Source organism: Rhinolophus hipposideros, assembly GCF_964194185.1.
Source record: "Rhinolophus hipposideros genome assembly, chromosome: 9".
In the NCBI taxonomy this organism is placed as follows: Eukaryota; Metazoa; Chordata; class Mammalia; order Chiroptera; family Rhinolophidae; genus Rhinolophus; species Rhinolophus hipposideros.
Window position 1 is genome coordinate 54,466,302 of NC_138055.1, and position 70,188 is coordinate 54,536,489.

The 70,188-nt window shown below is 42.8% G+C and overlaps 3 protein-coding genes across 12 annotated transcripts; 1 reads left to right on the forward strand and 2 right to left on the reverse strand.

Moving 5' to 3' along the window:
• Positions 1–5,848: 5,848 nt before the first annotated feature.
• Positions 5,849–40,801, reverse strand: CBX5 (chromobox 5). 5 transcript variants are annotated; one of them, XM_081061533.1, is made up of 6 exons: positions 40,534–40,670; positions 36,522–36,610; positions 25,106–25,281; positions 20,437–20,623; positions 17,300–17,400; positions 12,632–14,315 (listed from the first exon to the last, which is right to left on the reverse strand). In XM_081061533.1, exons 3-6 carry the CDS (start codon positions 25,237–25,239, stop codon positions 14,165–14,167), a joined length of 573 nt encoding a protein of 190 aa, XP_080917659.1. In that variant the 5' UTR covers positions 25,240–25,281; positions 36,522–36,610; positions 40,534–40,670; the 3' UTR covers positions 12,632–14,164. The 5 variants fall into 5 exon arrangements, with proteins under 5 accessions (XP_080917658.1, XP_080917659.1, XP_080917661.1 ...); XM_081061535.1 differs by lacking the exons at positions 36,522–36,610; positions 40,534–40,670 and adding exons at positions 26,827–26,927; positions 27,063–27,154; XM_081061536.1 differs by lacking the exons at positions 36,522–36,610; positions 40,534–40,670 and adding exons at positions 26,827–26,931; positions 27,067–27,082.
• A 413-nt stretch (positions 40,802–41,214) lies between these two features.
• HNRNPA1 (heterogeneous nuclear ribonucleoprotein A1) lies at positions 41,215–47,729 on the forward strand. 5 transcript variants are annotated; one of them, XR_013994098.1, is made up of 12 exons: positions 41,230–41,344; positions 41,891–42,007; positions 42,308–42,454; positions 42,584–42,794; positions 42,891–42,983; positions 43,064–43,156; positions 43,447–43,521; positions 43,732–43,890; positions 44,438–44,593; positions 44,859–44,924; positions 47,297–47,364; positions 47,589–47,729. XR_013994098.1 is itself a non-coding variant. In XM_081061263.1 (11 exons), the coding sequence occupies exons 1-10, from the start codon at positions 41,330–41,332 to the stop codon at positions 44,912–44,914; spliced, it is 1,122 nt and encodes a 373-aa protein (XP_080917389.1). In that variant the 5' UTR covers positions 41,230–41,329; the 3' UTR covers positions 44,915–44,924; positions 47,297–47,729. The 5 variants fall into 5 exon arrangements, 3 of the variants coding, with proteins under 3 accessions (XP_080917390.1, XP_080917389.1, XP_080917388.1); XR_013994099.1 differs by lacking the exon at positions 43,732–43,890; XM_081061263.1 differs by having other exon boundaries at positions 47,297–47,729.
• Positions 47,730–50,490: 2,761 nt separating this feature from the next.
• Positions 50,491–57,506, reverse strand: NFE2 (nuclear factor, erythroid 2). 2 transcript variants are annotated; one of them, XM_081061260.1, is made up of 3 exons: positions 57,246–57,506; positions 52,937–53,106; positions 50,491–51,754 (listed from the first exon to the last, which is right to left on the reverse strand). In XM_081061260.1, the coding sequence occupies exons 2-3, from the start codon at positions 53,048–53,050 to the stop codon at positions 50,741–50,743; spliced, it is 1,128 nt and encodes a 375-aa protein (XP_080917386.1). In that variant the 5' UTR covers positions 53,051–53,106; positions 57,246–57,506; the 3' UTR covers positions 50,491–50,740. The 2 variants fall into 2 exon arrangements, with proteins under 2 accessions (XP_080917386.1, XP_080917387.1); XM_081061261.1 differs by lacking the exon at positions 57,246–57,506 and adding an exon at positions 53,299–54,487.
• Positions 57,507–70,188: the final 12,682 nt, after the last annotated feature.

A 70,188-nucleotide genomic window follows, 5' to 3' on the forward strand; every position in this document is an offset into this window, starting at 1 on the left:
CATCAGTAAAGCTCTTTGCCTCGAGAAGTCTCCAGCATACTCCAGAAGAGGCAGCAGAAGACAAGTGGACACAAAGGGAACAGAGAAACAGAGAAGTTGAGGCCCAGTGATACAGGTTTGGATTTCATGAGCCTTATGATAAGCAGTGGCTGAAATTATGAGAGTGGATGAGCTATCTCAGGAAAAGGAAACAATGGAATGAGAACAAGAGCTGAGAGTGGAACACCGGAACCACCCCTTATTTATTTCAAAGCTGTGGAGGCTGAGTTGAAGTGGTCAGAGGTGGAAGGGGGGCTTCCAGACCCCAGATCCTCATAGAATCCATATATAGTATATTACTAATAATTTCAAACAGTAATTGTTAAGAACACAGTGCTATGGTACTATTTTATGGTAAGTAAAAAAAAATGCAAAATGGTACACAATGCAAAAATAGGACTTTGTCTCATACGAATAAAATCTGGTCAAACACACAAACATAAAAATTATGTATTATATTAATGTAATAGGATTATGGTTTTTCCAGTTTTTCTTTTATTAATTTTTTTAAAATTTTAATAAAAGGCAAAATATTTGGTGAAAAACGAAATAATTACTCAACATTTGAGCGGAGTCCCCTCAGAAAACTGATAACCCCAAGGGGGCGGGAGGGCAGGAATTAACTTACCCACCCCAGTATCACACAGCCTGTGAATGGCCAACTCAACCAACCTGAATTCTCACCTGATTTTTTCCCAGTACCTGGTTGTTCTGGGCTGCTGCTTTGGCTAATTCTGGCCGAGGTGAACTTACATTGCTTCCTAACCTCTCTCAATCCACACTTTATCCTGTCCCTCTTGAGGCCCTCTCTGGCCTCTCTGTCTTTCCACCTGAAGAGACACATTGCCTGTAATTTTCTGCTTCTGATCTGTATGGCTGTCCTGGTGCACAGCTAAAAGCAGTTTCCGTTGCCTCCATTAATGACTTCTTCTTGACCCGGAGAAGGCCACAAGGCACCTTCCAAAGCCTATCCTGAGTGCAATCCAAAGCACCTTTCAATCATAACCATAAATGATTTGGGGATTATCTGCTGCCTTGAATTACCTAGGCCATTACTCCCCTCCATCAGAGTGACTCAACTTGGACTCAGTGGAACTTAATCTATTCAAATGAGCACAAACATATTCAGAGCATTATATTCAAATGAATACATCCCTCTGTCATACACACACAGACCGGCCATTTCAATGGAGGGAAGAAAGCAGCTGTTTGCCCGATCTCCTCTTTGGAGACAGTTCTAATGCGCACTAGGGTACCCCTACCTGCATCCAATGAGACACCTGTACCGTCAGTCCCTAATGTCTCCCCCATACACGCTCCCATCTCGTACCCTTCCTGGGACCACCTAAAGCAGGATTAGAGATCGGGGAAAGAAAACATTAGGACTCCAGGTCCTCCACCCGCCCACACCAGAGTAGAAATTGAAGTCATTCAGGATGCAGAAGGGCCTCCCGAAGTAATCAAAAATATTTTTTAGATTTTCAGGGTGGTCATCCATTCCAGAGCAGACTGTTCTCAGAACATGTGATGGTAAGTGCTACATTGATTCATTGCCCAGACCTCTTCAGAAGTGAAGTTCCACCCATCTGTGCCTGGGTGAAGAAGACATTCTGCCTGGAAGCAGAGGATGCAGTCTCAAGGGCCTCCTTGCAGGCCCCTCTGAGCTTCCACATTCCTCGCATCTGTGTTTTGGTGGGTACAAGTGGGTACGTGTGCACGCCCCACTCCCGCTCCCCGCACATTATCTGTTTTTCCAAGCCTCTCATCTCCATCCTTCATTTCATTTCAGTCTCCCAGTTTTTTCACAGGGACAACCTTGTGCCTCCTTCTCTCGCTTACCACTATCCAAGGTTGCAACTTCATCCCTAACCATCCCATCCAGCTCAATCCAAAATGGAAACTCTCCCCTCTCCTTTGAGCCAATCACCTCTCTCTACAAGCAGGTTGGCCCTGCCTTTTAGGGAGGGGGGAGAAAATCAGGGAAATGGTTTGTACCTGTCCATAATCCCTTAGGTTGATGAATGGGAGCCACAGGAAACCCCCAAAGAGGAAAGTTTTTATTCCCATGCTGAAAGGCAGCAAAAAATTCAGACAGAAAAAAGGATCTAATTGGTTTAGCTGGACACTAAAAAAACAGTGATTTCCAGTCTTGTTACAACACCCCAGATGACTCCAGTCATCTCAAGGAGGGTTAGGAAATTCTCAAAATTGATTATCTTAAAATTTTTAACAGAAAAATACCACACAGAGAACTGATTTTGGGGCAGCCAGATGGCTCAGTTGGTTAGAGCCCGAGCTCTGAACAACAGGGTTGCCGGTTCAGTTCCCACATGGCCAGTGAGCTGCGCCCTCCACAACTAGACTGAACACAATGAGCTAACTCTGAGCTTCCAGAGGGGCAGCCGGATGACTCAGTTGGTTAGAGCGAGAGCTCTCATCAACAAGGTTGCCGGTTCAATTCCCACATGGGATGGTGGGCTGCGCCCCCTGCAACTAAGATTGTAAACAGCAACTGGACTTGGAGCTGAGCTGCGCCCTCCACAACTAGATTGAAGGACAACGACTTGGAGCTGATGGGCCCTGGAGAAACACACTATTCCCCAATATTCTCAATTTAAAAAACAAACAAACAAACAAACAAACAAAAACAGACTGACTTTGTTTTTGTGGGGATGGCAAAGGTCCCTCTCCCATACAAAACCACAAAGAACCCAATAAAAATAGAAACTGTTTTTATGTCTAAAATAATCCGTTTTAGACCTTATTGATGAAAGAATCAGTAGATCTGAGGATGAAGAGATACTCCAATCCCCAGGAAAAGAAAAGGATGGCAATATTCCTGTTCTCCACACTTCCAAAGGGGAAGAAGAAAAATAATCTGAACTTTTCTTTCCCCTCCCAACACCTTCCCTCAAGCCCTCTTATTAGCTGTCTACTCCTAAAACAGGGATAGGAAAAAAAGGCAGAGGAACTGGGAAGATGATAAGTGTGTGTGTGTGTGGGGAGTAACAGAAAGGATGATGAACAAGAGAAAAAGGGAGGCAAGCAAAAAGGGCAGAGAAAACATGGAAAGAGGGCTCATCCTGTGTCCTGGTCTAGAAGCTGGAGAGATGTGCCCCCACCCCACCCCATCCGACCCTGCTCTCCATGGAGCATCATGGCAGCTCCATCCCCTCTACCTCCCAACTCCACTGCAGACAGGACTGGAATGATGAGGCAGGAGCCAGAGAAAGGGGGTATGTGACAGAGGACAAAGGAGCACAGCCAGGCCCAGTTCTCTGGGACCTGGGCTCTCTTGGCTCCCGCCAGAAATCACTGAATCATAAAGTAGCAGGTTATAGGGTGTGTGCGTTGTTTTTTTTGGGGGGTGGGGGTGGGGGGCCAGGCTGCTGCATAGGGTGGTGCTGCTTGGTATTGGAAATAGCATGAGGAATGAACGGTCCATCCCATTCCCACATGGCAGACAAGGGCTTCAGCTTACCTGCCCTCCTTCCCCTGGTTGCAGATCTCACATCTGTCCTCACCCCCACTCTTACTGCAGATGGAGCAGCAGAATTTCATAAGCTGCAGTGGTTGTAGCCAACACCTCAGCTCCCTTCCCCAGAAGCAGCAGGAAGAGGGAAAAAAGGGTACAATAACCCCAAAACTTCTCATCTGGGCAGCCCCCCAATTTATTAGCAAACTCAATTCTCAACATCTCTTCCTCTCTCCCTGGCTCATAACCAAATGATCACACCAGGATTTACTAAGAGACGCGAGGCTGTTGAGCAGGCATCGCCCCCCTACCCCCACCGTCTGGGCGGGGGAGTCACATTATACACAGAGACGCACCTGTTTCCAGAGGCGTCGTGGGGTAAGAAGAGCTCGTAAAGAGTCCTGGGTTGTTGCAAGAAAGATAATAATTTGATGGGGTTGAAATTAAATGTCCAAATTGAGGCTGCTTATGGAATTTAAAGGGGGTGATGGTGCAGAGAACATGGGGTGGAAGAGACCAGAAATAGGAAAAAAGACAAAGAAAAACACATATGATATAGTAGACAAAGGGGAGAAACCATAAAAAAAAAATAGACACACAAATAAAAACAGAAGCTGAGAGGAGGGTGCCAGCACCTGGGAAGCAAGATGTTACAGCTGCAGACGGGGTGGGGGAAGCAGGAAAGCAGAGTGGGAAGGGGAAACAAAGGCAGAGGAGCCAAAGAATAGAGCAGACCCTTCCCATCCTGTGCCTGCAGTTCGGCCATGACTTTCAATAGGGTACGTCCACGAGGTTTCTCCCACTCATGTTTCCTTCATGCTTGCCCCCATGTCTGCATGCGTACACCCACCAGTTGCCTCTGCTTTTGCATAGTCCCCCCCACACCACCCCAGGTCACTCAAGACTTGGGTAGCAGCTTGGAGTGTCCAGACTGTAACGGGCCCCTCTGCACATGCAGCCGCCCTCAACGCCAGGCTCTCACCCCCAGCGCACTTCCTCCCAAAGGCAGAGATTGCCTGGGGGCTGCGTGCTCTACCAGGGTGATTCCATGCTGTGTGCTCAGTGATGCAGCTAAGCAGACTCTCACAGCGATCCCTCCATTTTCTCTAGCTGTCAGTGCTGCATCGATTTCACTAGCTCTGCAGCTTATTTTAGTGCAGACAAAAGGGGAGGCGGAATTGCCCAGCTCTGGGCTTCTCCAGTGCACTGAGTTGCCACTCAGTGTGAGAAGAGTTACGGGAGATGATGAGCTCATCTGAATGAGTACCGTGCAGGCAGACCCCGACACACTGGACGGAAAAACCAAGACATGGTTGTTTAGAAGTGGGAGTGCGAGTGTCAAAACGCTGGAGTCCTCTGATGGGCCCGAGGCACAAAGTGGCGGGATGGTGAGAGAACTAGAAAGAGATCGAAAGGGAAGGGGGCAAGCAGTCCCAGGCTTCAGAGTTAGGAAATAAATAATGTTCCGAAGGGTCTGCCTCTGAAGTGGGCCAAATGGCTCTCCTGTCCCATGTTTATGGGGTCATGGACCATTAAACCAGCCAACCTACAGATGTCTTCATAAGACTTTACGAGATTAGACTGGGGAGAACCTATAACTCAGCAGCAAGAAGGGAAAACGAGGGGAAAATTGCAGAGAAGAGATGGCGAAACAAGAGAGCTCAGCCTACGGAGTGACATTTCAGTTAAAGGACGTCTGGGTTCTGGGATCCCTACCTTCCTTACTTCTCTCTTCTGTTTCTGCCCATTTCTATTAGATTCAGGACTGCATCAGGTTTATATTACCCAATATATTCTTGGTTACTTACATACCTTTTCCTCCCTAATCCAACTTCTACTTGCCCACCCCTCAAACTATGTTCCTGACCCACAATCATTTGATCCTCAGTGAAGACCGTCTCTTTGGTATTTGTGAAGCAAATCAGGAATAGAATAAAATAGTTATATGTACAAACTCACATATATTGATTTTCAAACCTGGTTTAGATTGTCAATGTGGTTTTCCACAAATTCTAACCAGGAGCTGACCCTTTTAGGGGTTCCTGGGTTCCTAAAGGGTAATGTTTATTCTCTGAGCCATTGGCAGCAGAGATGAGCAGAGACCAGGAGGGCACACAATCTGCACTGGTTAAGGAAACAGATCAAGGAACTGGATACGTGTTCTTACTCAGGCTTGCGCCACCCTGTGGCGATTTGCAGAATGTCATAGACCAACATTCCTTAGGAAAATAGCCCTTGTTCTTCAAGTCTCACTCCTCTTTCAGAAATGCATGGGCCCCAATTAAGGAAGGGGTGTTAACCCCCAGATCTCCAAACCACCACTCAGGATCCGTATTTGAAAAGCAACCATTTATTAGAACCAATACAAGAGTATGAAAAGAGGGAAAAGAGGAGGGTGGAAGAGGGGGAGAGAATGAGGTCTGCATCTGATGTCAGTTGTGGAAACACATAAATTGCCTACTTTTAAACATTTACATTTAAAAGACGAACATATATATGCCACTTATCCTAAAAAATTTATAAATCAAAAGCAGACATGTTTGGCTGAAATAAAACTAAGAAACACAACCAAAACTCCCCCACAAACCAAAGTCCATAGAGAATTTAATTTCCAATTTTTCCATTCAGAAATCTGGCTACGAAGTGTGATTTGTTTTGCTACTCAGGATGGTACAGAGTGCTAAGAGAAACCCAGCCTCGAGTTTCTTAGATCCCCTCTTGTGGGAAGGGGTGGGAACGCCAGGCGAGTCAACTCCTGGCTAGTTGGCAAGATGTCAGACTGTTCTCTCCATCCTCCAGAACTCCACAGAACCGCCTGGTTCCGCCGCCAGTGCTGGATGAACAAAGGAGCAGAGTCCACAAAACACGGAGAACCAGAATGTGACTGCAGCAAGGGGCCAGGACCTTGTGCTTCTTCATGGGTTACACGTCTAGGGCCAAGGACAGGGAAAGGAAAAGCCCTACTGGGAAGAGGAGCTGGCTGAGCCCCTGAACTGAGATGGAGAGTAAGGTTCTCAAGCCCACACCTGGGCAAACAGAAAGCGTCCATAGTTTTCCTAAACCAGATGAAAAAAGGTCAAAGCCAGGTTTGGACTGTGGACACAGAGAAAGAATGACAGATGCTGAATGCAGTGAATTGGATGAAGCTTTAAAGAGTATCAATGCCTAATTCTGAGTATTAAACACATCTCTAGAAAAACCATTTTCCAATGTGGCTCTTTTTTGGTGGGGGCTGGAAGTGGTTACGTTTACTGAACCAGCTGGCTCCTACAGAGAGGTGAGGCTTCAGTACAGATACCACGAAGGGGTGCAGCGACCCAGCTGTCCTGGGGTCAGTTTTGAGAGGGACAAGCAATGATATAAATCAAACCCACTGTGTCTGCTTTGCTCCTAAGACAGTCCAAGTCTGTTCCGAGCCCATGGGGGATGGGATCTTAACTCCCAACCTACAGACAGAAACAAGCAGTAGCATCTCTGCCTCATGATTTCCTAATCCGATGCTCTTGGGTCTGAAACGGCCTCCCTTTATGGATGTGAAACAGAACATACTACGTGCCTCCCCCCAAAACATCCTAAGTAAGTCTGGACTATTAAGGTTCCAACATTCACAAAAACACTGTCAACATCTGAACTAGCAGCTTTGATGAGGGGTGGGGAGCCGAGGTCACTAAGTAGTTCCAACCTTGGGACAGCTCAGTGAGGACTAAAGCCTATGTCAGGCCTAGACTTTGGCTCAAGGCATCCTCCATCGAGGACCCTCGAGTATTCGATCAACTTTGATTTACAATGCCTCACAACACCCCTGGTGAGGTAGGTCAGTATTATTACCCCCATTTGACAGATGGGGAACTGAGGCATTGGAAGGAGTGACTTGCCCAAGGTCAGCCATTGTGAATCGGCTGAAGCGGTTGGCACAGCCAGCATCCACTCAATTGTTTCACTCCCCAGAGCATTTTACTTCTCAGAGGACACTTGGGAGCAAAAGGAAGCTGGTAAGTACATCTCACTCTACAAACAAGATGAACTCAATCCGCCCACAAGCATTCACTGAGGGCTATTATTTATCAAGCATAATGCAAGGAACCTTGGAGAAACAAACTGCTTCTGAAAACCACGTGTTAATGGGTGTTTCGAAAATAAAATTACAGTTTAAACATTAAGGCGAAGGACTAAGTCACATTGATTTCCCAAAGTTCTGTACTAAGTAACCCAAATTCCTAAAATCCAGATTGAAGCAACAAGACCACATTCAAGTGGGAAGCTAAGAACTAGTTTCCCCAGCAGTGGTCTCGGTGTGCTCTGAGCTGCAAGGTTGATGGGGAAGGCCCAGCAACAGTGGTGGCAGCGGCGGTTCAGCATCAGCAACACCCTGTACAGGCTAAGACAGGAGCATAGGAATCCCAGCACCATGACCACCCTCCTGCTGCTTCTCGGCCCTGCCCAAAATCGCCCGAAGTCAGTCTCTCCCCAACCTTTCTACCTCAACTCACCTGCGCGAGTTGCAGTATCTTCATCAACAGCTCAAGATTAACGATATAAATGGTGACCCTATTTTTCAATTCAGGGAGAGGGAGTAAAGTGTTCTATTAGTCATAAGACTCTTGTAATATTCTTTTCTCCTGCCAGAGGCAGAACTCTAACAAAAGAAAGGCAAAACAAAAAACACCTTTCCCCCCTCCTTTGGATTTACAGTAGATTCTGACAGAGATCATTATGACCCTTATTCTAAAACTAGTGGGACAAAACTAAATCCACAGCCAGCCCTGGTTTAGAATCAAATACTAAAGCTACTAGAAACTGCAAAACACTGACTGGAGCCTTAAAAGTGCTGTGACACGATTAAACTCTATCTTCTCCAGTCTCTCAATCTACAGGCAGGAAGCCCCCCGCCCCCCTTTCCTCCATATCCCCTCACAGTAGCCAGAACGGCAGAAGCTCAAAGAATGATTTATCAACACACACGCTATAGTGTTCACCAGGGAAACTCTAGGTCTAGGAAGGACCAATCATTCCAAGACCTAAATATAAACCTTTTTTCACTGATTGCTAATCACACCGAACAAGTCCAAATGATGACAAAGTTCAAGATTGATTAAAGTGGCAATGACAGTTCAGGTTCAATCTTTGTTTGGAATTCCTCAAAGTGTGACAAACTGGCCACTGGGGCCTGGATCAGCCGTGAGGGTCACACCTGCCAATGCCAGGGGACATCACACATACAAAAAAATACAGAATGGCGAGATAAAAAGTTCACTGCATTCAATTTGGCCTAATTTCTTGGTAATAGTTTCCTATTAGATTTTCTGATTAATACTGATGGCTCTTACCTAGGCTGTGATAATTAGGTTTTGATCTATTGTGACATTAATGATCACAATCAGTTGACTTTGAAATTGTCTTAATTAACGGCTCTTCCCTTGTCAGTTGCCTCTAGTGCAGGTTCTGTCCCCTCCCCCATCACCTTGTTTTAACTCCTTCTCTTACTGATCTTAGGGACAAATAGCATTTGGAGATCACTTTCTTCCCATAAACAAAGATTTTAAACTATTTTAAAACATTTCTCTGACAGAGGAACAATATGAGATGATATTAGGTGAAATGAGAATTGGGATGAAAAGGCAGGAGAACATGCTGTCAATGAATAGGAAAAAAAATCCATCTTAGAAAGCCAAAGCCAAGCACGATGTTAAAAAGTGGCAACGACAAGTTGCTGTAACTTTAAAAAAGACAAGATGAGGTAGTTTAAAATTCAAGAAATCCAGCGCAAGCAAAAAGAAACTAAAATTTTTATGAAGCTATCCAAAGAAACTTCACACTGTAACTTTCCAGAGAGTTATTCTAATTCCTGGGAATTCTGACTTCCAACTAGTCAACTCTCAATTATCCAAGCAAAGTACCCTTTTCTTGTGGTCAGAACTAAGACATTTCTTAAAGTCAGACTGTTTCTTAACAGCTAGGCCTCATCCTAGATTAAATCCAAAATTCTGGAGTATGTGGATTTTGGCTAGGGTTTCCACATAATTGACACAATCTCTACTTAGAAATCAATCTCTGGCAATGTTGAATAAAACTACACCGCCCAGAGTAGATGCCCAGGTGTTAAGAGATGTGCCCCAAGATGCCTTTTTAGCAAATCTCGTAGCATTGCAAAATGTGTCCCTGTTTTAGGCTAAAAGCCAGCCTTATGTTAATTCCTCCAAAAGGGATAAGCAACTGAAAAAGGTGTGAGCAACTGATAAAATGTCCATGAGGAACAAAATGTTACAGAACCCACAATAATGTAACACATAACGGAATCTGCAACATAGTTAATACTTTTCACAAGCAAGGATGAACTATACCATTAAATACTTTGGCAAAAAGCATAAAATAGGGACCAAAATTTGGGGTTCTCAATCCCCACTCACCTGTTCTCTCAGTAATAGCAGCATTTCTAACTAACCTTCAGTTACCTTTATTTTCTGGAATAAAACAGGCCCTTATTGTGGTCTATCTATGGCCAGTTAGCTCAGTTTATCCAAGATCATAGGTCTTTCCCACATATGAACCATGTTACCCTCCTTCTTAAAGGCCATCAACTGTATCAACCAGCTGTCTGTCTCTGCCCCCAAATCAGAATAAACTATTATAGTCAGTTTATCCCACACCATTATGAGAGTTCCTTGAGGTCCCGTAAGAATCTTTTTGAACTTTGTATTCCCCATGCCAGAAAATGTTTGTTGAATGAATAATGTAACACTAATGTGGCTGAAATATGGACGGCTCAGTACAAACCCACCACTATTAATTGGGAGGGAGCACCCAACTCTGAGCATTTGCTCTTGGGTGCCAGGTAACATCTGTATTTTTGAAAACATAACTGATGATCAGTAACGCCAACATGAAACTGGAATACACTGGATCCAGACCTTTCCTCTCTCCACCTTGCTGCAAGTATGTATGCTTGGTGGCCTGATTACAAAGATACAGACCTCACATTACTACTTTGTGCTCTCAAAATCTAAACCAAAAGGATGGAGCCATGGGTGCAAAATAAGCTTTTCCTTTGACCTAATTTGTGAGAAACAATTTCCACATTTCAAATCTAATTACACAACCCTTCCTGGGGTTCTCATACTATTATTGCAAAGTAGTATTTTAGGCCCTTGAATTCAAACCCTAAAGGCAAAGACAATCATTCCCCAACCCAAACACAGATCCCTCTGTACTTTAGGGGAGCTGGCCCATACATAGATCCAACAAAATCACAAGATGAAAATCCCAAGCACCTCTCCCAAAGCCCTATGAAATGACCTGAATATACGGTAAATAGACAGCAGGGTGGCTACAGAACAGGACCAAACTTTCAACAAAAAGTGGAACACAGATATGGCCGGGGGACAGCCAAGGACTATCTAGACCAGGGGTGTCCAAACTTTTTTCAACGTTTTTCACCAAGGGCCACATGCGGTAAAATACACAAACAGCAGGGCCACTCACTCGAGGTGAAATACGTATTGCCTCACCTGGTTTATTTAAGTAAACTAAGTATAGTTTTGGAATTTGCTGCGGGCCAATTAACAATGGACCATGGGCTGCAGTTGGCCCGCGGGCCGCAGTTTGGACACCCTTGATCTAGACTTTTGAGTGTTAGGAGCACCACAGGCCCAAAGGCTCCCTTGAGCAGAAAAAAACTGGACTGCAGGGAGAAAAATGATATGGCTCTCTCCAGTTTAAAAATGGGTGCTTCCATCAGAGCTGATATTCCCAACAGCTGATCTTAATGTGAGGGCAGCAACCCAGCCCAGGGCTCAGAAAAGCAACTACATTGACCTTGGTAGACTCTTTTAGGAAAGGGTCTACTACATTCTGTGCAAGGGAGATCCGTGAATGCTGATTACTAAAGAAATTCATCATTAGAAAAATGTTTTGGAAGGACTAAACACGAAAAATACACTGAGCACCTGGGACCTACATGTTTAAGAGTGCTTAGCCCATGGCTACTAACTCTTCTGAAAGGAGAAAACCCCATGAAAACAAGTTTCTGTTTGAGGTTGCAATTCTCCAAGGGCCAGGACAGCTACTCAGCATTAACAAATGCCAGAGGCAGAGGCAGGCATCTGGCTTCCTTTCCGCTGAGGGCTGAAACCTGCACTGGCCTCTGGCTCCCTACATTCCTACAGAAGTAGCTGTGAATAGGCAGGGAGAGAACAAAAGTTGTTTGGGCGGCACTCAGTACAAGACCATGATTCAATAAACGGTGGACAGAAAAAGATGAATGGAATGAAGAGTAAGGTATTAAAAAGGGTGATGAATAGATAATACTGGGGTTATTATGCTAAAAGAAAATCAGATTTTGATGACTGTCTTAAATATTACCTAGAACTGACAACCACACGTCCCACGTTTCTCAGCATCAATCTCAGTACTAAATAATTGTTTTGTCCATATGCTAGATTTTGGTAAAAATATGGTCACTATGATTTATATGCCCACTGCGCCTGGAAGACACACTTTGGCTACATGGATAAGCTGTCATTTTCTCCACCTGCAAATTGAGACCCAGATCACTTCCTCAGGGGGGCTCTCGCCTACTTTTGTCCTATCCTTGTCTACCCTAATTCATATTCTTGGTTACCTGTATGACAACTCTATTTCCTGACCATGCTTTCTTTTAGATAAGTACTGTTACCTAGCACTTGATCTAGGCCTTTAGTTCCTTCACAGAGTAAAGGAAGATGAAGATAAAACTCCTATCCATTTGAGGTATGGGTTATGAGTTCTTACCTAATCACATGACCATTCAGGAGTTTCCTGGATGACTTAAACCAAACTCTTCATTGTTCCAGTCTTGTCAGGCCACTGCATCAATAGCTGTCTTCTCAACTGGGCAGTGTAATTTTTGACATAATTTATACAAGCACACAGAATTCAATCAGCAGCTGAGCAGGGAAGCAATGTTAACAAATGCTATGAATGGGTATATGATTTGCATATTATTCGGCTCATCTGTGGACTAGAGCAATCTGTCCATTCCCCTCGTTACTCTGAATAATCCAGAAATGGTTGAATGCTCCTCACCAGACAGCTATGTTTTAAAAACCAAAGCAACAAAAACCTCAGTGGCTGGTGAACACTAGAGTTAAGGCTATTTCAAGCATTTATTTTTATTTCCTCAGCTTTTGAGCTGGAACAAGGATGCTCAAAACCCTGCTATTTCCTTACTTTTAGTCTTGATTCTCCAGCCCTCCCTCAACTAAAGAAAAAAAGGGTAAAGAGAAATAGGACATCTCGTGGTAGCTAAAGGCAGAAGGTTATGATCAGAAAAATAAACTCTCAATATAATGGCAAAACAGGATGAAGCCAAAAGGGAAATACTTTGCTGAGTTGGGAGAGAAGGTTATGTCAACATGCTAATACCAGAGCCTGTCACTCTGAGGTGATAGTCTTCCATGGAAATGCATTCTTAAAAAGAAGATAGAACTAAGAGTTTGAGGGTGGAAAAAGGAAGAACATTGATACTTTGGGGACTCTTGGCAAATCCAGGAGTCAACAAAGCAGGAAATTTATAACTATAAATGCTATGAATATTTAAAATTGTTATTGTGGCCAATGGTTCCCCTCTAAGAATTCCCCACTGAAAATAATGTCATGGAGAGGAAACTTGGGTCCACTGAGAAGTGAGGGTCAGGTTTGAAGCCTCTTTGGTTAACAGGAATGCTTTGGGAGGCCACAAAAGTTGGCAGGGTTGGAGGGTGCCTAGCACCTTGGCACAAGCAAGCACCAGGCAGTCACTCACACCTACATAAATATATAGTCCAAATGTGAGGGATGGAAGGAAATAATACATATATACCACATGTGATAATAAAGACAACTGTACCCTACCCCATCATCCTCATGTACTAATAGCTAAACATCTCCACAGTTAATAATTTTGCCATTTTATGACAGACTACACCACTTTGCAGAAGCAGAATCAGGGACTGCTAAGAAACAAGGCCAAAAGTCCTGGGGCTAAAAGGAGCGCCTTAACAAATCTGAATGTAAAATTTCAAGTCCTCCAATGGGTGGAGCTATTCTGGGAGGATGGGTGAGGATGAACAACAGAGGGTGGTCCAGAAGACCACACCAGGGACCCTGTATTCCCCTGGGTAGAGCTGAATGATGCTGGGAAAGCCCCAACAGCTAGGCAGTTGCTATTGGCTTTTTAAAAAGATGGGCAACGTCTTTTCCATCCCAACATCTCAAAACAAAGGCTAGCTGATCATCAACATGTTCTAAGAACCAAAATTCATCATCACTGTAACAAAATCCCCCAATCTAAAAAGTGACCAACCCTGAAAAGATCAAGACTCTAAGGTGATTAAAAAGGTAAAATTCATCTTGAGGTCACAGGGGAGCAGAAAGAAGAGATCAGGGCAAAGGAAAAAATGATGAGAATTACACACAGTATGTAAATGCCTGGTCTTCACAGAGAGACACTTATCATGAATCAGACCATCAGTTATGTTACAAGAGAACCAATACCAACATTTCTCCTGTGGAGCACAGTGATAAGCACATTTTTTATGGATGTGTTTAGGATAGAAGGGGGTGGGGAGAAGGGACAGAAAGCAGGGAGGTGAATGTATTATGTACAAAGAGAAATGACAGAGACCACCCCCTCCTTTAGCTCTTTGCTGTTTCTTTCTCTTTGTTTTCCGCATCCTCAGGATATGCGTGCCACGTCAGTCTCTCTTCATAAAATGCTATCACAATCTGTGGACATTTTACATTAGCTTCTTTTGCAAGAACCAGGTCTGCTTCATCTGTGTCTTTCCTGGGGAGAAAGAATAGAAGGCTTAAAAGGAGAGAAAGTAAGAGTGAGAGTCTGCCCAAATATAGGTTTCTGTCATTATCTGCATATAACTGGCTTGATTTCCTCTTCATCCTGATTTCAAAGTGCGAAGAACCCTACCAGTTCAATATTTTCAAGGAGAAATTTAAATAAATTAATTAAAATTACAGTAGTGCCGCCTTACCTGTGGTTTTGCTTTTTGCAGTTTGTTACTCCTAGTCAACTATGGTCCAAAAATATTAAATGGAAAATTCCAGAAATAAACAATTCTTAAGTTTAAATTGTACGCTGTTCTGAGTAGCGTGATGAAATTTTATGCTGGCCTACCTGGGATGTGAATCATCTCTTTGTCCAGCATCTACATACTGTACATACAGTAAGAGATCTTGAGAAAGACCACTTTCACATAACTTTTATTATAGTAATTATTATAATTGTTCTATTTTATTATCAGTTAGTGTTGTTCATCTCTTACTGTGCCTGATTTATAAATTAAACTTTATCACACAGGTATGTATATATTTTATGTATGTATGTATAGGAAAAAACAGTACATCCAGGGTTCGGCACTATCCATGATCTCAGGCACCTATGGGGAGTGTCTTAGAATGTATCTACCATGATAAGGAGGGACCACTGTATTACTGAGTATCATTTAACTATCGTGTTTCCCCAAAAATAAGACCGAGCCAGACAATAAGCTCTAATGTGTCTTGGAGCAAAAATTAATATAAGACCCGGCCTTATCTTAATATAAGACTGGGTCTTGTACAATATATGATGTGATATATGATACAATATAATATCGGGTTTTATGTTAGTTTTTGCTCCAAAAGACGCACTAGAGCTTATTGTCTGGCTAGGTCTTATTTTGGGTAACAGGGTACTACACTACATCAGAAACAGAAATTTTCACAATTAGAATTGAGTTGGAAAACACTTAATCAAAACGCTGAAAATTATATAAATTCTGCTCCCATAATTTGTATTGGTATGAGTGAACACTCAATCCAACATAATGCAGCCCTAGTAATCATGCAGAAAGTGACCAATGCAGTTTCTGGATCATCTAAGTGAAAGCATCCTAACACTCCTCATCTTGTGGCCTTTTCTTTTCTTTTTTTTTCTTGTGGCCTTTTAAACACTCATTATCCTTTTAGTCAGCACTGTGGTTTGAAATAATAAAAAAAAAAATTTAAGTCAGAAACAGTACTTATAAAAGGGAAAGTAAGGAAAAATGTAAAATCTCGTGCTAACATGAAATGTAGGAATTAGATGCAAATTTCAACTTTCCAAGTTACACAGCCTCTACTACCAAGTATAACAAAAAAAATCTAACAAGTTCCTTAACCAGGATTCCAAACGAAGAAAAAGTTTAAATCAAAATTCCATTCAGGGTGACTGGTTAGCTCACTTGGTTAGGGCATGGTGCTGATAACACCAAGGTTGCTGGTTCAATCACCGCATGGACCACTGTGAGCTGCGCCCTCCTTTAAAAAATAAATAAAAAATGAAAAATTCCACTGAGATGTGAGCAAGGATTACTCCTTTTCTAGAAAATCAGATGTTTAATTCACAGCAGTACGTATTCTGGATGAGAAGAGGAGGGTGGAAAACACATGGCTTAGGGCTGGCCCCGGTGGCTCAGGCGGTTAGAGCTCCATGCTCCTAACGCCAAAGGCTGCCGGTTCGATTCCCACATGGGCCAGTGGGCTCTCAACCACAAGGTTGCCAGTTCAATTCCTCGAGTCCCGCAAGGGATGGTGGGCTCCACCCCCTGTAACTAAGATTGAACACGGCACCTTGAGCTGAGCTGCCGCTGAGCTCCGGATGGCTCAGTTGGTTGGAGCGCGTCCTCTCAACCACAAGGTTGCCGATTCGACTCCCGCAAGGGATGGTGGGCTGCACCCCCTGCAACTAGCAACAGCAACTGGACCTGGAGCTGAGCTGCGCCCTCCACAACTAAGACTGAAAGGACAACAACTAGACTTGGAAAAAAAGTCCAGGAAGTACACACTGTTCCCCAATAAAGTCCTGTTCCCCTTCCCCAATAAAATCTTTAAAAAAAACAAAAACAAAACCAAAAACAAAACACATGGCTTAAAGCAGATACTCAAATTTGGACTGTGGGGGAAAGCTAGTTAATATGTGACTAAATTCACAAGTAGCACATTGGCTGAGTGGGAATAGCAGTCAATACAGCTTACTTACTTCTGAACAGTACAATGATTCTTCAAAAATCGGCTTCTAGCTAGGTAATTTACCATCAAAATTTTGATCAAGTGAAATGTTAAGCCTTTTGATTATACTTTTAAGGTAATTAGCTTCCTCAGTGGCACTGTAGCACGAACTTTCTGTTTAGAGACCAAACTTAAATCACAAGCTCAGAATACCTGGAAATAGAGAGGTAGTGAGGGCCACACCATTAACCACTGTCTTTTAGAAACCAAATTGAGGGAAAGTAACTACACCTTCCTCTAAGAGCCATTCCCTCTACCAGATAAAGTAACTTGTGCTATGGCCACTATTATTCTTAATGTTTTTTGTTGAGATTATTTTTCTCTTTTAAACATTATTCAGTGGTCTTGGACCTCAGTGATGGCAGAAAGCCTTATTCAACTCCTATCCCATGGCCACAGGCTTATGGTCTAACAGCAAATGATTCAGAACTGTGTAAAAAAATGGTTAGGTCATATTTATGTTTCGTACCTCAAATCTACTTTTTCTCGTGTATGGGCTAATATAATGTAATTTGGCCTAATACCAAAACTTGAGGACGTCCTGAGTTCATTCCAAACCATAATTCCCATTCAATACTGACAGCGCGTGTCAGTTAAAGATCCTTGACAATCAAAATTCTTGGTTGGGGACTACTCAGTCTTCCCTCCCTATCTTCCATACAAATTCAAGTCACTGGCCAAAACAAACAAATCCACAATTGTAGAGTGAGACCCACTCTCGCTCACCATTTCATTAGGAACATTAAATCGCCACAGGAATCTGTCGCCCCAATGATCTTTTCTGGTTCCAGTCCTCTCTCAAAGCCCCGAGCGATATCATTGCTCTGCTATAAATAGAAGATGAAGAAAGGTTACAGCTTTGAGAACGAATAAAAACCTCCATTTCTCTGCTTAACAAAGCACAACCTAAGCTACTAGCACCTGATACCGTTTTTATCACAAATTCATAAAATTTTTAAAATTTAAGAAACACAATATTGGGTTACCCAGAGACAGTGATGCCAAAAGATATTTTTGCAAGAAGATGCAGCTGCCCTTCTAGTTTTCCTTTAAAGGATTAGGAGTGGTCCCTAACACTCTTTAATAACCCTTAAAATATTCTGGAGTCATCATGAGAACAACTCTAATCCAATCTCCTTAACGATATAAACTGACTACCCCTAAATTGCTTCTGAGATGAAAACAAGTCTCTGTTTACCCAAACTAAACCCTTTTTCATTTTATAGACGTCAAATACACATGACTCACAATCTTAATTTTCTTAGTCTTTTTAGTTTACCTAATATTAACTAGTATTTTTAACACTTCTTTCCAGTCATATGTATTTATGAAAGAACAGATGTAAGAATGATTCAAGGAAGTACCATAAAATAGCAGATTTCTTTCAGAGCTCACATACTGCAATATCCAAACACTTGGAAAGAGGCCATAGTCTGTGCCTGATGTGGATGAGTCGTTAGCATTAGAGAGAACTGGACAGTGATTCAAAACAAAGAAACTGATCATTCTCTAGGGGATTATTCAAATTTGGTCAGAACACAATCATGCAATCTAAACAAGGGGCACAGGATCTCATTGAAGTATGATGGCACTAGTGAGAGCAAAATTGCAAAAATTTATAAAAACCAGGTAATTTAAAAACCTTATTATGGAAGACAATGCAAGCTTAGTAGTGGCAACACAAAAAAAGATTTTAAAACACTGTCCAAATGAACTAATCTCAGATGTCTGATTTTGTAATAAAATCTCTTTGATCTAACACTCACCTTGCTTTCTTCTGAGAGATACAAACATACAGGGTCCACATGGTCCCCAAAGATACCAGAACCCACATTGGGAAGGAAATTCCATGCATGGATCAGGGGAGATACTGACTGAAAAACATAGCCTCTTTTGGGGGCGCTTAAAGGGAGGAGGTTCCCAGATGTGCACACAGCTGCTCACAGCTGGAATGCTGGCGCATGTACTGAGTCGTAAATCATAGCTGGCGGCTGAAAACAGTTTGCCACATAGGGAGGGAAGGGAAGAAAAATGTTCAAGCTGCTGAAAAGGATTCGAGGCGAGGAAAATGCTAAAATCATCACACAGGCAGTAATCTTAAATCATGCATAATGCAGACTAACAAATTTCTTCTGCAGTGGTCTAAAGAAAGAAACTCAATCCCCTCCTGTACCTTTAAAACATACAATCACCTATCTTCCCAGCTGCCTACCTGACAGCCACCAGCACTGCTGAGAATGCTGTCAGGGGCCCCAGGTGAACACTACAATGTAAGGGACACGTGGGAGTTATTTTCAAGGTCGGCAGCATCAGAACCTGTCCTAGGAACAAAACTCTGCATTGGGCAGTGGCTCTAAGCCAGACTGCTCCTTTTTTAAAAGGACAGAAGCCTTAGGTTGAGGAAATGCACACTATATGTCACAAATAGCTACTCAGAGGTCTTATGCTATGTTGTTTTCCAGCCTCTTAGCTAGAGAATTAATCAAATGACAAAAGCCAGAATACAAAGGACTAATAAAAAAGATGATGTAGTATAAAATTGTACACCTGAAACATATATTAACCAATGTTACCCCAATAAATTTAATTTAAAAAAGAATGAACCAAGTCTTAGCTCCTTAGAGAAAGGATTCTCAATTTTTTTATCGGTAGTTTAACACAATGATATACACACCTCACAATAAAATTAATGTGGGACAAAAATAAGGAGACAGACACAAACCCAGAATCCATTCTCACTTGCAGCCTCCAATCTTTCACTCTTATTTCAATCCTTTTTGGAAAGCTGGTCTCCCATTTTCTCTCCTATGGAGACCAGGAATCACTTGGGTAAGTCTTTATAAAATACTGATGTCTAATCCAACCCACAGAAATTTGAATTTAACTGGTCTGGAGTGCATTTTGGACACTGGAAGTTTTTAGAAGTCCCCCACCCCCGTGATTCTAATGTGCAGCCAGAACTGAGAACTAATGCTCTAGAAAGACTGGTATCCGAGTAAAATGAAGACAGACAGGGATGCTTATGACAGTGATGCTAGATGATTCAGAAGCGGATTTAGGCTTTTATTTTATTAAACTTTAAGAGTATGATACATCCTTCACCACAAAAGGCTTCGCAACCTTGAAATAAATGAAAGGAATGGACGCTGGGTGGGTGGGATGTGTGTATGTGTGTGCACAGATGGAAAAGATATAGATGAAAAAAGAGAGGCAATCACAGTGTTTATGTTAGTTACTTCAGACCTAAAGATCAAAAGGACTAACGCAACTGAAACAAACCAAAACTTCATAAACAGATTTTCCAAACTGAATAAAAAATATCAAAAGGAGGATGAAAATTAACTTATGTGCAGTACACAGAAATAATAATATCAAAAGAGAATACATCACTGAACTGTATGTACACTTTAAAATAGCTAATTGTATGTTATGTGAATTTCACCTCAATGGAAAAAAAAAAGAATATGAAGATTTGAAAATAAAGGCTATCTTTGGAACAAAAGATAAAAGGAAGTGAAGTGGTAAACATTTTAAAGCCCTTTTCTATTCTAAAAAAATTCACCAAAGACCCTTCACGTCTAAGATAGCTTAGCCTTCTTCTATGGAGAAGACAGAGTGACTGAATGTTTTAAAGGGATTTAATTTTGCCACGTTAATACGGTTCCGTGTAGATAGATTACATTTCTCATTCAGCCAGGAGGGGGCACTGTAGTTAATCAACATACCTCCCTGGAAGCTCTTTTGTTCAACAATTTTACCTTGCAGGCCATCCTTAGAACAGAAATAAACAAAATAAGGCTTTTTGGGGGGGAAGGTGTGTGGGAAAAGAATAGTTTGTGGGGAAAAGGGGAAAGGCAGCTTACCTCTCTCTTTTTTTTGGATTTGATATCATCAGCACTGTTTGAGAAACTGGATTTCCTCTTGTTACTTTCTGACTTCTCTCTGGGTTTGTTATTTTCACCCTCCTTCATCTTCTTATACTTTTTCATGAACTCAGAAATTAGCTCAGGGCAATCCAAATTTTTCTCAGGTTCCCAAGTATTGTGCTCCCTTGGGCAAGAAGAATGGAGAAAAAAGGAAAAGAATGAGGTGGGGAGGGAAATTCAATGCCTTATAGAGGACAAGTAGGCAAAAAGGAAAAAAAAAACCCTTCACTCAAAGGAGATAAATTTGATCCTAGGAATCTATCCAAAAGAAATGAAAAAAAGACAAAAAAGTTGGCAATCATTCATACCAGCATTTTAATAGCCAAAAGACAGAAAACAATTCAAATGTCCGTGAACTAGTGAGGGAATAAACAAAATGTGGTACATCCACACAATGGACTAGTATTTAGCAACAAAAAGGAACCCAATACTAACTAATACACACTACAACATGAAAGAGCCACAAAAACATTATGCCAACTAAAGAAACCAGATGCAAAAAATATGTATCATCTGATTCCATTGGCAGGAAATGTCTAGGAAAGACAAATTTAGAGACAGAAAGCAGATCAATAGTTCCCTGGGGCTGGATTGGGTCTTGGGATAACCACATAAGGGCTCAAGGGAATTTAAGGAGGTTACGGAAATGTTCTAAAACTGGAGTTTAGACAGTTGCTCAACTATAAATTTACTAAAAAAAAAAAAATCACTGAATTGTACACTTCCAATGAATGATTCTTATGGATTGTAAATTATATCTTAATAAAGCTATTAAAAATTCAAATAAGAATTCTGCTTTACAAGTGGCAAAATGTGATTTCAAACATATAATCACCTATGCAAATTGGGAGGATAATCTAATAAATCATGCACCCCCAATTTATACTGTCTTAAATATGTGACTTATACTTTGAAGAAATGCCAACAAATTATTGGAGGATTGGAAATAGTTATTTAGAAAAAAGGCAGTAAGGGCTTAAATCATTAGAATATAGACAGACCCTAAGAAGAAGACTCAGAAGTGGGATTAGGAGCACAGTAATTCAATGGTCTGGATTCAAGCCCGTTGTCAGTAGGTAGTCAAAATATAGTTATCTTAACAAGCAAAAACAAAAACAGCAACAAAAAAAACCCTAAATAATTGGGTTTAATTAAACTTGGAGCAAGGGAGTCCTATTATGAGGAAAACAAATAGCTGGTATTCATAAAGGTGTTCTCTGTAGTTGGGGCATGGGTTGCAGAAAACCAAACCCCCAACTCCATAAGCTTATGAAATCAAAGGAAGAAGTACCTACATGGGAGAAACTAAACCAGGAATCCTCTTCACTTCCTAGCCAGTGGCAGAGGTTTTTCTGGTTATACAGTGAGCACTAGTTTATATTAAGCTACATCTGTAAATATATCATAAAAGTAGTTTCTACAGTACGTTCATTGACTTGGGGCAAAAAAAAAAAAAATTATTTTATGCACTATCCATTTTAGATATTTTATTGTTTTTGTTTTTGAAATAAGGTATCTTTACCCTTCCACCATGTGAGGTTATAGCAAAAAGACAGCCCCCTACGAACCAGGAAATGGACCCTAACCACACACAGAATCTGTCAGCACCTCGATCTTGGACTTTTCAGCTTCCAGAATTGTAAGAAATATAGTTCTGTTGCTTATTTTTTCAAAAAGGAATCTTTAGAAAGGAATTGTTTGAATACATGCCATAACTTGACTTAAATAAGCAGAAGGATAAAAAAAAAATCTGAGATATTTACTCTAGACTGAAACAACTTCCTACAAATGGAGCTTAAGAATAAGACAAAATTTATTTCTAAATATTTGACCTAAAACTGGGAATGCTTTGGGGCGGCCGGATGGCTCAGTTGGTTAGAGCGCGAGCTCTCATCTCAACAAGGCTGCCTGTTCAATTCCCGCATGGGATGGTGGGCTGCGCCCCCTGCAACTAAGATTGAAAACGGCGACTGGACTTGGAGCTGAGCTGCGCCCTCCACAACTAGATTGAAGGACGACTTGGAGCTGATGGGCCCTTGAGAAACACACTGTTCCCCAATAAAATTTTAAAAATAAATAAAACTGGGAAAGCTTCTCCTTCACAGCTCTACTTTTAGCAAAAACAAACCAACAAACCCTCATATAGTAATCTATCCCCCAAATCCACAGACCATATAGTTTACTATCCCAGAAGAAATTAAGGTACCAAAATCAAGAGGCATGCCAACACTGTCACATAAGCAAATACATATGGTGGGGGGGGGCGGTAGGACAGTCTCTGTTTATAGCAAGGAAAGCCAGTCTTATAATGGAATTATCCCTTTTCCTACCAATTTGCTATTGCTATTTCTACATTAACAATTTGCACCCAAAAAACAGTATTTCTGACAAAGGACAAATGCTTAATCTGTCTACCCCTAGCCTTGTCTTTCCCTCTTTTGTCTATCTAAGGTACCACTACAGATATAGTTTCAAGGAGTACTTCCAAAACGCCCAAGAACTGGAAAATTCCAGTGATGATTCAAGGGACCCAATAAATACCTTTAAAATCTTTAGGTGTTGTTTGAATTCCTACTTCACAGTGCTCTAGGTCTCTCAAACTCATAGTTGTCATGTCCAAGAGCATAGTAGAACACCACTCCTCTTTAGAAACACGGAGGGCGTATTCCGATTGCTGTGCTACCCACCTTTGGTGCTGGGTGCTAAGGATGCTAGCTAGCCTCCAGGAGTGCACACTCTGTCCCACTGAAATCGCCAACAGTGCTCCCGACGAGAAACTTTGACTCATGTAATGAAATAACCTTATGTATGTTCTGAAGACTCCTGATTCATACCTTTGTCTAAAGGTACTGTCAAAACATTGAGTCTTTTATTACAGTATATTCAAGTCCTCCACTTGAAAGCTGTGATGTTCAATATGGTAGCTACGAGGCACATGGCTACTGAGTACATGAAACGTGACTAGTTTGAACTGAGATGTGCTATAAAATGTAAAACATATATCAGATTTTGAAGACTTTGCATGAAAAAATAATGTAAGACATCTGAATAATTTTTAATTAATGTCGAAATAGCATTTTGGTATATCGTGTTAAGTATATTTTCAAAATTAATTTCACTTTTAATGTGGCCACCAAAACATTTAAAATTACATGTGGCTTGCATTATATTTCTACTAGACAGCAACACTCTAAAGAGGCTAAAGTAGTTCCTATCAGTTCACTGGGGTTCTGAGAAATCCATTCTTTGTTATCAGGCATCCTGAGAAGATAATTAACCAGCAATTGAGGCAAAATAGCTAATGATTACACAGCTTCACGTATTTCACTTTTCAAGCTATTTTTTCTATACTTCAATATGTGGCTAGTTCTATTTATTCCAAAGAAATGAATAATCTACTTTAGTACTTCAGCTTAAAGCCAGTTATTGCCTAACACATTCTAGTCAACACTTCAGTATCATTCTTAAATCTCATTGACTTAAAAAGAGAGTTTTTAAGGTCTTTGGGGAAAAAAACAGACACATAAAGGAATAGATGGATGGGTAGGTTATATTAAAATATTCATATAGAAAATAAGTGGTATGTATCTGAGTGTTCACTCAATTTCTTTTGCCTCAGCTGTGTATTTGAAACTTTCAAAAATAAAAATGCGGGTCGAGGTGGAGGTGACTATGGTCTCAGATCTAAGACTCTCATGAAAATAAGTGCTTCCTCGTAGGACAGTTCTGAGATCCAAGGATCATTCTGGAAAGGTATGTATGGGATACGAGATCAATGACTTCTTCAATGTATTTATTTTAGCTTTGTTATATCCAAAAGAATAGTAACAATATAGTTAACACATTTACACTGAGCTTATATGTCAGGCTCTGTATATCTACCTAACATCTCTGACAAGTGTTATTTCTCATTCGTATTTTATTGAGGAAGAAAAAAGATTAAGGAACTTAACCAAGGTCACCCAGCTCATATAAGTGGTGGTCTAAGAATCTGGTTCCCAAGTCTGTGCTAACCAATTCATTATACTGCCTCTCAAAAGCATTCTCATTAGGGCCGGCCTGGTGGCTCAGGGAGTTAGAGCTCTATGTTCCTAACTCCAAAGGCTGCTGGTTCGATTCCTCCATGGACCAGTGGGCACTCAACCACAAGGCTGCCAGTTCAATTCCTCGAGTCCCGCAAGGGATGGTGGGCTGCGCCCCCTGCAACTAGCAACGGCTACTAGACCTGGAGCTGAGCTGCACCCTCCACAACTAAGACTGAAAGGCCAACAACCTGAAGCTGAACGGCACCCTCCACAACTAAGATTGAAAGGACAACAACTTGACTTGGGGGGAAAAAAAGTCCTGGAAGTACACACTGTCCCCCAACAAAGTCCTGTTCCCCTTCCCTAATAAAATCTTTCAAAAAATAAAAATAAAAAAGCATTCTCATTAGAACACTAGCTCCAAGAAGGGGGAGACTTTGTTGTTTATTGCTGAGTCTTCTGACTCTTAGAAAAGAAGTGCAGGTAGAGAAAGAAAAAGCAAAGGTGGTGGTGGTTCATGGGGAAATAAACCAAAGATGTCTACCTCTGCAGAGTCCTAAAGCCTAAGAGAAGGCACTTACTCAGAAAAGCCTTTCCACTTCAGTAGATATTCCACTTGCCCCTTAACCACACGCCTATCTAGCACCTTCTCCACGACGTACTCCTCCTCATCCTCTGAAGAACTGTCAGCTGTCCGCTTGGTTTTCTTTCCCATGTCGCACGCTGTTCCACCTGAAGGACTAAGGCCACTGGGTTCCTGCAAATGGGAAGGACAAAATGGTCAGAATCCACGTGAGCACTCTTGATGAGCTGCAGAGGGCATAACATAAAGTTGCCATGTACCCTTCTCTTGGGTCTTAAAACATTCTACAGAAGAATCCTAAGAATGTAATTTTAAAAAAGGGTCAATCCCCACTTTCCCTTCAGCTAACAAGACCAAAATTAAATGGCACAATTGTCTAACTCCTCTAACTTCAGATTCCAAAAGACAAGTGGTGTGGTATGTTACTCCTGGCTACTTCTGCAATTGTTTACAAGCCAGAAACTCAAAGAAAAATGTGGAAAACCTGCAGTTAAAAGAACTGTGATAGAAGTAAAAACCTTTCCTTTGAAGGTGATTAAGGTTCTTTATAAAAATGAAAAAAGAAAATCCACCACAATGTAAGTTTCCTCTGCTGTGTGCATCTTGACTAGTCAGTCTCTTAGCAGCACAAAAAAAGGCATGCTCAGGCATCTTTCACCACATTTGCAGTGACTCGGTACATTTCCCTTAAACAACTTGAGCTTGTCTCTTCAGAGCATCCATCAGCTCACAAAGGAAGGCTGACATCTCCAACAAACTAAGCCTCCTTTTACATTTGGGGATGGGAGGGAGGCGGGGAGAATAAATTTTTTAGTCCTAAAAATCAAAATTAGTCATTGGATTGTTCAGTAATTCTCAAGGCTCAACTAACCCAAATAGTTAAGGAGGTACCCTCTCCTCTTAACTGGAGTTGACTTTGGGCCAAAGGAAGAGGAGGAGGAAAAAGAAGTCTGGCCCCAGACTCACATCAACATGAAGCCTCAAAACACAGAGGAGCCATTCATAGGCCCAAGGAAAACTGAAGCAAGGCAGCACAAATGGAAATTGAGTTAAGCTCAGAAATATGCACAACCAGGGGGTACTCAAAGAGAATCTAGGTTTTTTCAATTCCCACGTTGTCACCATAATCATTTTTAAGAATTCTTCCTTAACAATGCTAAATGGTGCCTACAGTCTGGATTACAGAGTAGCAGGAATTGTTTTTCTTAGCTAAACTCTGTATTTGTTTTGCTGTAATCTTTAAAGATTTGTCAGCACTCTCTATAAAAATATTTCCATCTTGACCAGAAAACCACTCCCAGGATTAAGAAAGGCCATTACTAATCTCAGAATTTTGTTCAAGTCAAGTAGCATAAAAAGTTGCATTTACCACTTACTTCAAATTAGCAAAATTTAAGGAATTATTCCAAGTATATAGTTGGAAACCATATCTCCAGAACTTACTAGCAATAGGTTTGCACATCAAAAAAACTGCCTGTATCCATTACTGCCCTGTAATACAACGAAGTTTTCATTAAAATACTTTTTTCAGAAGAGGAGGTGGGCAGGAGAATGTAGACAAGGGGTTTCAAAATAATTTTTCCATGAATTTAGAAGAGTCCTAAGCTTCAAGGAAAAAATATCTGATTTGATTTATTTAAAATAAAAACAGCCTCCGACCTAACCAGAGACAGGAAATGTCATATTCCAGGGAGAGTATCCCACCCCACCCCCACTCACCTTGGAATTTCCGGGAGCTGAGCAGTTTAGGTCAGAGCGCTGGGGTTAAAACCAGCCCTGGGTTAGATGCATGCAGTTAAACATTGTGACTATGGCCTCCCCTGCCTCAACGAGGAAAAAACAAGGATTTACATATGTGTTCGTCAGTTTGAGGGAGAAAAGAGGAAAATCTCCCTTTATACCTTCATGCAGAAGAAGCGCCCCAAAGGGAGATGAATGGGGGCTCCCTCCCTTACCTACCGGATCGCCCCAGTTCTTTCTTTCCCTCTGGACTAACAGGAGGGGCCTCCCCTCCCAGGTCTGGGGCTTGGCGGGCTGGCAGCTCCCCCGCCCCCACCCAGCTGCCTGGGCGCCACTGCGCAGCTGTCCCAGTCCGTTGCCATGGCAACTGGCAGCAGTACTAGACTAAGGGGGAGAGGCAAACTGAAAAGTTAAAAGCCTTAACTTTCCTTTTCAGTGAAGACTGGGTGGAGAAGTTGGAAGGTACCTCCCTTGGCCTCAAGGCTAAGACATTCAGAGCTCAAGGGAGTAACTTCTTGGGTTTTAAATCCAAAACTTGTGCTTCCTCTAAGAGCACTGGGAATTAATCAATAGCATTTTAAGATCATCTAACAGGATTATAGCTCAACTGGAAGGGGGAGGGGAAAGGCTAGGTCCTTCTACAACAGAATCAGTGCAAACCACCCACCCCAATCCAGCCCACCAGAAGCACTTTAGACAAGGCCTCTTCTAACCATCTGTCACTGAACAGTTAATTAAAATTGCTTTGGGGGGGAAGATAACAGGAATGGGGGAAGGGTACTATTTCAAAGATACTACACAACTTTCCTTCTTCGGGAGATTACTAGATACAGAAACAGAACCCAGAGCTTTGAAGAACTACCAAAGAAACTTTAAACTGAAATTATAGGTAAACAAAAAAAATTTAACCTTGAAGTAGTTTTTAACAAGGAGGGGGAGAGCAGACCAGCCACAACCATTACTGTTAAATTAAAACCACTTCTCATTAGTTGTTTTTCTTTGAAACCAAGTTTTAAATTACCACCCATCCAAAACAACACACAATGAAAAATTCTATACTTCAATAATACCTAATATTTAAGAAAAGGAGGACTGAGATAAAGAAAAGAGATACTTAGAGATTTGCAGTTCCACAAATTTTCATTTCTCCTGGCCCTAAAGAACATTTTGGAGAGCTCTGCTTTACAGATACGTGTCTTCAGAGCTAGAGGTGGCTGTCATAGGCCAGTATGAAAAAGGGACAATCAAAAGCAACCCAACTGGGGAAAAAAGCAGAGAATGGTGACTATTTTGGTTATTGAACAGAAATTATAGGGTATGAGAGCAAAGCAGACAGTTCTCAACTACAGAGGATTTCCTCAACTTTGAATGGACCCATCCGGAAATCTGAGTAAAAGGTGCCTTTTTTGACTTTTCCTAACTTTAACTTTTCATAGTTAAGGGGTGACAAAGGAAAAAAAATCTTAGATGCTCTAAATTAAAAATACAGCAGCCAGAGTAAAAGACAGAACAGTTAGCCTGTCAATAGCTGTGGACCAGCCCTGACAAAAGACTGCTCACATTTCCTGTATATCTGTTGGAATTGAGGATTAATTTCCAGGTGGCTATTTCTGAGATGACTCCAAACAGAACAGCCAGACACCACAGGACCTCAGGAGCCTTCACTTTCTAATTTATACACGAACTTTTCCAACCTGCTGCCCACAACTAACCCAGAAGAGCCGGACCTTTCTTCATTGTGGCCTCTGCTGTACCTATTCCAGAACCAGCCCTGGTTCACCTTCTCCCAGGCAGGCCCTTTGTCTATGCAAATCCTTTCAGAAGGTTTTACACCTTTCTCCTCCTTACCTGATGTAAAACTTGTAAAACTCCAGCACAACAGACATGTTCTCTTTCCTGCCTAGCCATGATGCTGGTGGTTTAGACTCCATGCCCCAACATCAATGGTTTTTGGGGTTTTTTGCTAGCAATGGCCTAATAAATCCTTTCTTTTAAAAGACTTTCAGCCGTGGAAGTTAAAATTTTTTGTTTAACAAGTTTATGAAAACAATGCCAAAGGAATTAGATCAGGGCTCTGATTCTGTTATTAACTTGCCATATGTGATCTTGAGTAAATAAATTTTAGATCTAACTCCAGAATCACTAAAATGGGCCAAATAAATCCCGACTGCCTACCTCCTAGGGAAACGGAGAGTTTATGTCGAAACCAAAGAGCTGTTTCAGACCCCTAAAGTGAAGCTTTTGTAAAAATATTATAGGGCCGGACACAACAGCAGGAAATATGTGACCTTCCAAATTCCTAAGCCGTTAGACCATATCACATGCAGTAACTCCTGCAGCTCAACATGTTAGTAGACAGCAAGAAAGGAGGAACAGTGTCTTTGTTAATTAGGCAACAGTAAACTAATAAACCTTCAGAGAACAGGCAGGTACGTTCTCTCTCAAGAGTAAAATACTTATTTTTACACCTTAAAACTCAGGAAAGCTTTGGAGATGGCAGAATGAAAAGACTAACAGTAATTGTATGAAGGGATAAAGGACAGGAAAGAATGAAAGCAACACTAACCTTTCAGAAAAAAAAGGTGAATTCAAAGAAGAAAGGGACAAAGATATTCTGGAGTCCATCTCCCTCCCTAAAACATCAGGGAATAGTCAGATCAATTCCCTCCTTTCCACTTTTAAGAACTGCCTAAAGGGCACCTGGCTGAGATCCCTTATTCTTTGGGAAATGGGTTTTGTAACAGCTGACAAATCAAATTGGGCCTGATGCCAGGAGTCAGAGTCCAACCATAATATTCTGTAAAGAATGGCATGCAATTGTCTTGTAAATCTCCTGGACAGTCACAGATCAGAAGCTGGCAAGGATGACGACATAGTTCTGATGGAATGTGTCTTATCTTAACCTTGAAGTTACAGATCTGCTCAGGAGCAGCAGTAAGAAATGAGAAATGCACTCAGACAACGGAGGGGACATAATTCTCTTTTAGACAGCGCGACCCAGTGTATTAGGGTCAAATGAAACACAAAGCCAGATGGACAATTTAAGGGCTAGAGCCTGGACCAGATAAAACATCAAGACTGGTGGTTCACGCTGAGCTTGGGAGAAGGGAGCGTTCCAGTATGAGAAATGAGACATGGCAGGCAGGATGATGGAGTGATTAAAGTAGAATCCCGATACCAAGCCGGAGGAAAACAAGATGAGCCTCGGAGCGAAACCTTATCAGTGTGGAAATCTCCATAGGAAGGGGCGAGCAGCTTCTCAAGTTTTTAGAGTCTTTCAGGTATAACAGCTCTCAGCCCCTTCCTGAATGTACACAGGAACTCTCAACAACTACAGATAGATTCTGGCAATTTTTTACTGCCCATAAGGACACAAGAAAAGAGCAGGCCCCACCAACCCTTCATATCAAAGATACAAGGCAAATTCACCTTACAGGCCTCTGAGTGTATGTGTGTGAGTGGGGAGGGGGAGAGGAGAGAGGGGGGCCCACACACCTAAACCAGGGATCTGCTGAGAAGTCAGCCTTGGAAAAACATCAAAGAGCATATAGTCAGGCAGTCAGAACCCACATTCCAAGTCGATGACAGGAGACTTCTTTAACAGATGAATCTTCCAGAAAAAAAGGAGGGGGAGGAGGTGAGGAGGTGAAGCAGAAAGAGGAGAGGGACCAAAAAAAATCCCACACATTATAAGGATAAAAGAAAAAATGTGTTAAAACTGCCAGTCCCCAGAAATTACAGAAATTGGGGGGAAACCAGAAGAACACATGATCGTGAACTTTTGAATGAACCGATCCATCCCGGAAGCACAGAGCCACCCACACGGGGTCTCTGGTATCTGTCCGCTTTGTCCAGCTCAGGCTCTGTTCTAGCCCCTCTAGTCACTACTCTTCAATGCTAGCTGTCATGGGGGCTTTCCTTAGATCTTGAGGTGTACAGCACATTTTACTTTCATCATTATTTATAAGCAAATACATATACACATATATATAAAACAACTCTAAATCTTTCTCTAAACTTTCTTTGTATTATTTAAAGTCATGTAAAATAACTGGTTAAGTTGCCTCACCGAACTATTTGGAGTGGTAGTCAGATCAATTGTCGAAATGCATAATCAATGCACTCTCTTCATTTTACAGTTTCAATATAAATTTTGTAAGCCCACTAAGAAGGCAAAATCCTCCAGAAAGAAGCCATTCTAAAGAATAGGAGAGGGTGAGGACATATGCAAAGCTCCCTATCATGTGCATTAATTAAACATGCCACAGATGGGGGTGACTTCAGTAGGCCCAGGCTTGAGAAGTTCCTATTTCTCTCCTAAGACCCTTGGGGAAAGCTCGTGGCTTAGGTGAAGATTAAATTGTCAGCTACAGCATTGTCTTGAACGCGTCCTATATCTAGTCTATTATAACAAATAAAATAGATGAAAAGAAACCAAATTTACAAAACCATTTAAATCCGGTTCTTCGCTCTTTACGGATATATAAGTACCAGCGGCTTTAGGTTTGTAACACATACTGCTTAAAACCTAAATACCCTCTATAAAGATGTTTTCTTCCACTAGATTTATGAGTTCCAAAGTATTAGCCATGTGGCATTTTAACAAAAACACAGCATAGAGATGCACATTACAGCTGTCCTGGCTGCCTCAGGTTTTGTTAAATTGGCTGATAACTAGCACTCCACCTCCACCAAAAGCCCAGGAGCACCCAATTCAAGAGAAGTTAAGAGCTTTTTAAATGTCTGTTTAAGAGACTGGATTAGAGAAGAGATGCAAAGGAAGATTAACCGTGGTCGTTAACACCCCTATCATTAACAAGCCACATATAGACAACACAAACTTTAGTAATAGAGTGTGGAGAGAAGAAATGCTCTCCCTTTGGCTAGCACAGCTCCAGTTTGTGGTCTTTTAAAAATCAGGCCAAGGCACTGCTTCAATCAGTCACAGAATGATTCTGGAGCAAAGTACCCTGTTTGTTGATTACCCGAGCCTCCTGCTCCAGTGAGCAAGGAAGTAAAGGAATTGTTCTTCTTTTACGTTAAAGCATATGTATCATAAGTGGAGATAATGGCTGCCTCCAAGCTCTGACCACCATTAAAAAATATAAATATGTTCTAACGCAACTTTCAGAACTGCTGAAAATGTGTAAGTGTGGTTCACTGGTCTATTTAGCAGCAACACAAATTCTTGCTCTCTCATTACCAGATCACAATCCCACAAAACAATTTTATATGGGATATGCTATTTTCCTTTATTAAAATAGACTGAATTTCTTCTCTGAAGTGTCAGTCTTCTTTAAATTCAGTTAGGGCACACTTAAACCATCACTGGACAAAAGGTTAGATATCCAATTTTTCCAAGATTTATGAAAAAGTAGAATTTGGCACCGCTGGCAAATGTCTTCCAGATGGTGCTTTCCAACAACTGTATCCTTGGAATGTACTGAACTCATCTCAAGACACCACAGCCTCAGGTGGGTGTTAATCTCATACTCACTCCTCTCTTAATTAAATGTGATGAAGCATGAACTAGTAGATCCTGTCACCTTTCATGAAGAACCTGGCGATTTCATCATAAAGAAATCTTAAGAAAAATGGGTAACAGCAATGTTTGAGTTGCTGTTATATTACCACGAATCTTAGATTTTTATATCGCACTTTGGCAGAACATGTTCACAAAATACAAAAAGGTTAAAGGAGAACTAAAGTGTCCATCCCCAAATAAGATTATGGTCGTAAAGCATTTTTGAAATAGCCATAAAATTAAGACTGGTGCTTACGCTGGCACTGTCCAGTTTGTGCAGATTTTGGACATCAGCAACCTAAGAGTTACAAAGGCGCCTTCAGGTCATTTCAACAAATCCTCTGTTTTAAGGAAGAGCTTCTACTATGCCAGACAATTTATGTTCTCTCATATTCTAAATTTAGTGAAGACATTCAAGAGACATAGAAATTAATTTGCATAACCATGAACTAAAATCTCTAATCCCTCTAATTTAACTGTTGAGTTGGTATTAGAATTTAAATCAATACGCTAAAATCGGACTGATACATGCTGACAAAAGAGTTTGATATAATTGGAATAAGAAAGATATCTCACACTATAAAACTTCAGGGAGTAAAAGAGAACATTCCTTCAACATTGGCATAAGCTTGTGCTTTGCCACTACTTTGGTGTATTTGCAACATGAATTATATTGAAGTCATAGCCTACAATTTAGATAAATAAAATCAAGCCAGTATTGAACTTTTTCCCATCCCATACAACAATATCCTTGGCAGCTCCTTGGCCATCTATTACGATCCTGACCAATTTCTCTCTGTGGCAATTTAAAGGCTGTAAAAAAATACATAATGGGTGATGACAGGAGAAACAAACCCACACCAGAAATTATTGAACCTTGTAGGTCTTTGCAGGTGTCTCTATTGACACTTAAGTGTGAGTTACTAGGCCACAATATCATAAAAGTGTGCTCTACACTTCAGATATATTGATAGTTAAATGCAAAGAAAGGCCCCCATCAGATCAACGGCAGAAGGGATGGCCAATCTCAGACCACCCTGCTCTTCCACTGAGCCTTCTGGCATGTTACTTAAGACAAATAAGATGTTTCTGATTCTCTTTTTGTCCAGCTTCCAGCTACAATCCCAATTCAAATCCTATACCAAAGGGATGATTAATATAGTAGTTCTGATCCTTGCTCTAAAACGGATTGGTTGGTTATGGGATATTTATTGAGGGCTTAGGGAGTGTCAAGCATTGCATGGGCTCTGAGTCTAGCCCAGTCTTCAACTTAATGGCAAAGGATTTTAACAGTTTCTCCTCGGTTGTCAGTGGTTGCTCTGTCTCCAAAAGTTGTTACCAAAAAAGCTACTAAAGGGGCAACTTGTTAACAGTGGCAAGATCAGGACTAGGAATAAGGAGACATGGGTTCTATCCCAACGAGATCAATGGAAGGTCGAATTTCCTTCCATTAAGGGTATTAGTTATTGGCCCTACTTAGCTCACAGGTCTGTGAGAAAAGAAAAAAAGAACTACAAACACTTTAAAAACAAATAAACAAAAGTTAAATGTCTGATAATAGATGAAGTTAAAAATAACAAATGTTTTAGTAAGTGTTCTTCTATTTTCCTGAAGACTTTGTGTAGAATTGATATTATTTCTTCCATAACAATCTGGTGGAATTCACCAGTGAAGCCATCTGGGCCTGGACTTTTCTTTGTGGCAATGTTTTTAACTACAATATCTATTTCCTTAATAGATATGGGGCTAGTGAGGTTCTGTATTTCTTCTGAACTGAACTTTGGTAGTTTCTTTCAAGGAGGTGATTCATTTCATCCAAGACATTGAATGTGGTGGCACAGTCATAATATTCCCTTACTACCATTTTTTTAAAATACTTTTTTCAAAAATTTATTTTAAGTGTGCTTTTCCAGGACCCATCAGCTCCAAGTCAAGTAGTTGTTTCAATCTAGTTGTGGAGGGCGCAGCTCTCAGTGGCCCGTGTGAGGATCGAACCAGCAACCTTAGTGTTATGAGCACTGCGCTCTAACCAACTGAGCTAACCGGCCGCTCTCCTTACTACCACTTTAATGTCTGTAGGATCAGTAGTAGTGATATGCCTTATTCCTGACATCAGTAATTTGTATCTTCCCTTTCTTTCCTGATCAGATTTGCTCGGTTTATTAATTTTATTGATCTTCTCAAAACACTAACTTTCAGTTTCATTTTCTCTGTTTTTCTTTTATAATTCATCAACTACTTACTGCTTCCTTCCTTCTGCTTACTTTGGATTTAATTTGCTCCTCTCTTTTTAGGTTAAGATAGAAACATAGGTCACTAACTTTAGACCTTTTTGCTTTTTTAATTGAAACATTTAATGCTACAAATATGTGGGGCAGCTGGATGACTCAAATGGTTAGAGCACCAGCTCTGAACAACAGTGTTGCCAGTTCGATTCCCACATGGGACAGTGAGCTGCGCCCTCCACAACTAGATTGAAGGACAACGACTTGACTGGGAGCTGATGGGCCTTGGAAAAACACTGTTCCCCAATATTCCCCAATTTAAAAAAATTTTAAAAACTACAAATTTCTAAGCACTGCCTTAATTACATCTCACAAATTTTGATATGTCATGTTATCATTTGTTCGGTTCAAGATATTTTCTAATTTTCTTTGAGATCTGTTCTTTGGTCCATGGGTTACTTAGAAGTGTGCTGTTAAATATAATTATAGATGTATATATTTCAGTTCTATCATATAGTTTGAAGCTTTATCATTAGTTGAGCAAAATTTAGAACTGTTGTGTTCTCTTGATGAATTGATCCCTGTATCATCTAACCTGGTGTTAGCTATCTCCCCTACCTATCTCATGTCTGTTACGGAAAAAGAACAAGCAAACACTTTGGGAAATATACAGGAAACAAAGTAAAATGTTGGATAAAGGAATTTAAACTTTAATGAATTTTCTGAACTATCTGTAAGTTTTATCTATGCTTGTCCCCAACTACTCTTAGAAATGAGGTTTGCCTGTTTTATCAGATCCTTAAACATAATTTATTGTTGAAATACGGAATAAATTAGCAATATATCACACTCCATAATTCCGTGTGAGGTGAGTTTTACTGATTTAGGGATGAGAAACAAGGCACATGGAATTGAAGGATTTGCCTCAGAAACCAAACTTAAGATAGATTTCCTAGCCTGTGGGTTGACTTCGTTAGCACAGGGCAATTTATTCCGACATCATTATGCCTGCTGGCTTAGAGGTGAATTTGCTTTATTCTACGAAATGTAGATTACCATCAGAAAATACTTGAATTCAATTTGGTTCCTCCTCCGTGGAAGAAATAACGAAATAACGAGGCTGTGTTATAAAAGTTGACCTTGAAATAGTCCTTTCAACAATACCACCTGAATCCCACGCTTTCTAGTGTCCTTCCTAGCAATGAAGCACTGTAGAACAGGCACTCAGTAAGTTTGGAGAATAAGACTACAAGTGAAAAAATTTTAAACTAGGCCCATGACCTAGTTCCAGGCAGAAAAACCTGTCAGTGTTTAATTTTGATGAACTACTCTTACTGCAAAGCAAATCCGATAATGGAAAATGGCCCAGCTAGTCCATCACACTGTTTTTAGAAAACCACACACAATTAACACGTACAGGTTTGTTATCCTGTGTTAATACCCCCAGGGAGATGACAACCAGTCAACAATTCAAGTCTTCTGTGTCTCAAGTCCTAGGCAAGACCGCTACTGGACTATACTGGCCCAAAATGTTAGAATGAGTTATTGATTTGCATTTAAAATTACTGACTTCGAAAACAAACCCTAAGACATTTTAAGAGTCACTTTATGAGTATTAGGTCTAGAAGGCTGTTAGCTACCACGTACCCAATTCCATCCATATAAGATGAAAAAACCAAGGACCATGGAAGGCAAATAGCTCTCCCAAGGTTACTGTATCATTAGTTAATAGCAGTAATAGGAACCCAGGTTTCCTGAGCCTTTTTTTCCCCCATTTGTCTCTCATTTTTTTAAAGTAACCTTTTCTTTTTTGAATTAGGTAAAATTTATTTGGATAGGGGTTTAGAGAACCAGGGTGTAACGGCCTGCGTGATGGTCCCCAAAAAGATATCCATGTCCTAATCCCTCCAACATGTGAATATTACCTTATGTGATAGGAGAAATTTATCCTGGATTATCTGGGTGGGCCTTAAACGCAATCACATGTATCCTTATAAGAGAGGCAGAAGGAATTCTGAAATAGATACAGAGAAGAGAATGTGAATGTGAAGACAGCAGGGAGACATGTGGCCACAGAATGAGGCTGACACCAGAAGCTGAAGGGGTCAGGAAGGGACTCCCCCCTAGAGCCTCCAGAGGGGGCTCAACATCTTACTTACAGGCTTCTGGCCTCCAGACTTGTGAGAATAAATTCCGTTGTTTGAAGCCACCAAGTTTGTGGTACATTTGTTACAGTAGTTACAAGAAATTAATACACAGGGAAAGTAAAATTTTAAAAACCATAAACTGGACAGATATAAAACAAATGATTGATCTATAAAGAACTGTGCTTCAAGTGACCCAAGGACTGCCTAAAACCTGTCATCCTCATTTCAAAGGGTAAAGTGAGGTAAACACAGGATACAATTTACCCAAAAAATATTAAATGTTGACAGATCTGAGAAGACAAACTCAGAAAGGTTTAATATTTATGTAGCTGCTAAGAACAGTGTACGTTCCCCCCAAACATGCTAGTTGGTAGAGCTCCTGGGCAGACTAAACATAGGCAACAGTTGTCACTGTGGGTGTTCTGCCAACACAAGTGTAAAGTTGTCATCAGAAACGAATATGTGGCTTCAAGTGGCTTACAGAAATCCAACAAATCTGCGTCTTGGACTCTGCACAAGCCAACTCTTCTCAGGATGACCTGGACTCCTTCCCACTAGTACAAATGATCAGCTAAAGCATTCCTCTATAAGGAGGGAAGGAAAATCAAATTTATGTCACACACACACACAAAAAAACTGCTCGGAGTCCAAGTTCATGTGTAAATAGCAGTCATACGGAGTCAGTCACAAGTGATATCTCACACTATAATTTATTACTTTTAAAATCAATATTCACAGCTTTAGGCCCAATTTCATGTCAAGTGAATGGAAATAAAAATAGACCAAGTAAAAGAACAAAAAAGGAAAGAAATGCTTTACCAGGGGTTGTTAAATGAATGGGCTATTCTAATAAGATATATAAATCATGCTATGTGGTTAAATAAAATACCTCAATAAAAGCAAAAAACACTAGCCTTCCTCAGAAACCTTTGTACCCTGGATATCTTTTCTAGAGCTTCTGTCAGGGCTCTAAAACCACCAAAACTTTCCTAGACATATAAAAATCCAGTCACTTCAGAAGATGTTCTTTCTCTTTTGCTCAACCATCACCCTGCTCACCTACTACCCAGATAGCAGCTTTCTACTGATTGGTTTGCAGTGAAGGTGTGTTATTTTCTCTTTCAGGTTTGGCTGCAATAGTATCCCTCTAAGATCTAAGCACAGGTGCTTGAAATTTAATTTTTGTTAACTCAGGCTCAACATTTTGTGTTAACAACCAAACCAGGTTCTACAAAGGCAATGAAAAAAAGTCTAAAGTTAGACAACGTGATAGTCTCAGAGTTTCAATGAAAAATTATCCACTAAAATTTCCCCACCAGAGAAATGTTCATCAGACCTGTTATGACACTTTAAGAGAACTCACAGCAAAACAAGCAATTTTTACTTGGACACCACAATAAACCAAGAACTCTATGTTTAAAGCCTGAAATCTTTCAAATGAAAATACATCAGACATCAAGTAAGGGTTCACTGATTAATTTGTTTATAAATCCAAGTAGCTGGGGCCAAAGATGGGAGGAATCCACACAGAGAGTAACCTAAGGTGGCATAATTTAGTTACCTATTCTTTAGATCAGTTGTTTTTCTTTTTTCTCTAAACTGTGGATCTGTACAGAGCTGTGATCAGTTCAGCAGAAAATGACCTGTATTCTTAAGAAAAGGAAATAGTGTACTATAGATGCAAAAACATCAAGAGTGCTTTGCACATTTATTTGTACAGTGAAACTTGTTTCAATGTGTGTACAGGGTCAGTATAAAATATATTTTTTATTAAGGGTCAACATCTAAAAAGGTTTGAGACATTGATCCAAAAGAATCCCAATAAAGGAAAGAGGCTTTAACTCAGCTGAAAATGTAAGAAGCATCTGAGGCAAGTATACCTTTTTAAAAAAACGTTATTTGCCATTATTTTAGAAAGCCAAACACAAGATGCAATCAAACATGTTTAAATAGTAAAAGCCTTAATGAAATTTTTCCTTCTATCCAATGGAACAATGATCACACTATATCTGAAGAGATAATCATTAGGATTTAGTGATCCATTTACTAAAAACTACTTCCTAAACACATCACCACCCATTTTCTCCCTCTCATTTCCAATTGGTAAAAGATTTTGACAAAATAATCAACTCTAGCATGTCAGTTTAGATCAATGGTTTTCAACTGGGGATTATTTTGCCCGAACACCCACCCCCAGGACATCTGGCAGTGTCAGGAGACATTTTGATTGTCAAAAATGGGGGTGACAGGAGGTGAGATGCATTTGCAGGAAATGTCAATAGTGCTGAAGTTAAGAAACCCTGTAGATCAAGATTATCCTTTTCAAACCTATATCCTTTTAATTCTTAAAAATTAAGCAGCTGCATTATGAGCATACCTACAAATACTTTATAAACAAACGTAAAATATGTTTGTCCTTTGGGAAGTGCCAGAGAACATGGAAATCTCTCCTCTGTTCATATCTCAACTAAAATCACCTTTTATAAGTCAGAAAGGTTCTCTAACCATGATACTTCATATGTAATTGAATTCACTGCAGTATTTAAAGATTTTTTTCCCTAAATAAATACATCAGTGAGTAAAGCAGTATATATTGATACAGCCAGAATGTAATGAAAATTTCTATATTTTAGTAAAAATCTTGGAATAAGCAGAATGGGCATTACCAACAGGGGAATGGACTGCATCTAAAAATAAACACTTTTAAGGAAATATAATCAAAAGGCAATGAACTAACCCAGGTGATGGATGAGCCCTTCTGTCCCCAACACCCTAAATCAACTGACTTTAATTTTAATCACAAATTATTATTATCCCTGCAAAGATTTAAACATTAGAGATCTCATCTGCCCCAAGGCCACTGTATTCCTGGGGGTTACACACTTTGGTATGTAGCTTTCCAAAACTTTTTCTCTGGACTTACAAATATCGAGTTGTATGTGGAAATATGCATTATTACATAGATTTCCCGCAGGCACCTTTTCACGACAGTACAATCTCTATTTGTTCTAACATTTCAAGTCGGTCTTCCTAAAGAAGCTAGTTCTCAAAGTCAAAGGACCTTCTTCCTTGCTCCCCCCAAAACCTATGGTGAATGGTGGGATGTACCGATGTGTGTTGTGTGTTGTAGGGGGGGAATGCCCAACTCGAGATACACAGGAGCAAACGTATCGTTTTCGTACCAGGGAGGCTTATGCGATGGAGGCCTCAAGGCTTCGTCAGAAAAGTCATTGTGGATAAAATATCCAACCCGAAGCGCCATCACAGACATTGCATCCCTTTCCTCATCAACACAAATCCAGCACCTCCGTCTTTTGGAGCGCTGATTGGACGACCTGGCGGAGCGCTCTCAGTAGGTTGTCCTCCTACTGGCTCCAGATTCGGTCCATCCATTTTACCGCCCAACTCCCGCATTCCCCATTGGAGTCAAACCGCTGCCTCTTAGAGGAGCCCAACCTACCGCGCGCTTCATGCTCATTGGCTTAGTGAGACGCTGCTCAGGAGAGGAAAACCCGCCTCCCACATTCCGATGGCCCAAGGACCGATCAGTCGGCAGCTAAAGGCAGACCCAATTGGCCTATACACTCGCCAGTCAAACTCTTAGACGGCAAAGCTCCACAGAACTTACAGAGATAAAACATCCCGCCCCTGTTCTTCCATTGGTTGGCAGGACCCACCGCTCCCCCTCCGCTAGCCCCCACCCCGCGGTCCATTCATTTCACACAATAACGGGCCCAGTTGGAGTCGGTTCAAGACCTCGTATGGGTAGGCAAGACTGTCCGCCACTTACCCGGGATCGAGACCGATCACTCACGCTAATGTCTTCCCTGTTCTTCTGTGGTGAGGCCGGACCACAAGCCACAGCTGCCGCCGCCTTCTGCGCAACGCCAACCGCCCGCCAAAACGGATCCTTCCCTGCGCCTGCGCGACCAATCCTGGGACCAGACCTTTTCTCCGCCCATTACGCCTGCGCAAAACGCGGCACAACTCCCGCCACAACGCAGGCGCTGTAGGTTCGCCGCCGTCTCCCGCCCGCCATTTCACGTGTTCCAAGAGTCAAGCGGAACTTCTTATTGCGCCTGCGTAAACTCGCCATTTTACTACACATGCGCTCAGCAGGCGGTTGTTACAAAAAATAAAATTCATATGCTATTTTTTAATACACGGCATTAATCATAAGTTGACAACTGAATAGAATGTAATATTCGGGGCGTGGAGAGCCAAAAAGTTATTCAAATACCTTCAGGATGTTCAAATATGAATGATTGGTTGGCTAACCAATCACACTAGTAAGGAGTAACATTACACGGGAACCAATGGACTCCAAGGGGTGGAGACTATGTAGAACGCCCAAACGGATGACGTTACGCAGCAATGCGGCACCACAGTCCAATAGTAGCAGGAAGCTATTTCAAATATCCAGTCAGAGCTACTCAGGGGCGGAGTCTACCAATGCCGTAAGCGAGGAGGCGGGATAAAACAGCGAGGCCGAAGGTAGGCTGGCAGATACGTTCGTTAGATCACTCCTTTCTGTCGGTGGACGCCGCCGAGTAAGCATCGTTCGAGTTACCCTTCCCGCGGTCGTCATGTCTAAGTCAGAGGTAAGCTGCTCGGTCCAACTTAATTTTCTTCCTCGCTCCTTTCTGAGATGGGTTGGATGCGGCCCGGATTGGCTGCTTGCGCCAGCCCATTCGGCAGTTCTTCGGTCACTGCCAGGGCCTACCCCTCCCAAAGTTCAGGGCGCCATTTTGTCCTCGTCGTCGCCATGAGGCCGCCGTCCTGCAACCCTTAGTTATCACGCCGGGTTTGGTCCTCCTGGAAAAACTCTTAGGCACAGTAAACGATTTTTATGTTGTCTCAGTGGGTGAGTTTTTTTTTTTTTAAGCAGCTGTAGTCCCTTATTGGCGATGCACTCCTCCCGCCCAGTCCTTTTGTTGCGCGTGCGTGCGAGGGAGAGTAGGGACGCATGCGCTCGCCGTTTCCCAGTCCCCAACGTAGAGCCTCCCCAAGGGGGAGAAGCACGTGGCTTGCCGCGACCCTCTGGAACAATAAGTGCTGTGTACGTTGCTGTCTCGTTTCTCTCAATTGGAAGATGTTTTGCGATACAGGCCGGCGTAACGCTCTCCCCTCCCCCCCCCCACTCTTAGTCTCCCAAAGAGCCTGAACAGCTGCGGAAGCTCTTCATCGGAGGTTTGAGCTTTGAAACAACCGATGAGAGCCTGAGGAGCCATTTTGAGCAATGGGGAACGCTCACGGACTGTGTGGTAAGACCTGGACGAGACAAAAGAGCACTGGAACTAGTTGATTTCATTGGCATATCTTGCTGTAGTTACTGTCTGAATGCTTATGAAGATTGCTAACAGGATTATAGTTGGAAGTAACTTGGCGAGGGAAGGTGAGACTTGAACTGATTAAGATGTAAATAGATTTGTGTTAGGTGGGTAAGGTTAAGTTGAAGGGCTTTGTACGAGGCCTAGTATAAAGTTTTCTGCTACCTTATTCAAGGTAGAAATGACAATCAGTTTTTGGAGTCTTAATGTGTGTTAAATGAATTAATATCTCAGGTGATGAGAGACCCAAACACCAAGCGCTCCAGAGGCTTCGGGTTTGTCACCTATGCCACTGTGGAGGAGGTGGATGCAGCCATGAATGCAAGGCCACACAAGGTGGATGGAAGAGTTGTGGAACCAAAGAGGGCTGTCTCAAGGGAAGTAAGTGTGTTTTTCTTTACGTTAGTCATTTAGAAGTGTGCTACTAGGTGGATGCTACGTTCCGGGATGTTGGCAATCTTGAATGCTGATTTTGCAGATATAAGTCACTTAATTGGATTTTTCCTTTAGGATTCTCAAAGACCTGGTGCCCACTTAACTGTGAAAAAGATTTTTGTCGGTGGTATTAAAGAAGACACTGAAGAACACCACCTAAGAGATTATTTTGAACAGTATGGGAAAATTGAAGTGATTGAAATCATGACTGACCGAGGCAGTGGCAAGAAGAGAGGCTTTGCTTTTGTCACCTTTGATGACCATGACTCTGTAGACAAGATTGTCAGTGAGTATCAGATGAGTGGTATTTGCCAAAGGGTTTGAAACCCATATCTTACTCTAAACCCTGAGATTGTCCCTTTTCATTGTTGAAATTTTTTAGTTCAGAAATACCATACTGTGAACGGCCACAACTGTGAAGTAAGGAAAGCCCTATCTAAGCAAGAGATGGCTAGTGCTTCATCCAGTCAAAGAGGTGGGTTTGTTGCTTTTAATTAAACCTTAAAGGTAACTGAGCAGTTACAATCTATACTTTAATACTTATGTCTTCTTAAGGTCGAAGTGGTTCTGGAAACTTCGGTGGTGGTCGAGGAGGTGGCTTTGGTGGGAATGACAACTTTGGTCGTGGAGGAAACTTCAGTGGTCGAGGTATATGTGGTTGTGCTTTATTGGGAATTAAGGGTAAGCTTCTGATGTCATTACCCGCGTGACTTGTGCTTTTTGCAACCTGTGGCTCTATGTAACTATTGGCTGGCATTTCTAAAGTTACCGTTTATTCAAATGTGGTTCTGGTTTCTGCTAATCAGCAGTTAAAATCTTCGGTGTGGAAATCATTTTAGTAGTACAGGAATTGCTCCCTGAAGTGTAGACTTTAATGGCTGTAATTATATGCAATGCACATACTCTGAACCTGCTTTTAAAACTCCACTTTCTTCCAGGTGGCTTTGGAGGCAGTCGTGGTGGAGGAGGATATGGTGGCAGTGGGGATGGCTATAATGGATTTGGTAATGATGGTACGTTTGTGTGGTTTTTGTTTCTTTAGGAATACACGGGTGGAAAGTTTGTGGCAACCTATAGACTAGGTTAGTAGAGACTAAAAACTAGTGCATGACAAGTTGAATTCTGACCATAACAGCATGTGACCAGGCTGTTACCCATTATGCTTAAACAGATTTTGATTGTTGAATACTTTTGTCTTATTGAGAAGAATTGTATTCTTGTAGGTGGTTATGGAGGAGGCGGCCCTGGTTACTCTGGAGGAAGCAGAGGCTATGGAAGTGGTGGACAGGGTTATGGAAACCAGGGCAGTGGCTATGGCGGGAGTGGCAGCTATGACAGCTATAACAACGGAGGAGGCGGAGGCGGCTTTGGCGGTGGTAGTGGTAGGTATCCAGTGATCCAGGTATTTGGTGCAGTAGCTAGATTAGCCTTGTAGAATTTGTGCCCATATGGGGATTTGGTGCTCTTAAAGCATTATGTGGTACGCTGCATGGTATTTTTTAATGGACTTGCTATGCTACCTCCTCCTAGCTTTAAGCTGGGGCCGCCTCACTCCCAAATAGATGAATAAATGGATAGTGGCATCTTCAGCTGGAATCAGATTAGCTTCTAGCAGCATTTAGTATCTTCTTTGGGACTTTAGGCACTTAGTTGATGTATCCAGCATGTTTGCAGTGCCCCTGAATGGGTAAAGGCCTTCAAAGGCTAGAGAATGTTCTGTTCTGTGTCGTGGTGAGTTGGGTAAAATTTTTTAAATACTGGATTATTCAACTGAATGCCTTGCCAAGAAAGGATGAAATACAATCAAGCATTGGAGCCATCAGAGTTTGGGAGGAAGGCAGGCAGGTCATGTAACTTCCACTCTGAACACTAGAATTCAGAACATTTGTTTTTCGAAGTAACAGATAAAGGACCTCTTTCCATTCCTAGGAAGCAATTTTGGAGGTGGTGGAAGCTACAACGATTTTGGCAATTACAACAATCAATCTTCAAATTTTGGACCCATGAAAGGAGGGAACTTTGGAGGCAGAAGCTCTGGCCCCTATGGTGGTGGAGGTCAATACTTTGCCAAACCACGAAACCAAGGTATGATAGGTGTTTGTAGTACTGGAAGGCTTAGTGTATCTATAACAAATGGGTAAAGAATACATTAAGTCTTTAGGTGATGCTGTGTAGGCAATCAAAAGCTGACAATAATTTGAAGATTTCAAGGTACTAAAGTGACTAGTATTTTGCAATCAAATTGAAAACGTGAGCTTAAATTCTCAAGTTTGGACTTTGTTGATTCAAATATACGAGTGTCAATTATACTGACACTTCGCAAGTTTAAAGGAACAAATCTTATTCTTAGGTGGCTATGGTGGTTCCAGCAGCAGCAGTAGCTATGGCAGTGGCAGAAGGTTTTAATTACTGCCAGGTAAGTAAACAGCTTTTTGTGTTTTGACTTAGTTTTTACAATTGATAATAAACCCAGTAACCCTAATGTAGCTGAGCAGTGCAACATAGTTAACATTATAACTGCAGTAAAATTTTGGATATTAAGTTAATGTTCAGATCAGCAAAATTTGTGGAAAACAACTTGCTATTGGATTGTAGCCTTGAGTCTTAATATGTTTAGATTAACAACTTTATTCCATATTGTTCAACAGGAAACAAAGCTTAGCAGGAGAGGAGAGCCAGAGAAGTGACAGGGAAGCTACAGGTTACAACAGATTTGTGAACTCAGCCAAGCACAGTGGTGGCAGGGCCTAGCTGCTACAAAGAAGACATGTTTTAGACAATACTCATGTGTATGGGCAAAAAAACTCGAGGACTGTATTTGTGACTAATTGTATAACAGGTTATTTTAGTTTCTGTTCTGTGGAAAGTGTAAAGCATTCCAACAAAGGGTTTTAATGTAGATTTTTTTTTTTGCACCCATGCTGTTGATTGCTAAATGTAATAGTCTGATCATGACGCTGAATAAATGTGTCTTTTTTTTAAATGTGCTGTGTAAAGTTAGTCTACTCTGAAGCCATCTTGGTAAATTACCCCAACAGTATGAAGTTAGAATTCCTTCAGGGTGATGCCAGGTTCCATTTGAAATTTATTTACAACCTGCTTGGGCTCAGTCAGAAGCCATTGTCTTCGGAAACCTTGGTGTAGTTGAATTGACAGATACTGTGTTGGTGATCTGGAGCTCACCATTAAAAGGGTCACCCAAGCAGAGTCGGGAGTTTATTTGGTGATTAATGATTGTTGGCACATCCTATGCAATATATCTAAATTGAATTATGGTACCAGATAAAATTATAGATGGGAATGAAGCTTGTGTATCATCCATTATCATGTGTAATCAATAAACGATTTAATATCCTCTTGAATGGAATGACAACTGTATGGATTTGGGACTGGCAGAGCTTTGGACTTTCCCTACCCACTACCCCTGGTAATGTTGAATGCTGCTATCACAATTCAAGTTCAAAACTCTGCCAGAGAATAGAAACGAGCTGCTGGCTAATGCCACCCTGTACATCCACAGACTAGAAGTATTTGGGAGACGTTTTTAAACTGACCAGCACAAGTAAAGATTTTTTACTCGTAACACAAAAACAGGCTTACATTAAAGGAAAACTGCAGTTTACTTTGTTGTGGTTGGGTGGGTCTTTATAGTGGTTTATAGATTAGCCACACTAGTTTGGAGGTTAAAATTAAGGAGATAATTGAACTGTATTGCTTATAAACGTGCTAACTGCAGTTTTCCTTTAAACATGGCACAAGATCACACAACCATCCTAAAATGTTAATTGTGTAGAAAATGATTTCTAAACCTTTTTAACAGTTATCCAATCATTGTTTGTACATAGGTTCTTTTGAGCCCTCTCTTTGGTACCCTCAATTTCAGTGCCATTGTACTTAGTAGCATAGAGATTTGTTTATCATTAGGACTGTGTATTCCATCCCATGGGTGTGTTGCTTGGAAGTTTGGGGGGGGAGGGGGTGGGGGGAGGTTGGGTGGGAGGTGGAGGGGGGTGGGAAAGGATGGATAATACAGTTCCATGGGTTTGATACTGGCTGAGTTTGCAATGGCAGGTGGAACCTTAACTATTAAGGGAGTTTGCAGATACCTCAGGATTCCTGACAATGCCTTTAAAGATCCAGGAGAGATGTTCAGCTACTAGGAACTGCTAGCAAGCATAGCGCGAATGGCTTCGAGCTCAGACACTCTACAGCTGAGAGTAGACACTTGTGGTATGTGGAGTACAGATAAGCCAGGGGCAGGCCACGGCACGCTCCATGAAAGCTAGGAGGGAGTGAAGTTTCAGTGACCATCGCAAGGAAGGAGGCAGACAAGAGTAAGGCACACCTGACTCTTAGGACTAGCAGTCAGAACCAGGAGGAAAGGTTTTATTGCTATGCTGGTAGGTAAGAACAGATTTTACTTACATCCATATAGTTATCTAAAATCCAGTTTTCTGTTATATTTTCCTTAATATATTGAGCCAAAATTAGTCCAGTTAAGCTGAACTTGGTTTTTCTGGAGATGACACCCTAGTCTTGGTGGCTCTCAATTGAAGGAAGTGAGCACTTAATTATCTCTGTTGTGCTAATATATATTGGCCCTTTAATTTTTATTTTCTACCTTCCTTTGACCCATTTCCTTAAAACAATGGCTCAAAGTAATATATTAGAATCTTCCCCAAAATTATGGTGGGAGGGGGGTGGACCATTTATGGGGGGTGGCGGGTTTAGCTTGAGTTGGGACTTGGTCTCAGAAAAGCTAGTTCTAAAGGTTGTTTGCTTTTCTAGGGAGGAGTCAGCCACTACAGGCTTATCAACTCTTAAAAAACACATCTGCCCAAGTTCATGGCTAAAAGGTAAGTTTTTATAAAGTGATGATCAATGAAAGTACTGCCAAAGTAAAGACGCTGACGGTCAGCTTCAGAACCCAATAAGTGAGATCTCATAATCTGGTCTAACAGAAAACTAGCCAGCAAAAAGTTACTAAAGTAACTGGGTTCCCAGTAAGTAAAGAGAATGAATGTGATTGTAGAATCTTCACTTAACATAAATACTTCCTAACTTTTTTTTCTTTCTACAGGAACATCCTTATGAGGACAATCTTTATCTGAGCCACTACTTCATTTTCACTGCCATGCAGTTTTCGTTAGCTGCTCTGCAGCTTGAATTCATCATTCGATTTTAGGAATGAACTTTTTAAATAAAATGCATTTAACTTGGTTCTACTTGTTTTCCTTTTCTCCCTGTGTGGTACAGTAAATAACTTGATACCGTACACTCTTAACCATTTCAAGTTTGAGAATGGAAATGACGTACCAGGCATCTGGTAAACCAGAAGACCAGCAGAATCAATCTCAATAGTCACTGCAGTTTGAAGCTAGCAGTGTTTATAAATGCTTTGAACAACCACAGGTTGGCACTCAGATGAGGGTGGGTTGTTCTGATTGTAATATGAATTATTATTAAAGTTTATCCCATTGGCACCATTGTTTACTGAAATCCAAGAGAAACTGGCTCTGCAGGAGTAATTCTTGACCCACAAGTAAGCTACTAATTTGCTCCACTGGAACATAACCCTTTTCTAGCTCTCCTGGCAAGAAAAAAATGAAATTATAAAAGCCAGAGCTGCTGCTGAGGTTCTAACTAGAGCGGTGTCTGATGTGAAGTTTAGGAGGGACAGTAGTGGATCTCATCTTTGGCAAACAAGTATGTGTATGCGTTGGCTGCTGTCTCAGGCTTCAAAAATAAAAGGGGTAAAGAATATGGAGGGCAGCCGGTTAGCTCAGTTAGAGCGTGGTGCTCCTAAGGTTGCTGGTTTGATGCCCACGAGGGCCACTGAGCTGGGCCCTCCACTAGATTCAAACAACCACTTCACTTGGAGCTGATGTGTCCTGGAAAAGCAAAAGTTTTGAATAAGGAAAGGAAGTTTTATCAAAGGTAATGAACCTTTGAAAATTTTTAGCAATTTAACATTTTAGCAAATGCTTAGCATTTTTTCCTACCATCTAGCCTCAATTTTAACCTAGTGAAGGGGGTGACGTGTGTGAATCCATCATCCATTGTCATCTCACTGCTACTTAATCTATTTGTGACTTGAAATTAACAGTGGTTTCTGTTTCACGCAATCCTGGTTTGGTGGGATAAGATAACTCAGTTACCAGTTTATTAAAAGCATTCCTATTGAAAAATTTAATGCTATTAACATTCTGTGTACGTGGCTATATGCTTTGCAGATAAAACTTAGATGAGGAAATAGACTCAAGGAAGATAATCCTGTTCAAATTACTGCAAACTGGTTCAGTCTCAAACCATGTTCCACCTTTTGCTTCAGGTAGGCACATAACCCAGTGTGTACATGATGGGTTTTCCCCACAGTAGTGTATCCTTAAGTGCAGGGCATTTTCACTATCTCCAGTGCCTAGAATAGTATCTAGAACTTACTAGATGCACAGTAAATACTGAACAAATTTATAAATTTGCCTCTGAGTTACCAGCCTTGTGAGCCTGTTAGAATGAAAAAAGTCTGTGATGTCCCTTAAGTGGACTAACCGTTTCTGAACAGCTAACCTCAGGCCCTACCCTTCACAACTTGGTCCCACATTTTCAACTTTTTGAGAAAATTGACAAGTTGTCTGAGCTGTCATCTATTAGGAATGGGGAGCTTTTAAGTTGCTTTCATTCCCTGAGCCTGGGCTAGAGATCACCTTCAGAAGGTGGAGGTGTAAAGATGCCACATCTCCTTTGATCACTTTTTGCCTGTGTCTCACAACGAGTACATCAGAACTTGTAAGGTTTCCTAATTGGAATGGAGATAGGAAAGTTGGAGAGAAGTATAAATGGAAGCAAAAGACCCAAATACATGCTTTGTGTGATTCAGTAACAAGATGGGGAAGCACCCAGCTCCAAGCAAGGAAATGAATGTGTCAGGGAGCTTCGACGACTTGGATGTGACATCTGAAACTTTCAAGAAAAAAGATAACATACACCAAAGACCAGGGGAAGGGGTGTGGGAAGAGGCGAAAGGAACTGGGTAGTGACGGCCACATGGCTCAGTTGGTTAGAGTGCGAGCTCTGAACAACAGGGTTGCCGGTTCGATTCCCACATGGGCCAGGAAACTGCACCCTCCACAACTAGATTGAAGACAAGGAGCTGCCGCTGAGTTCCCTGGGGGGCGGCCGGATGGCTCAGTGGGTTAGAGCATGAGCTCTCAACAACAAGGTTGCCGGTTCAATTCCCTTGGGTTGTGCCCCCTGCAACTAAGATACTGTAACTGGACTGGGAGCTGAGCTGTGCCCTCCCCAACTAGATTGAAGGACGACTTGGAGCTGATGGGCTCTGGAGAAACACACAGTCCCCCAATATTCCCCAATTCAAAAAAAGAAAAAAGGAACTGGGTAGCGTCTCTAACATAACCAGGGAGAAAATTTCTCTGAAATGCACGTTGTACTCCACTATGGAACAGGTTTTACCCAGACCTGGGTGTGAAATCCCTGGAAACATTGGCTCCAATCAAATTCGTTCCAGTCCAGAGCAGATCACCTGGTCTTGTGTGAGAGCTTTGGCACATCAGGCCCCAGGCTGTGGGAATCCTATAGAAGTAGGCAAGGAGGGGGAAATGTAGAAAAAAAGGCCTGTGGGCATTCTAGGCTTTTCTGTGTTCCTAAGATTGGGAAAGAAGAAGCCTAAACCTCAGGGACCTTGCACAGAGAATCTAACCAGCTTTGGCAGCAATCCCAGCTCTGTAGATAGGGGACCACCAGGGAGGGTGGGGTTCTTCAGATCATTCATGGACTCTGGCTCTGAAAAGGAGGATGAAGGTGGTAGATCACACGCTGCTTGAGCCCAAAGTGTATACCACTCTTATATAGAGCGGTAGGGAAAAGAAATGAGCTCCTCCCCGCCATCACCAAACAGTGAACACTGCGAAGAGCTCAGCTGCATCACCCTCCCTCCAGAAGGAAGACACAGTGGAAGGTTCTTTCTGTAGAGTGCTTTATAAACCAAAGTTCAAACAAGAGATGGAGGTTGGAGAACTGGAAAGCTGAATCACAGAAGAGAGATTCCAGCCTTCCTCTCACTTGCCTCATGGCAAGCCTCACTGAACACACCTTGGAACTTCCAAATGCGAAGTTTCCCACTGTTGTCCCCTCTGAGCCTCAGGATTTGGGAGTACCTTTATGAGAAGGGAATGAAGGCAATCTCCATCACCAGTCCCATCCTTCTTGGCCAGCTCAGTCTGTGGCCTCCATCTTGGTCCCGCGAGGCACCAGGAAGATGGCCCCATCAGCAGCCTGTTGCAATGCATACTCTTCAGGAGAGTAGTTGTTCCCGGCTTCATCCCGCAGGTGCTGGAAAATGTCACGGTACAGCTCGGTGAGCTGTTGGCGCATGACCTCCAGGGTTCGGTCTGCCTCCCCTCGGGCCCGGAGAAGCCGCTCCCGCTCACTGCCCAGCCGCTCCAGTTCCCTCTCCAGCTGCACAATGGTCTCCAGCTTTCTCTTGCGACAGTTCTGGGCGGCTACCTTGTTCTTGCCCCGTCGTCGAATGTCCCGGACTAGTGCCAGCTGGCTCTCCGTCAGTGGGTACCGTGCCAACAGCTCATTAAAGTCATCTACCGGCAAGTTGACAATCTTGTCTGTAGGAAAGGGGATCTTCATGGCCAGGGCCCGTCGCTCATCCCGACTCCCCGCCTCCCCCCGTGCAGCGGGCTTGGCCCGCACAGGGCCTGCAGAGGGCTCTAAGGCTAAGGGGGTCTCAGCAGGTGGCAAGGCGTAGTTGGGGTGGGCCAAGGAGTTGGACATGAGTGAGTAGGGATACTCCACTGGGTACATCTCTACATACTCGCTGTGCCGCCGACCAGCTTCTGTCCCCTCCAGCTCAAGAGATTCAGCGTCACTATAGTTAAGGGATAATCCTGAGTCGGATTCTGGGTCTTCTTGGGGCTTGGGAGGCCCTGCTGGCAGCCCAATGTCCAGGAGGGCTAAAGGGTCTGCGAGGGGCTCACTGAGCAATCCTGAGAGGGTCAGTGGCTTGGAGACTGGTATGGCCATGTTGCCATAGGAGTATGGAGGGTCTGGGATATGAGATGAGGGTACTGGGAGCTCATAAGGTGGTGGAGGAAGAGGGAAGCCAGCATCCGGGTGGATTGAGCAGGGACAATAAGTAGGAGGCGGCGGGGGCCCAGGAAAAGGGGCTGGGCCTGGGGCTGGGGACTCAAATGATGGCTCGCTGGGAGCATTTAGGCCCTGCAAGAAAAGACATAAAGAGGATTGGAAACAGGCAGAGGAAGAGAACAAGCTCTCTCTCAGGACCAAGCTGAGTCCTTCTGAAAGACCCAGTGAGATAATAACAGAAAGGTTCAAAAAAATCACAGAAAGATGCAAAAAAAAAAGCTTCTTGTAAAGTTGCAGTGAATGAAGCTTAAACAGAAATGGAAGTCACTGAGATCAGATTTTAGAAAGGACTAACGTAACAATTATAGAATCTCCTCCTTCTTAGAAGTTCTTACTAGGTTGAAATGGCTCATGTTCCTTTCTTTCTTTCAGGAAGACAAAGAGTTGTTATTCAAGATGACCCCTCAGAACCCTTTCCGGCTGCAGTTATCTAGGGTCAAAGGGTCAAGTTCAGGTCCTGTCCATGTCATGGGTGCCCAGCAGAGGGAGCTGCTATGTGGAAGCAAGGCTTAGGGCAGATCCTGAGGGCCGAGGCATGGTGGCAGGGGAGAGAAAAGGAGTGGGCACAGAGCCAGGGCTGAGGGCTGAGAGGCACCTTGGGGAGCCAGCACAAGCTTTACCCTCTACTCTTCAGTTCCCCCGTCCCTGCCCAGGTGCAGAGAGGAGGAGAGAACATGTTAGAAACAGGGCCCCCAACCCACATTGGGGAGCCACCCTGCTCCAACCCAGCTGGGGACAAAGGCATCATTGTTAGGCCAACAGACACCCCTTTGTCCAACTAGTAGAAGGAGAGGACCCCGGCATAGACTGACCCCCCCCTTCCTGAGGCCCCTGAACTACTGCTCAGCTACCTGGGGGAAAGGGGCCCAGCTGCTGAGGGCAGGGGGAGGAAATGAAGGAAAAAGATGGGCAGGATTGGAGGAGAGGGAAGTCAGATGGGAAGGTGAGAAAGGAAAGGCGGGGCAGGAGGTGGAGTGGGGAGATGTGAGCAGAGTGGCTGCTGAGAGAGCTTATATCCCCAATCAGATCCTTCCTCTTCACCACTCCTATCCCCTGCTCTTCCACACCCCCTTCCCCTTAATGTTCTGGTCATCCATCCAGATCTCCCTCCCACTCCAGCCCTAACTTTTCCAGTGCCTGGAACATTTCCAACTTGACACCCTTGAGCCCGCTTACTCCAGCCCTCTGCCTCAGACCCAGCTAGACTCCCTGCTTCTCTGCTTTTCCCTTCTACCACCCCCCAAACCCACTTACCTGCAGCTCAGTGATGGACATGATCTCTTGCCAAGTCAGTTCCATCTCGCCCAGCTCTGGAGTGGGCAGCTGTGTCACCCTGTTTCTGCTCTGCTGGGGAGGACACGGGGGCATCCTACTGGGCCAGGACCTGGTCCAGGGTCCCCCAGAACCCCAAAGGCCTCGGCAACCTTTCAAAGGAGAAACAAATGGAGGTTAGGACTTCTCCTGCTAGGGGTCAGCAATTTTGTCCTGCCTCCATGGAGAGGCTCCTTCCAACTCCACTTGAGAAGAGAGATCTCATCCCCTCCCACTCGTGCTGGACTCATCAACCAACTCCTTAAGCTAGAAAGTCTTTTTCTGTGGTGTGATCTTCACCTCACCTGCTGTGGTTGTAGTCAGTTCCTTTGGGAGCACAGTAGGTCTTTGCCTTTTTTTCAGACAAGATGCCTTCTCTTTCGCCTACTTCTTTATCTCCAAAACTGTATCACTGGCTGGGGCAGAAGTCACATCGTCTAGGATTTCCCCTCCCATTTTCTCGGGGCAACATCAGGGATCACTCTGCTTTCCTCCTCTTTGCTCAGTCTTTTCTTCTCAAGATGAGAGTGAGTGCTTGGGCATCTCCAAGGAGTGTGTTGTGGGAAGAGCCACGCAGACATCCCCTCCCCTTCTCGGAGATATGGACCAGGCCTCGTTAGCTGATAGCAGCCCTGCCCTCTCCTCCTATCCCGGCCCTGGGCTCCCCTGCCTGGCCCAGATAAGAGGTTTATCAGCTGCAGGCAGCAGAGAAGGAATAGTCTCTGGAGACACTGGACCTCTGCCCTGTGTCCCCGCAGAGTCATCTTGGCCAAACCCCAACCCACGCAGCCAGGGGGCTTTCCTTTCTAAGGTAATATAACAACTGTAACAAAGACTTATTAAGCATTTGTCAAGAACTGTGCCGGTGTTTTCCATGCATTCGTTTATGAGATTGATTTTCACAAAGATCCTATAAGGTCCATTCAGAAATTGAGGTCCAAGCTGGTAAGTAGCAGAGTCAGGTCTGGAACCTCTCCTGGCTTCCTCTACTAGTCTATATTGCCTCCCCACCCCACTCCCGTGTCTCCATACTCCAAGCCTCTCTTGGCACTCTACATCATCAATTCTTTCTGTGGAATCTCAGTCTCTTTTCACGTCTTCTGGAAAAATACCTCTTTAGAGCCTTGAATACACAGTCCCCTCCAGCCCCCTCTGGTTTGTGATCTGGGCTCTAGCTGCAGGTCTGCCACAAAGCAGCAGCGTGATGTTGGGCAAGCCATCACACTTCTCTGAGCCTCTGTTTCCTCATTTGTAAAACCAGGGAGTTGGACAAGTTGAACTCGGAGGTCCCTTCCTGCTCAGACAGCTTAACTTTCTCAGCAAAACCTCACCCCTGCTTTCATCTTCTCCTCTCTGTCAGCCCCTCTCCTCCTCCTACCTCCCCATTCCCTGACACCCTTCTCTCCCCACATCTGTTCTTCCTGCCTTTGGTGAGAGAGTCCCAGTAGATTTGGCAGGGACCTCCTGATCTCTGAGGGCCAGATACTGCACCCTACCCTGGCCATATAAGTAAAGGCAGGCAGGCTAGAGGTGGGGGAAACTTATAGAAGAACATAGGATAGGACTGAATGACCTCAAACTGCATGACCTTTGATCACCACGATGATGGCTCATCACAGCTATTTAATATGGAGTCCATTCTTTGACTTACCACAAAATTAGTGGGATCTGAAAATTATCCTATTGAAAGAGGATCTCCCTTGCCCCTGTTACTACCCACTTGTTCTAGTGCCATCCCCAGAGCTGAGAGTTGCTGTAGGCACAGGCCCTTAGCCAGTGGGCACAGTGGGTGGGGTGTTTATGTCTGTCCAGGATGCCATTTCAACACCGGAACCCCATCCTCCCCCACCCAGGTTCTGGCGGAAATTGCCCAAAGGCAAAGTGAATGGAGAAGGGGTTTAGGGGGCAGGAACAATGACTCTTGCCTCATAGTCTTTCACGCACACACCTACCCCCACCCTCTGTCCCTCCTTATATCTTCCTGGATTTGACTCACAAATGCAGTACAAAGATCCTGCCCTAGGAGGCAGGAGACTAGGTTCCTTGGCCTTCCAGATGCATGACCTTGGGCAAATCGCTTCCCATTCAGCCTCTTCCATTTAATGGAGACAGGACTGAGGAAACTCCTTGCTGTGAGAGGCAGTAGACTGTCTAGCTCAGGCAGTCAAGGACTTTATTGTGCACCACATTTACCTGGGATCCTCATTAAAAAAAAAAAAAAAGCATCCTGAATGCCATCCCAGACCTACTCAATTGATTTCATAGGGGCAGGTACCCAGAAATCAGCATTTGAACATGTGTCCTGGTGTTTCTGACGCCAGAGGCCCCCACCCCATCTTGAGAAATACTAAAAGAGTCCAACCATATGGATTTACAGGGAAAAACACAAAGCAAGAAAGGAGAACAGCAAGTGATCTCCAGGCTTCTCCCAGCTTCAAACACTTGACCCAGGCAAGGGTGGGTTCTTGGCTGCCCCAGTCTCTGATGCTAGATATCAGCCCTTTTTCATGAAGACCAGGAGCTCAATCTCCCCCTCACCATAGGACAGGGAAATGAGAATCCAGAAGGGGGAGGTATGAGGTTGGGGAAGAGGGCGTTGAAGCGAACTTCTTGATCAGCTAGCTCCAGCCTGCTTTCTGATACCATGGCAAGTTTGCACCAGGCCAAAGGGAGGAGTTTGTTTTTCCTTAGACACTCAGTAATGGGAGGTAGTCTATATAGCAGGCGTAAGCCCCTCTGGGTCTTAGGAGCCTCCCCTTCTGTGGACCGTCCAAGGGGCTGGCAGTCAGTGGTATAGATAAGGGAGGAGGGCATAGTCAGAACTGGATCAAAAAGAACATCACATGGGGTGCAGAAACTAGAGAGAGACTGCGAAAGTGGAGCGGGCCTCCCTGTGTCCCTTTTCTTTTACAATAACCAGTTCCCACTTTGCAGTTCAGCCCACACTTTGAGATCACATAGCGTCTTACACCTCAACACTGTATATCAGGTAGGACTGGAGCCATCTCCAGGGACTATAATCCACCCTCTTTACTTTCATCCTGATGGGCCTACTCAGAAAGTAACCTTTCAGCAGGGTAAGATCAGAAAGATCTTACCACAATCGCTGTGTACTCACAAAATGGCATGGGGCTTTATGCTTAAGGACCCAGGATGAGGACCATCTGGGGAGAGATGCTGGGGAGAGAAAGGCATTTATTCTCAACTGGTGTCCCAGGGCTCTAACCACCTTGACAAAGGTGGGAAGGGGCTGGCTTCTGGAACCCTGTTCTGAGGCTTATTATACCATTCCACCTTTTCAGGTGTCAACAGAGGGAATGAAAGGATGGAGAGAGATCAATGAAACTTGGAGCGTGGTGTGACAAGTTAGCAACTTACTTAGAAAGATTAGGAAGAATCCCCAAAGCGGGAGAGGGACACAGAGGTGAGAAAGAAACAAAGGGAATGGAGGAAAAGGATATAATCAGAGCGAGAATCAATCTCCTTGGGGCATATATAACTCACACAGGTATTCGGAAACCAGGGAGAAAGGGACAAGTTTCTGCCATTCTGTCACTAGTTTCCCTAGACCCCAAACTCCAGTCCTTTGGGGGCTACGATTAAAATCCCAACCTCAGCCCCTCTTCTCTTCCACTGCTTCCCAGCTCCCTCCCTGTTGCCAAGATTTCTAGTTGGAAGGAACTACTGGGGTGATGGGATGCCTTCCTCTCCTTTCTAGTTCCAGCTGATCTCAATTGTGCAGAGAAGAAACGGCGCAATGAAAGGCAAGAATTCAGCATCCCCTGTCCCCACTATCCCATCCTGTGGCAAAAAATACTTCTCAGTGATCCAGGCAATTCCTCAGCTTTCCCCAACCTTCCCAGCAGGCTAAACGGAGCAGCATGATGGAATGGGCAGGAGAAAGGGTGGTACTATATACCCGAGAGCCTATAGGCTTCCCCAGGGCAGCCACCCTGCTGAAAGGTTACTCAGTGTCACTCTCCAGCCCCTCAGGGGTACCTCAGGGGACCACTGTCTGGTCCCCATTTACAATCTTCCACCCCAAGAATCCCAGAACTCTCCAGGAACCATCTAGGTCTTCTAGAGGGCTTCTCAAAGATGTCAAGTTCCAAAACCAGGGGCAGCCTGGGAAGTTCTGAGATCTCCTAGGAATGTGTGGAAAGTTGGGTATTTCCTCCCACTGCCTCCTCCACCTCCCCAGCCTGCCCCTGAATCCCACTGTAAGCCCCCTCCCACCCCGCCCCTCAGGCACCTGTGGCAGGGTCCAAGCAGGTGTGGAGAGAGATGAGGCTTCTGGTTCTGTCTCTGGGGAGGCTGGCCCAGGCTGACACCTCCTGGGTGAGGATCCCTGCTACCTCTGAGAACCAGGGAGGGCTGTGCCCCGCCCTCGGGCCATTGCTGAGCGCTGAGTGTGAAGGCTCAGGCTGAGAACCGGGAGCTCTGGGGCGGTCCACCAAGCTCTCTGAAGCCCTAGGCCTGAGTTCTCAGTCCTTCCTCCAACCCTCCCCTTTCCCCTGGCCCTCCTCTCCTCCTGCCCCTTCTGGCCAAGAGAGGAAACTTGAGCCTGGTGTGGTTTCTGCCCACACCCCGCCCCCACCCTGCTCCTGGCCAGCGGGGGCACACATGGCTCCAGCCCTCCTTTTGAGCCCAGGAGTCCAGCCAGGTCTGTGTTTCTCCCATGCAGACGATGAATTCCAACCTGATGGTCCACTCCAAAATGACCTCTAAACTTTCTACAAGCTGTAACCTCCTTCCCTCAGCCTTCTTGACTCTCTTAGGAACAGGGAAACTGAGTCATAGCAAGGTGGTAGAAGGCAGCTGAAGAAAAGGATCAGGTGTCTAGTGTCCCAGCTGTTTAGGTAGGTGGGCGTTTAGGGCACTGCTTTTATTTAAGGAAAGCCTGGGTTCTGGGAAAGGGGTAGGGGAGGTATTTTGGGGAGGAGGGGCAGCCGGCTCCTTTCATGTATCCTTTCACCTGTAGCCTTCTCCCCTCCCCCTGCAGCCTCAGATGTCCTAGGACAAAGGCCTCTTTCTTGGCTAGGTTTCTTGTCAGTGTGTGAGGGGAGTTGGGGGGGGGGGTGCCCAGCAGGGACATTATTCACCTCCCTTAAAGAGGACCCCAGGTGCCCTCTGTCCTCCTTTCTTCCAGGCAATGCACCCCGCCACATGGCAGCCACATACCCTGGACAGACCAGGACATATGTGTAAAATATCAGGTCTACCCCACAGTACCCACAGCAGCTCTGTTGTCAGGCCCGTAAGTACCCCCAGAAGTCACTCATTCATCCCTTTGCCTCCAGCGCACAACCCAAGTCCCAAGCCACACAGATCTCCCTCCAGAGGCTAGGAGAAAAGAATCTTGCTTTCTCCTAGCTTTTAGTGACTTGCAGCTCTAAGGAAAGTCCTTCCTATGTCTAGCTTCTGTCCTTACAGCTGCAGCTTAGCCTTCTCTATTTTTCCTTCGTGTGGTGCTCAAGTTAAATTGGAAACAGTTAAAGACTGGGGAGGCAGACGGATGCCACCCCAAGGCAGGGCTGGCATTAAGCCAGCATTCTCTAACAAAACTGTGTTCGCTGTTAAAATAATGAAAATGTTTCGTCCCAGTTGATAAAGAAGAGCTTCTGGGGAGCTCCTCCCCACTACCCCAATGTGTCAGCCATCCCGTTCTCTCTGAAGACTCCCAACGGCCCAGCAGCACAGCAAAGCCACTCGAGGCAATGCAATAAGGCCTCTTACAGCCTCCCTGCAGACTGCATGTGTGGGGCTGAGCAACGCCCACGCCAAACCCATGGTTAAATGTTTTGAATTCCATCCCTGTCCCAGGAGATCGTGATCCTACATGTATGATCTGTGTAGGACAGGAGGTGACCCATGGCTTCATTGCACGTTACGTGTGGGTTCAGAATCTCTTGATGACCTGGGCGTGAATCAGGGTCACAAACGCGTACCTTCAAATAGAGTGCTGTCCCTTGCATATTTATTTGGGCACTTCAGAGGGGATGAGGGGTGGTGATAGTCACACTTATGGCTGATTAAATAATGATATCAGGTTACAGCAAGTCAACCAACATTTACTGAATGAGAACTACCAGTTCAGGACACTGTTTGTGGCATTGCAGATACAACTATGGATACCGCACGCCTCATCGTTCATTCAACAAATATTTGTGGAGTGTTTACTATGGTTTACACTCCAGAAACACAAAGATGATTAAGACATAGTCTATGCCCTCATTCAGAGTCTAGTCAGGGAATTATACTAATAAAGGTCTAAATAACGTGCTATGGGGCTAAATTTCTCACCGGTGGATGGAAGAAAGCTTCACAGAGGGGGTGGCAATTGAGCTGAGCCATGGAGAATGACTAGGGGTTCACCAGGCAGAGAAGGGGATTCCAAACAGAGGTGTGGAGGTACAGAGGCATAAACGCAGAGCAGTACTTTTGGTTTACTAGGGTGGGGTGTAGGGGCAGGAAGTAGTAGAAGATAAGCCTGGGAAGTTGGACTGGAGCTGGACTGTTAAGTGTCTTGACAATCAAGCTAGGAAGGTTGTATTTCATCCCGTAAGCAACAGGCATTCATAGACGTGTTTGAAGCAGTTTCCTGAATATAAGGGAGACAGACACGATCAGGCTGAGCTAAGTGAACTGGCAGCCTTCACTCAGGCAATTAGCCAGCCACGGAGCTGTCTCTCCCATCTCACCCCCACTCCCCTCCCTGTAAAAGGAGCCTTTACTGTGGTTCCCAGGCTGTGTCCTGTTTCCAGAACACCCTTTATAGCCCTTGGGATGGGAATGGTCCCTTTAGCCCCCTCCTCTCAGATTCCTCCTGCCCAGAGTCAACAGCCTTCTACTTTAAGTCTCCTTTGCTTGATGTACTATTAGCAGGGGATTAGACTGAATGGGTTGGATAGTGGGAAAATACCTAAGATTTTCCCACTTCAGCAAAGGGAGCAGAGATATGTAAAATATAGAGAAAAATGTGGCCGCATATCTTTACTGTTATACCATTCCTCATCCATGCTGCTCACCCCAAAACACTGACTTGTTGTCACCTCTGCTCAATTCACCCCCACCCTCACCCCAACGCGTGTGCACACCACCACCAGCATCAGGTCAAGCCACAAGTAATGTTGCCAAACACCCCACTGGGTTATGCAACAGGCTTCCCGAGTAGGGCAGGGAGGGTAGAGGTGGAACTAGGGGAGGGCCATGGGTCCCAGAGGGAGCTGGCTGCCTCGCCTGCTTGCCTGCTGCTCTGACCGCAGTGGCCCCAGGGGGCGGGGGCAGGGCTGGCCCTTTATCAGTGCCCTCCAGAGTTGCACCCGCCACCCCCTGGCTTCCTCTCTCAACAGACGGAAAGGGGAGGCAGCCACAGGGGGCAAGGGGAGGGCTGGGCGTTATCCTAGGCAGCAGAGTCTGGCAGTTACCCCGGATGGCTGGGGGAGGTTGTGAAGGGGGTCTGGGAGCAGGGAATAGTGAGGCTCCTCTTACTAAAGTGAATGGGGGGTGGGGGTGGGGGCTTTGAGGGGGATATAAACTGAGGCCCAGATGGTGGAGCCAGACCTTCTAAACCATCCACTGTTTTTTCCTTGTGTTCTAGTTTGGGTAATATAGGATAGAAAAATCTTTGGGGAGGTTCCTTTTTACAGTTAAGAATTCTTAGAGGATTGACTCAGGGGTTGAGGGGACACTGAGCCCCACTCTCAGGGCAAAAGAGCTTACCGCTTTCAAGCGTCCAGGGAGTTGGTAGGACCGAGGTTGCCAGATCCTAGCATCTAAGGGTTATGCCCTGCTAGCAGAGCCTGGCACTGAACCCAAAATAGATGAAGGCTCATAGATGAGCTCAGAAGAAATAACCCCTGGGGCTCAATTCTACATCTAGAGTGAGAACTAAGTTCGTTGCATGGTGTATAGTAGAATGAGGGAGGACCAGATCTTGACTTTTAAGACCTGAATTTGAGTCCCTGCATTAAATGACTATGAGGCTTCAGGCAACCCAAACTTTCTGAGCTTCCTCACCTGAAAAATGGAGATAATGATGATAATACCTATTGAGTGGACTTATTGGGAAGATAAAATGAGATCAATAAGAAAGTGATTCAGTTATTTTTAGGAGATGGAAACCCGGAGGCCAGAGTGCCTCAGGGCCTTGAGGAACTGAGAAGAGTAATTTGGAAGCCAGATTCTGATAGAGAGATGCTTGGGACAGAACTAAAGGTAGTGGGCAGCCTGATTCTGTGGGAGAGCCAGCACTAAGATGCAGCAGTATTGGGGGGCTGTAGGGAGGGGCGGTGGCTAGACTTCCAGGAACCAGCCCTCGGGCCATGGCTCTCCCACCCCAGCAATATTAGGCGGAGCCAGCCTTTATAGGCTTCAGTCACCTTCCAGGAACCCCAAAACACCTACCCCCACCCTATCCTGTTGCAATCCTCTGCAATGGGCGGAGCTGCCTAGGAAGTCCCACCCTCTGCTCCTTAGAGGATAGAAGGCTTGATGCCTATTTATTTCCTCCTTTTCAGAGGCATCCTGCTTATTCCAGCCTCCTATCTTTGCTCCTGCTGCTGCCCTCCACCAGAAGGCTCTCCTTGGCCCTATTTACCAACCTGAGGCCCTATGGAGAGGAAGAGAGATCTGGGTTTGGGTCTCAGCTCAACACTGTTGTGGATTATGGTGTGGATTTGGGCAAATTATTTAACCTTCTTGAGCCTCAGTTTCCCCTTGGTAAATGAGGAGAACAGAGCTTCCAGAACAGGTTGCTATGAGGGATCAGAAGAGACAATGTACAAACAGGGCTTATATAGGAAGGATAACTGGCCCAGATCAGTTCAAGTTCTATCTCTGCAACACTTTTGCTGGCTACCTCCACCCATACACGTATTTCTCTTGTCTAACTCCTTTTGCAATTATTATATGTACCAGAGAATTAATAACCTCATTTAAATATTTTGTTTTCTAATTGAACCATATGATGTTTTGTCGTCTTGTATCACACATAGTAGTGATGGTATAAACTGTATTGTACAAAACTTGTGTCAGATACCACAGTACAATGGTTAAGATCATGAGTTTTAGAGTCAGAAATGCCTGCACTCATACCTTGGCTCTGACAGTCACTTTGAGATTACAAGCAAATTCTTTAATATGTCAGAGCCTATTTTAATTTTGGGGTAATAATAATATTTATCTTACAGGTTATTGGGAGAAGTAAATGAGCTAAAAACTGGGTATATATGTTTAGGGCCTGGGATCTTGTAAGCCCCATTAAATGGCACGTATATGGTACATCTAATATTATTAAATAATTAGATAAATATTAAATATATTAAATTAAATTGTTAACTAACAGATAAATGTTTGGGAGAAATTGCATTTTATGTTTTGTCTTTTTATTTATTCAAGGTGTCTAGGTCTCAGGACATTATACTGCTACTCAACAACTATTTACAGAGCATTTAGCCGATTGCTAAATTTGGAGGATACCACGATAATTAAGGAGTGATCCTTGCCTTTGGGCACTCACAGTCTAATGGTGCAGACACATGTGTAAATAAATAGGTAAATGGAGGTGACCAGTGATGTGAGAACGGGTAAATTCAGTTTTGAGGGAACAGAGTAAAAGGAGCAGCTAATTGTCTCAGGAAAGGCCTCAGAGAGGATGTAACCTTTCAACTAGACTTGAAAGATGGAAGAATCTGAATTTTCTAGGGAGAAAAATGAAGGACAGCATTCTGGGCAAAAGAAACAATATATATAAATACACAGTTGTGTGAGGAAAGTTTTTAAAGTTTCATCAGGTGCAGTGCATGGGAACCCCAGGGTTGTAAAAGGTGGTTTAGATGGAGAAGGAGTTTCCTGAAACAGTACGGGAGGTCATGGTGACCCAGCACAGGACCCATTCCCTGCCAGGGGTTCAGCTGCCTATCAAAGCTCTCAAATAACGCTTTCCCTCCAAGGACCCCAGGGTATGTTGGGAAAACTCAGAGGGCTTTATTGAGGTGCCTCCAGTCTCTGGGAGTGACTATCTTGGCTGAAACTGACAAGGAGGGGACATCCTCGGGTTCTCTTCGCTCTGGTGAGTCTGAGCCTCTTTAATTCCCCTGGTTTCATGAATAGCACATGGATGAAGATTATCTAATCTTCTCAGTGCCTCTGGATCCCTTCCCAAATCCTCTCTTGTATTTAAAGCTCAATAAGGCTGTTTCTACACCAGGGCCTCCATCTTGCCCAGTTCGCAGTTCTTGTCTGTGTTCTCTCTAGTTGCAGCTGAAACCATGCTCATCACCTGGTTGCTGCTGCCTCTGGCCGTGTTTCACATGTTTCACCAAAGAGATCACTTGTCAGAGCATGAGACATCCCCAAGGAAGAAGGTATGGGGCTTCTGACCTCATCTTCCTCCAACTCCCAGCTTTCTTTTTCCAGAATGAAAAGACAGAAAAAAAGAGGCAGAGATCTATACTAAAGATTGGTGGAAAGCCAGCAGCTTAGTCACCCAGACAGGAGATGAAAGGCAACTTTATTGCTTCTTTCTCTCCAGTGCAAGGAGAGGTGGAAAGAAGAAATAAAGGAAAACCAAGGGTTGGAAAAGAGAAGAAAGCTGTAACAATTCAGTCCAGATAAAATCCTCTGAAATGTCCAAATATCTCACTCTTGGTTTCCCATTTTCTGCCTTTCCTTCTCATACCCTGACACCTCTCTTCTCACTCTAATACCCTCCTTTCTCAAGGATCCCTGGACCATTGGTACTATCTTTTAACTTTATTTTTTAAATAATCCATCCACTCCCCCTCATATCCAGAACTATAAATTTGCAGACACTATTAACTTCCTTGCCCCCACCACCCTGCTAATTGAATTTTCTTGGGGAAAAAACAGTTCTCGTTAAATCCAACAATTCAGCTTCTCCACATCTATACCTGGGCAGCTAAATACTGATGGAGAAAAATCTCAGAATCTCGCTCACTAGTATCACTTTTAAATATATGCTCCTCTCCCCCAACTCAACATTGCCAAATAATTCTACATTTCCCGGTAAATTCTCTTTTCTATTCTACTCAATAACTATTTTACACCTTCTCTCTTCTGAAATTTCCAGTACTCCCTCTACTTGCCTCTCAGTAGATGACCTTGCCTCATATCTCATTGATAAAATGGATGCAATTAGATGAAACTGTCTTATTTTTCCAATATCAAATCCACCAGTTTACTGGCATCCCACTTGCTTGGCCTTCTACCTTATCAAAATGAAAGAAGTATCCCCGTTCCCAAGTAAGGCCATCCCCTCTCAGTTCTGTGAAGAGATGAGAAAATTAGATTCCTCTGAGTGTATAGCTAGCATTCAATTCCTCATCATAGCAAGGTTGCCCTCTGTACAGCTGCTTATGTGGATGCAGTCCTGAGGAAGAGTGATAATTCAGAGGTAGGGCTGAATGGCAAGGTCTTAAGGAGTGCATCCAGATAGAACTCCTAACCCACTCTCTTGGATGAAAGCAGCAGCTATGAAGCCCTAAGATGCTTCCTTTTTGTGCTGTTAGGTTTTATCATAGTCGTATGTTGGGGAGACACTTCCTACACCTCAGAGACAAAGCCAGATTGCTGCTATGTTGGAAAGATGTTACCTTCTTCTATTTTCTCCCCAACACCTGCTTCACTGCTAGCTAGTGCCCCCACTGAGCACCCAAGACTTGAGGTGTCCTCACCCGTCATCTTGTGGAGGGCATGTGCCCACATTTCCAGGCCAACGTGCTGCTGTCTGTGACTACCACTGTTTGGGCTGTTTCCCATTTGGCAGTGGCTGGAGTAGAAGCAATCTATGATGGCTTTAGCAAAAGGCAGAGCTCAAGGCTGGGAGGTAGAGTGCTTAGCACCTAATCTACGTAAAGTGTATGTGGCCCTAAGCAAATTGAATCATTTTTCTGAATCTCTGGTTCCACCCTAAACTGGAAAACAAAAAAACGAAAACCTCCTCTCACTATCACTTTGAGTATACATGAAATAAGTCTCTTTTTACACTTGGGTTGTTGTTAGATTGACTAGAGATAGAAATATTGTAGATTTTTCTTCTTTAAGAGGGTCCAAAACCTCAGCTTGAATGCTCAGAAGTTGGTTTTGGTCAATTAATTCATCTTGGGAGATGACATATAACTTAAAAGGTAGTATATATCTTATATGTCAACTTAAAAGATGATATATAAGCCATGTGGTTGATTTACATTGTTATACATAAAACTTACAGTGGCAGATACAATCCTATTGACTGATCCAAATATTTGACACTTTTGGAAGTCAAATATTATAATTAGAAGGTTTCATAGTTGAATTAGTTTGATAATTTTAATGGCTAATAGAACTGCATCCATCTCCTTTATAAATACACCAAGTTTTGTGTTGGCTTTGTCTTCTTTCTTCAAGAAACAGGGAATCTTCTTTCTTGAATGTCACTGGAGAAATATTGACTTTTTTTTTGGTTGCAGAGGGGGAATTCTATGCAGACTATCTCCCCCTTCTATGAAGACAAGGTACAATTCAATTGATTGGGTTTCAGCTCAAGCCAAGTTAATATAATTGATTCTGTTTATGTTCACTCCAGCCATTTTATTATAATTGATTGGGTTAGAGTTTGATTGTGTTAGGGCTCCAGCCATTTTACTTTAAGTGATTAGGCTACTAGAGCTTTAGATATATTGATAGAATTATGCTTTCCTGAATCTACACCAGGTCATTTGCTGCTTCCACATTGGCTGGTCTCATCCATTACACTTTGACTTTTCCTAATTTCACTTGTACACAATCTTTTGGAGGCATTTTTCTACTGTTACTATTTTGTGTTCACTGCAACCTAAACTGCAATGGCTTCTGAGTTGGTGTCTCTGCCTTTCATCCTCCTCCAACCCTTTCTGCACACACAGTTGTTGAATTAATCATCTTAAATTTTCTTCCATACAACTTACAAAATAGGAGAAAATACTTGCAACTTAGATATGTGTCTAGTACCCAGAATATGTAGAGAACTCTTAGAGCTCAACAACAAAAAGACAAACAACCTATGTAAAAAAAAAGGGTATATGACTTGAGTAGATATTTCTCCAAAGAAGATATACAAATGGCTAACAAACACATGAGAAGATGCTTAAATCATTAGTCATTAGGGAAATGCAAATCAAAACCACAATGAAACACCACTTCACACCAACTAAGATGGCCTGAAAAGAAAAAAGAAAAAAAAGGGAAAAAAATGTTAGGACCTTCATACCTTGGAATGTAAAATAGCACAGTTGCTGTGAACAATAGTTTGGTGGTTCCTCAAGAAGTTAAACCTAGAATTACCATACGACCTAGCAATTTCACTCCAACTTATATAACCAAAACAATTTATTGAAAATCAGTATTCAAAAGAGAGAGAGAGAGAAAACAACAACAAAAACAAAACAAAACAAAAAACAAAAAGAAAAAAAAGAATGAAAATTGGTGCTCAAACAGATATTCGTTACATGAATGTTCATAGTAGCATTATTCACATAGCCAGAAGGTGGAAACAATGCAAATGATAATCAATTGAATGGATAAACAAAACAGGGCCATAAAAAGGAATGAAATAATGATACACACTTAAAAATGGATGCACTTTAAAAACATTATGCTGGGCAACTGTTTGGCTCAGTGGTTAGAGTGCAGTGCTCATAACACTAAAGTCACCAATTCGATTCCCACATGGGCCATATAATTTACTTATTTCTTTGATTATTATCTGCTTCTGCTCCTCAACCAGAATGCAAGGATTCTATGAGGGCAAGGATACGTATCTGTATTGTTCACTGTTTTTATATACCCACTGCTTAGAGGGAGTGGCTAGCCCATGGCTGGCATTTAATAAATATTTGTAGAATGAATGAATAGAATAGAATAGAAACATTTCAAACATAGTTATTCATAATTAGCCTTATATTTTTAATGAAAAAAAATGGAATCATACCACATAAGTTCCTCTTTAACTTGCTCTTGTCATTTAACATTTCATTACCATTTCTCCAAGTTAATGCATATACCTCTAGCATACTTTTTAAATTAATTGCATATTATTCCATAGTCTGGATATACAATAATTTATTCAACTATTCTCCCTTTGATAGAAAATGTTATTTTTTGCCATTATAAACAATGTTGCAATAAGCATTCTTATGTGTGTATCATTATGTACTGGATTGTGTTTGTAATTCTCTAGGAAAGGATATACCCATGTTTAATGTTACAGGATACTGCCATAATACTTTCCAAAAGAGAGTAACAGTTCCAACTCCCACAATCATCTGGTCCCACTACAGCAGTTACCTACATTTGTATTCAAGGCATTTCACCATCTGGCCACAAAGTACCTTTCCAGTTTTATCTCCATCCCCTTCCATACTATTTCTTTATTTATCCTCTGTCCCATGAAACCAATCCCTCAAAGATTTCTTACATTACACAACACTGAAGACATTATGTTAAGTGAAATAAGCCAAACACAAAAGGACAAATATATGATTCCATTTATATAAGGTACTAGATAGTCAAATTAAGAGACAGGAAGTAGAATAGTGGTTACCAAAGGCTACAGGGCAGGGGAGAATGGGGAGTTATTGTTTGTTTAATGGGTAACAATTTCAGTTTGGGAAGATGAAAAGTTCTAGAGATGGATAGTGGTGATGGCTGTATAACAATGTGAATATGCTGAATGTCACTGAACTGTACACTTAGAATTGGTTAAAATGGTATAAACTTTATGTTATGTATAAAAGTAAAAATATTTTACAATTAAAAAACAGAAAAACATTTCTTACACATCCCAGACTCCATTCCTTTATTCATACCAAACCCTACCAGCCATTTCGTCACTGCATGAATAAATCAAGGCCTAACTCAACACCCCGTCTTCTCCTGGATCTTGACTCCCCCACCCAAATCCCCAGGGATCACTTCCTCTCAATATCTGTACCCTTTGTTTGGCATTTAATCCCAACCTGCACTTCGACACTACTCAGTTGTCTTTGTATCTTGCATTTTCACAAATATTCATTCTATTCAGCAAATGCTATTTGAATATTTACTATTTGAGGGCTAGATGCTAAGTAAATAAAATGAAAGGGACCAAGCACTGCCTCAGATGACAAGTCTGATGAGTTAGACTCATGTGTTAAAACATGGCTATAACCAGAGTCGATGATGGCAGAAAGGAGGAAGTGTCCAAATCTACCTGGGCATATCAGGGAAGTATTCACGGGGAGAAAATGTTGATTTTGTCCTTTAAAAAATAGCTTGTTTTTCTCCTTTTAAAATAGCACCCATGCATTTTAGAACACCTAGAAAATATGAAAACATTGAAAAAAGTCCTAGCACTTTGAAATTGCCACTGGTTACATTCTTGGGTATGTCCTTCCAGTCTTTTCCTCCACACAATATAACATACACACACACACAGTTAATCCTTGAACTACACTGGGATTAGGGACTGACCAACACCTCATGTAGTTGAAAATCTGTGTATAACTTTTGACTCCCCCAAAACTTAAATTACTAATAGCCAACTGTTGACCGGAAGCCTTACAGATAACATAAACAGTTGATTAACAAATATTTTGTATGTTATATGTATTATATACTGTATTCTTACAATAAATAAGCTAGAGAAAGAATGTTATTAAGAAAATCATAAGAGAAAATACATTTACAGTATTTATGAAAAAAACACATATCAGTGGACCCACTCAGTTCAAACCTGTGCTATTAAAGGGTTAACTACGTGTGAGCGTGTGTGTATACATATGGTGAGGAAACATACGCATTTTTCATTTGATTGGTTCTTAAAGGTTTTCCAGATGAAGCTGAGATGGAAGCAAATGAAACAAGAATGATCATAGAACTTCAATGCTAGGTAAGGAGGTAGGGCCCTAGAAAGCTCTGGTCTGAGACTCCCCATTTTCGAGAAGTGGCAGCTGTAGTCTGGAGAGGGTATAAGTACTTGTCAAAATTCTCTCACTTGTTAAGGCAAAGTCACGACAAGAACTAATGTCTCCCATTCAGTTAGTTGTTTTGCCCCCACTGCTGTTACACAATAGGTTGGAGAGCTAAGCATCAGCCCTCTTCTGGAATAATGTCTGATTGTTAAGATTTGTCAGTACACAAAGAAAGAGGAGCTAACCCCCTCCCCCAAACCAGCCACACCACATATTTTTCTCCTCATGGTCCCTATAGAACATCTGGGGTAGGGTACTTCAGGTAGGATTAGGTAGGATACAAGAGAGCCTGTACCACAAGTCAGAGGAGTGGATTGTGGGTAAGCACATGGTTTTAGAACCAGACCTCCTATGCTCAAATGTATGGCTGCCAGTAAATACTTGTATAGCCTTAAGTAAATTATGTAATTGCTTCCAGTTCCACCAGTCCCATCATAAGGGTTTTTAAAAATATTAAATAATAAATCCAAAGATTTAGCATGTGTCTGGCCCATAGTAAGTTGTCAATAAATGTTAGTATTATCATTAAGCTGCCAAGCCAAGGACAATCTTGAGATGCCAGAGTAGCTCCCCATTTGGAATAGATAAAGGCTTCTTCAAGATAGGAGCCTTGTCACCGCGGATTTTTACCAGAAAATCATATACCTTCCTTCAGAGCAAATGTCAGCTCTGTAGTTTGTTTTGTATTGTTATACTTTTCTCTTAGGCCCTCTGACTCTACTCTGAAATTATTAGAAAAACTCATGATTAGGTTTGAATGCTCGTCTTGGGAGAGCTTCTAAAGAAATAATGTCAGAGATAGAAAAAACAAAATCCCTTTCGGGATAATACAAGGCAATAGAAGGTGTCCTTGACCTAAGGGGAGGTAAGGAACCAAGGAACAGAGGGGTAGGGCAAAGCTAAACTTCATCAGAACCCTTCCCTATTGTGAAATCCCTGCATTCAGTAAACTTCTCTTTTCTCATTTTGCAACGGCTTGTCCTTACTGAACGACCGCAGACCCCGCTCCCCATACCCTTCCTTATCTTGGACCCTTTACCCCTCTGTCCCTCCTACTCTCTCCTCTCTGGTTTCCAAAACTCTTAACATCCCAGTTTACATGCGGCCAAAGAAATCTGCTTTTAGAAACTCACTGGGTCTTTCCCTGGGACTCCACCTTGGGAAGATTGTTACTGTAGCAATCAACTTTCTGGCGACTTTGGTTTA

Coding starts and splice junctions, on each gene's coding strand:
- CBX5 (XM_081061532.1), bottom strand. CDS start 25,239: ATGGGAAAGAAAACCAAGCGGACAGCTGACAGTTCTTCAGAGGATGAG. Junction 17,401..20,436: donor AATCCAAAAAAAAGAGAGAG/GTAAGCTGCCTT, acceptor TTCTATTTATAG/CAGAGCAATGATATCGCTCG. Junction 14,316..17,299: donor TTAATGTTCCTAATGAAATG/GTGAGCGAGAGT, acceptor CTTTCTCCCCAG/GAAAGACACAGATGAAGCAG.
- HNRNPA1 (XM_081061263.1), top strand. Junction 42,984..43,063: donor TGCTTCATCCAGTCAAAGAG/GTGGGTTTGTTG, acceptor TGTCTTCTTAAG/GTCGAAGTGGTTCTGGAAAC. Junction 43,891..44,437: donor CGGCTTTGGCGGTGGTAGTG/GTAGGTATCCAG, acceptor TTCCATTCCTAG/GAAGCAATTTTGGAGGTGGT.
- NFE2 (XM_081061260.1), bottom strand. CDS start 53,050: ATGCCCCCGTGTCCTCCCCAGCAGAGCAGAAACAGGGTGACACAGCTG. Junction 51,755..52,936: donor TGTCCATCACTGAGCTGCAG/GTAAGTGGGTTT, acceptor CTTTTCTTGCAG/GGCCTAAATGCTCCCAGCGA.